Here is a 72,089-nt window from a genome sequence, read left to right on the forward strand (position 1 = left end):
CAAGGTTACACGAGTGGCATCATCCAGATTCGTAATCAGCACCCTCGAATTGACAAGAAACCATCAAAAAATATTGTATATATAAAAAAACAAGGTTTGGTCAATTTTCTATGGGGCCTATCCTGGACTATGACTGCCATATGCCCTTTTTGTGAACATTATGTGTCTCAACCCAAATTGTATTATTATACGATAAGTGCCTATGGTGGCCATTTTAAATTTAAAAATGTAGCATTTATCACTTTAATTACACAACATTGTGATAATATCTCGTTAGAAACCATGGTTTTAGACAATAATTCACACTTTCATCACAATTATATGCAATATTTAGAGTCAAGCAAAACCAAATTCTGTCAAAATTATATGTCCCATGTTACAATGTACACAATAATTTTAGGACCTATGGCAGCCATTTTGGATTTCAAAGTACAGCATTGATTACCTCTACCATGTCCACGACCAATATGTGATGTATTTAGTTAGAAATAATGTTTAAGACAATATCTTTACTCGTACATCACAGTTATATGCATTTTATGATTCTCACTCTTGTGAAAATTAGTTTCCCTGTTTGCATGTTACATAATTTAGTTAGGGCTTGTAGAGGTTATTTTGAATGTCAAAATACAGTATTTATCACCTTTTTGGAAGAAGAAATGTGATGATTAAAAAAAATGTTTTCAAATAACGTTTTACTCATACAACAGGATTATATGGATGTCATAGTCAAGCATATCCAAATTCTTACAAAATTATATGTCCCAATTCACGGTAGATAATACTGTTAGGGCCTATAGGGGCAATTTTGAATTTCGTAATACAGTATTTATCTCATGCATGACAAAAGAAATGATATGTGTTGCTATAAAACATGTTGTCAGACAATATTTTACTCATAGATCACAATTACATGCATTTTATGTTTCTTACTCGTGTGAAAATTGGTTTCTCCATTTGCATTGTACATGATGAATGTAGGGGCTTTGGCGGCCATTTTGAATTTCAAAATACAGCATTTATCACATAAATGGCATATATACAATGATGTTTTTAGTCATTATTTCACTCGTTTATCTTAATAATATGCATTTTAATGCTCAATCTTGTCATTTTGGGGGGGGCCCGGCCATTGCCATTGTACATAATACTCTTTGGGTCAGTGGCGGCTATTTTAGATATCAAAATACAGCAATGTTCCCATATTTGACATAATAAATAATATATCTCATTAGTAATGATGATTTGCATATACTACTTCGTTCATACATCGCGATTTTTGCAGTTTAGTGCTCATTTTTGTGAAAATTAGTTTTTCCTATTCACCCACCGGCATTGTACATGATAGTGTATACAATGGCCTATGGCGGCCATTTTGAATATCAGGAAAAGAAATATTTTGTCAAAAATTATTTTTTAAGATTGTATTTCACTCCTGCCACACAATTTCATGCATTTCACAGCCAATGTGCGGACAATTTTATGATTTTCATGGGTAATTTGCATATTTTGGCGGCCATATTGGATTTTGCCAATTTGCGGAAAATGCTCAAGGTTACACGAGTGGCATCATCCAGATTCGTAATCAGCACCCTCGAATTGACAAGAAACCATCAAAAAATATTGTATATATAAAAAAACAAGGTTTGGTCAATTTTCTATGGGGCCTATCCTGGACTAAAATAGCTGTTGGAGTTTTGTAGTAACATCTAGATGACGGTATTCAACACACTCACCTCCTGTATATCAGGGGCCAAGACTATAGGAAACGGCAAGGAAGGGGTGCTTCCCAACTTTCAGGGTTGGAGAACCTGGGTACAATCAACTCTCAAGAGGTTTCCAGGTGGAAACAAATACAAGATGATACAGTAAAACGTTGTTTGAGATTCGTATTCGTTCGTTTTCGATATGGAACCGTTCCCTTCCCTTGCCTTTCTTCTTCCATGCCCTCCCTACTTCCTTTCTCGTTTTGGAATTTGTATTGTATTTATGTTATAGGCATTTCCCGGCAGCGAAATATTATACCGACGAAAGTCCGGACCCCAATATGAATATTCATGACTTGCGTCTTTGAAATTATAGTAGGCATGCGCCAAAAATGTGGTCGTTTCAGTTGGGTCGTTCGCGTTGTTGCATCCACCCGTGAATGAATCAGCACCCTGAAATTGCCGGTTCCCTACTTTGCCTTAGCTCTATATCTAGATCCAATTCTAATCAACATGATCAAGTACACGCGCATGCGTACTCTTATTCAGAAGAAGCCGGAATTCTTGTTGGAAAAATAAGTTTGCATCCTGCAACAAGCTTTTTTTATTTTGGGGTATTACATGTACGCCTTTTTCTGTTCACAAATCTTTTATTATTTACAGTCTTTTTTGATAAATGATTTGGCATGGATTATATTCAATATTGATATTTAGTGAAAAAAATGGAAGAAATTAAATTCTTATTTGAATTGAATTGAAAAATTGAATTTAGATGAGATGAAAAATTCATTAGCAAGTTTATCTGGACTGGAGATGCTTCAGTTGTAGGACGTCCTCGGTTGATGGGTAAAATGAAAGAATATATCCCACAAAGTCGGTCATTGCAAAGTTTTTCTCTCTTTCCCTCTCTCTCACACACGCACACACACGCACCTTCACGCACATTTACACACACCCATCCACACACTCACCGAAATGGACAGTCATATCACGTAATATCAATTTAAAGAGCTCAATCAAAATCATAAACTAAATCGAGCGACGCCCTCTCTCGTTAGCGATATACAGCTATCCCGTCAAGAATAAAGGGAAGAAGTATCCTGGCTCATAAATATTTACTCATTGTTCTATATGTAATGAAATTCCATAAGGAGGGTGAGAGAGAGCTAATGCTAACAACCTCAACGACATTTTGATAGAGGCAACTTTTACAAAGCATTTGTTTTAATCTTTTTTTAATACCAATTCACTTCAGAGTTCAGTTCGACGCATTTCGTTTTTATAGTACAGTATATTCCTTTTTATTTATTTGCTCCTAGACTGTTTGTATAGAGACAAAATTCCAAGAATGTCTTTACTCAGCTCTACTTTCGATTTTGGCGGTATTTTTTCATGTCAGACTGAAACAATTATTGTATTATGGGGGGATCTGATCGAGAAAGAAAAACGTGTAACCATCTGGTAACTTCGAAATTGAAATAGGCCTTACAATTTGATGACAAGTTTTTCATCAGTCTTTTCATCTTGTTACTCATCCATTTTACAAGATATATACTTTCGGCTAAGTTTAAAGGCGCACATAATGCAAGCATCCATCTTGATCCGTCAACATCCCATTTTTATCGTACAGTTCGCAATCATTGCCTTTGTAATTGAATGAGGCGCAGTTCTCTTCTTTCCCGCATTCACCGGCGCAATGTATTTTATCTTTAACGCCGCTTATGATCTTCATCGGGTCGGCGGAAAGACAGTAGTTTCTCCGAGGGTTCCCATTGTCATCCTTGGCCATCGCGTAGAATCCTGACGGGTTTCTATTATGGGATTGCTGTGGAGGCGGTGTCGTGGCCTCTGGGGTAGTGGCTTCTGGCAACGGGTCAACTGCAGAAGGTCAAATAATGGAAAAAATAAACATCAACCATTTTTTTCCTGGGGGTGTTTCACAAAGATTCAAATAGTGACAGAAGATGCATTTAAGTTTGATTTGTAGTTGCATAAATTATAAATAGGCATCGCTGCATTGGTCAGATCTTGCTGAGAGGGCGCGCGTATTAATCAAGGAGATTGCGTATTAAGCCAGGCTGAAACTTACACGACTTACAATCACACATCAATCTTTGTGACACACCCCTGGAGTTATGTCCGTTGCTATGTGAACTTATTTCCATATACTGATACCAAAGGCTGGGTTCAATTGTGTTAAAAAGGGACATGAATAACAGATAATTTAAAGTGAACGGTCATCTTCTGTATAGCTTAGTGAGAAATAAAGCTTACACCCACCTACACCATTTGGGATTTCATATGTCATGTTAACAAGTTAATTGATTATATGTATTTTGATCACAAACTTGTAGTCATATTGTTACATATAAGAATAATTGTAAAAGAATTTTAAAAGCAATTACATTCATCTCTTAGTTATTTCCCTTTAAGGATAGCCAAGAATTGTAAAGAACTTTCCAGAATGTCTTTTTATTATGCAGGCCTTGCCTATTTAAAAGGCCAAGGAGTTTTATTGTTATTTCTGAATAGAGATTAGGAACAATAGGCTTAGCTATGTTATTGACACTGCTGATTTCAATGAGGTCATTCAAGAGTCTTCTGGATTTTGACTGCTCCTGAAAGGAGAATGTTCTTTTGGAAGAAGGTGCTAGAACCTTCTATGGTGGTGAATTTTTTTAGAATGATCTAGACAGTTGAAATTTAGTATTTAAGGCTGGCAGATTTTCCAAGGATCATCACATCATATGAGAGCAGGAGATCACATCACATCATATGAGATCACTTCACCAGATCAGATCAGAGCAGTTTATTTCTCCCTGGAATATCTATATTGTGTGGAATTATTTGCCCACCATCAATAAGGAATCTTCCCAGCCTACCTGGAATATATATTGGACTATAACAATGAACACTCTTCAACCAATGGATTGCTGAAATTGACTGTTAATCATCATCAACATCGTCTTCACGGACATTTCAACTCGTTACAGTGACTCTTATTATTCATCGTACTTCAACATCAGTTTCATCATCGCCATCATTGTGAATTTTCGCCAGTCAACTGGGATTTTATCATTTGGATTATTACTTGGATATAGTATCATCACTTCGGGATTTTACATCGGACACTTATGTAAAGAGATTTATGTAAGATCATTATTTGTTTTATTTATGTATGATTATTTCCTGTAATAAAAAAGAGGAAATTAAACACTTGTTATTTGTTGCAGTATCGTAACAAATAATTTTGGGGGCTTGTCCGGGAAACGAAAACCAAATTTGTATAAGCCAATTTGAAACTAAAACCAGTTTTTCAGGAAACGAAAGCCAATTTGAGACGAAAGTCAGTTTGAAACAAATCTCAATTTTAACTGAAAACATTCTGGAAATTTTTGGAAAGTTCTAGAATATACTGTACTGTGTTATTACGTGCTTGTATTTGTGTATATTCACTATGGCTACATTTGATGTTGAAGAATTTCTTGCAATGACAGAATTGTCATATGATCATTTGAAGTCACTGAAGAAAGATGATTTGATAACAGTTTGTGATCATTTGGGTGTATCTCTAGCCCCAGGTTTAAAGAAGGCAGAGATAATTGACTTGTTAGCTAGTCACATGAAGCTTACAGAGGAGTCTGAAACTTCTATCAATATGTCAGAGGATGCTCAGATCCAACTGGCAAACATTGAATTGGAAAAGGAAAGAATCAAAGAAAATCTTGAAATGGAGAAAATAAAGATTGAAAAGGAAAGAATCAGAGAAAACATTGAAATGGAGAAGATGAGATTAGAGTACCAGTTGAAATTGAAAGAAATGGAGTTAGCTCATGCAAATACTAACTCTGCTAAAGATAAATCTCCCCAAGGCTTTGATGTGGCGAAGAACATTCGCCTTGTGCCAAAATTTGATGAAGAGGGAGTTGATACATATTTTGTGTCATTTGAAAAAGTGGCCAAGAGACTGAATTGGCCCGAGGAATACTGGACTCTTCTCCTCCAAAGTGTTTTCGTTGGAAAGGCTGCAAAAGTCTATTCTTCACTCTCTGAAATGCAATCATGTGACTATGCTACAGTAAAAGAAACAATTCTCAATGCATATGAGTTGGTACCAGAAGCGTACAGACATAGTTGTTGAATTTAGGAACATGCAAAGACAATCAGGCCAGACGTATGTTGAATTTGCTAGGGAACAAGAAATGATGTTCGATAAGTGGTATAGATCACTGAAAGTTGACAAAGATTTTGTTCACCTTAGGGAAGTTGTCCTCCTAGAAGAATTCAAAATGAGTCTTCCTTTTGGCATTAAATCTCACTTAGATGACCATAGAGTTACTGAAGTCAGTAAAGCAGCCATAGTAGCTGATGAATTTGAGGTCACACATTAAGGGTAGTGGAGATAGTAGTAGGCGGCAAGTAGTAAGAATTCCAAAAATTTTCTGTAGAATCTGATTTTTTGTGCTATTTCTCCTATTTTTAGGGTGCTGAATACGAATCTGCTTGTTGCCAAATTTATAAATGCCGTCTTCGACCGTTGCCATGGCAACCAATTAATTTCTCAAAAATAACATGTATTCCCATGTAATTGGTAGATAAACATGATATTAATTAGCCAAGAGATTGAATTCAAGGTTCCGATTAAATACAAATAAAATTCAGAAATATTTAAGATCATCAAAATAGTTCCAATTAGCCTGTTGCCATGGTAACGGCTCATTTTTCCTCCAGAAAAGTAAAAAAAATATTTAAAGTTGTATAATCTGTTTTTTGTTTCATTTTCCCTGCGATTAGGGTGTTAAACATAGGGAGTGATTTTGCTAAATGTATAAATACACTTTTATTCCGTTGCCATGGCAACCAAATAATACCTAATTTGGTAAAAAAAGATAACATGGAAAAAAAAGATAATGGCAGGAAAGACAATCAAAGCTACTTAATCTACATGTGTTGGGGTTTTCCCACTCATTTAGAACAAAAACTACATAAGTGTTATTCATGAGATTATTGGAATGATAGGAATTGATGTTGCCTTGACAATGCTTGAATTTAAAAATATATATCAATGTTGCAAATGGCCCGTTGCCATGGTAACATCTTATTTTTCTCAGAAAAGTACAAATTTTGATAAAATCATGTAGAGTCACTTTTTATCCTTTAATTTTCACTAAGTTTAGGTTGCTAAAAATTAATATGCTTGTTGGTAATTATGTAAGTACCATCTGAGACCATTGCCATGGCAACCAAATACCAACTTATTTGGTAAAAAATAACCTGTTGAAAAAGGTAATGGTGGATGTACAGTAAAAACGAACTAATCTACGTGCGAAAGGCTTGACCCATTAATTTAATTTTTAAAGCAAAATTCCGGTAAGTATTCTGCATTAATTAATTAGAATAATAAAATGAATATTTCCTTAGCAACGCTTGATTTTATTAATAAATATCAATGATGCAAATGGCCTATTGTCATGGTAACGGCTCCATTTACACCAGAAAATAACAAATTTTAATAAAGATATGTCCGATTATTCTTTCATTTCCGCCAAAGTATACATGTAGGTTGCTAGACATTGATATGCTTGTTGCTATTGCTTTGATAGTGGTTAATCAATTTAATTTCATATGATAAATATCAATGTTGCAAATTGCCTGATGTCATGGTAAACATCACTCCTCGCAAAGTTCCCTCCTGCAGACTTTTCAACCTGAAGAAAGTAAACTGTGAGCAGTTTTTCATAGATCTGGATACATATCTTCAGAACCTCTCTGCACTCCCTACTCATTACGACACATTTTTAGAGCTGCTGGAGAAATCATCAAGGAAGAATATTCCACAGGGATGCCATACAAGTTATACTCAGGGCCAGCAGAAACACCAGATTCGGATCCTTGGGAATGACTCTACAAAGTCCCAATCTACATGTAGGTCCCAAGTTACCGCCGGCCAAGTGGCCAGCCAGCTTCTAGTGAACAGCGAAGTTCCATCCTCAAAGTTTGGGAATAGCCTGCCAAGAGTCATCTGAATTCACAAGAACTTTCAGCATGAACGACTTGTGCAATGCTATCAAAGCAATGAAGATCAGCAAGGCAGCTGGATTGGACGATGTCCTCGATCTGTGAACAGATGAAACATCTTGGACCTGTTGCACTCCAACGGCGGCTTGACATGCTAAACTACTGTCTTGAGTGAAAGCACAATGCCAAACTTATGGAGGAAATCAAGGGTAGTTGCCTTACTCAAGTCAGGCAAAACACAAGCCAGCCCAAAGAGCTACAGGCCAATATCTCTGCTTTGTCATACAAGATCTTTGAAAGGCTCCTCCACCACATTGCTCCCTTGGTGGATGAGCTCCTCATTCCAGAACAAGCAGGATTTAGGCCTGGAAAGTCTTGTACTAGTTAACTGCTGAATCTGACACAGTACATTGAAGATTGCTTCGAGGAAGGGTTGATAAAAAGAGCAGCCTTTGTTGACCTCATTGAAGCTTATGACACAATCATTGAATACTCACAAGGAAAGTCTTTGAGGTGACCATGGACCTATCCATGGCCTGACACAGACGATTCAGAACATGCTCTCAAATCAACGGTTTTGTGAATCTCAGTGGTTCCAGTAGCAGATGGCTGACACACAAAAGGTCTCCCACAAGGAAGCATCATCGTCCTACTCTTTTATCATCTACACAAATGACCAACCAATCCAAATAATGAGAGCTACCTGTCCGCTGATGACATTTGCATTTCTTCACACAAACAGTCCTTTGAAGAGATGAAAAAGCACTCAGCGATGCTCTGGTAGGCCTGACTCCTTACTACGCTGCAAATCATCTCTGGGCAAATCCATAGAAAACCCACTGAGTCAGTGCTTTCCACCTAAAAAACAGAGATGCAGACCAGTAACTAAGGGTCAGATGGTATAGAAAATGGTTGGAACACACCAGTAAGCCAATCTACCTTGACGTCACCCTAGACAGTTCCCTTACCTACAAAGAACATGTTGCCAAGACAAAGGCTAAAGTTGGAGCAAGGAACAGCATCCTGAAGAAGCTTTCGAACACAAAATGGGAACAGGTGCAAAACCATCCGTGCGTCAGCTCCTGCTCTTGCTACTTGACTGCTGAGCATGCAGTCCTTATCCGTTTTAGGTCATCACATGCTGCCACGATTGTTACAGCCCTGAATGCTGCTTGCAGAGCAATTACTGGCTGCGACATAAACAAGAGCAGATGATCTCTAGCTACAGTGTGGTATTGCCCATCCACACATCAGAAGAGATGTATCAGCATAGGTGGAAAAAACAAGCAAGAAGATAACCATCTTCATCCACTCTTTTAAGTATGAACCTGCCCAAAAAAGACTTAAATGAAGATGTAGCTTCCTTCACTTGACTGAATACCTTGATGGCTCTGCTCATAATCAAAGGGTCACCCTATTGTCCAACTACCTACAGTCTGTGGTCAACGCTCAATCTCTCCAATGGACCTAGCGAATCGCTTCCCAGGTTCAAGTGAGGAATGTGTAGTGTAAAGATTTTTTTTGACCATTTGTGCTCTAATTAATTTTATAACGAAAAAATAGCCAGTATGCCAATTTTTCTAAGGGTTTGTGAAATTTGGGAGAATTCAGCTAGAGACAATTTTGAGAATATTTTGGGCAATTTTGACTAGAAATCTGACAGAAATAATGATTTAGGGGTAAAGTTTTTAAGAACTTGACATGCGACAACTATTTGCTGAATTGAATTACCCCCGACTTCTAACTCCAAGGTGGCTGCCAATTTAAGGGTCACAAATTATTCCATTTTGATAGAGAGTTGCTCAAAATATTTATTTGGGGGTTTTAGAGTCAAGAAATCAAAATTGGGGCCCTTTTGTACAAAGAGTTGCATGATCCGATCAATCGCAACTATGAAAAGCCAGCAAAATCAGCATATGAAATGCAGGTTTGTTAAAAAAGATTTCTAGATATGAATGTATATCTGTAAAGTCATTAATTTCTTAACAATTTTGTGTGATTTCCTTTGTTTACAAAAGACATTGTGCAAATTTTTCATAGAAAAAATTATGACACTGATGAATTTCCATAGAGTTACGATTGATCAGATCAATCGTAACTCTTTGTACAACAGGGCCCATTTACATTTGACACACTGACCTTGCCTTTAAAACGAATGGCGGTCGGTAGTAATTAAAAATGGGTGATGGGTTTGAATATGGCGTTCCTCAGGGTTTTGTACTGGGACCTATAGTTTTTTCTCTGTATTTATTACCACTTGGGGACACTTTGAGGCAGAATAATGTTGAATTTGATTTCTTTAATTCCCAAATCTCCAACTAGTTATCACAATGCTATTGTATTCAGGAAATTAATGTATCAATGATAAGAAATAAAGTTAAGCCTACTCTTGAATGAACAAAAAGTCCTAGACATAGACACTATTTACCTGCCCATGTTCATTTGTTAATTGGTAATTCTGAATCTGCTGAATCTGTTAGAATTCTAGGTGTTGAACTTAATTTGTCATTAACGAGTAAGCAAGTAAATTCGCTTTGTAAAACCCAAAACTCCCATTTATACAAACATGGAGCTACCATGATACAATATAATGGCCGGAAAGATATTGACGGATGATGCTTGCCATCATGCTGTTCAATCACTGGGGTTCAGGCGCCTAGATATAGTCAAAACAGCACATTCAGAATCGAGCAGTCGGTATCATTACAACAGCCAGAAAGTATGATCATGTTTCCTTTGTTCAAAGAGCTTCACTTGCTACTGGTCAAAAACAGAATCATAGAAAAATTGCTTTGTTTACTTGTCAATTAATAACTTGACACCACAATACATTTCATGCTGGGTTTTTTCCATACCCTTTTCTATCCCCAACTTGGGTAAACAGTGCACAAGTTTCACTGGTCCCAGTATTCAAAATCAGTTCATGTCCTTCTGTACAATTATTTTTTGAATTTTATGTATAACACCCACTTAATATATTGTAAGCACTTGTAGAGTAGAATTATTCAATTTAAAAAAAAATAAATTAATTAATATAGCCTAGGATTTGTATAGTGCTCCTATATTACCCTGGCTGAGCTAGTCTACCGCATCCGATGCTCACAACTTCCTTCAAGTATCCATTTACCTCACCTGGGTTGCAGTACAATATGGATAATTTTCTTGCTTTTAAAAGGAAAACACACCCCGGCTGGGAATCGAACCCATGTCCCTCAGATTGAAAGAAAGAGGCTTAACCACTAGACCACGACGCCCCCACAATGTTAAGCTATATTGGAAAGTGCTTTGAGCATGTTTACATGAAGAACTTGCTATAAATGTTAAAATGTATTTATTTTAAAGGACAAGTCCACCCCAACACAAAATTAAGTTTAATAAAAAGAGAAAAATCCAACAAACACAACACTGAAAATTTCATCAAAATCGGATGTAAAACATGAAAGTTATATTTTATATTTTCGCTTAATTTCACAAAAAACAGATACTGGCATTTTCTGGTCGGTATGCAAATGAGAAGACTGATGATGTCATCCACTCACTATGTCTTTTGCATTTTATTATGTGAAATATGAATTTTTCCTATTTTCTCCTCATTCTCATGTCTAATACAAAGTTTTATTCCTCCATGAACACATGTAATTAGCATTGTTTAATACTATATGGTTCAGTCAAGTTGGCCCTTATTGTCAAATCTGTATAAAATGAAATATTGTATAATTAAAACAATAAAAACAAAAGAAATAGTGAGGAACATCATCGACTGTCTCATTTGCGTATTACTGAGTTGTGCATATCACTGCTATGTGAAAAATAAGCAAAATTTAAAATGCCACAACTTTCTTTTACATGAAATTTTCAGCGTTATGCTAGTATGATTTTTCTTTATTTATTCAAATCAACATTTATCGGGGTTGGACTTGACCTTTAATAGAAAGCTGTTAAAGATAATAATTATAACTCTAAAGTTTATTTGGCAAATTGACATAATCCTGGCCTTCTATTAGATACAACTGACCTTTTGAGGATACAAGATAAAATTCTTCCATGTTTTAATGTAGACTCAATGTGGGACTTTCATGAAAAACCCATTCATTTAATAATAGAATCCTGAGAAGTTTTTTTTTACCTCAAAAGACCCTTAACCTTCACCTTGTGACATGTGATATAATTAACTTGAAAATTAATAAACCTAAGTAAAGTTTTTGATGTTGATACCACAGTACAGTCAAAGTTCATTGACCAGAATTTAAACCTGAATCTCCTGCACAATGATCAGTGATAGTTGAATACCTATATGCTCTCTCAAAGTTTTGCCTTATCAGAAACTTGATGAGATTCAATGATGATAATACAACATGGCCAAATCTTGGCGATCGTAAAAGACCTAAGACCTTGATCATATGACCTGAAACTTGAACTTTATGATTAATGATAATGATTATGTCAATTGGACTTTATTATAAATTGAAAATGGCCTGAGGGAGTATTTTTACATTAACAAGCATATGGATGTTGAGCACCCTAACATTAGGGGAAATGAAACGAAAATCAGAAGTTTTTATCAACTTTGTATTTTTTTGAGAAAAATCAGCTGTTACCATGGCAATAGGGGGGGGGGGGTTGCATTCATATTTTATATTAAATGCAAGTCTTACCAAGGCAACAGTAATTATTTTCTTTCAAATAAACTCATGCAGACCACTTACCGTATGTTTTGTTCAATATTAAACGAATGGTTCAAAATTTACGCAAGTAGATTGTGATTTTTATGGTATTTTCCATTATTATCTCCCCCATATTATTCGGTTGCCATGGCAATGGCTTAAGATGGTATTTATACATTTAGCAACAAGCATATATAGATATAGCATCTTGTAATTAGAGGAAATGAAAGAAAATTCAGATTCTGTAATATTTTCTATCAAATGGATACTTTTCTGAGAAAAATAAGCTGTTACCATGGCAACGGCCAATTTGCAATATTCCTATTTATCTTTAAATTCAAACATTGTCAAGGCAACATCAAATCCTATCATTCCAATAAACTCCTGCAGAATACTTCCTGTAGTTTTTGTTCTAAATGATTGGGAAAAAACCCAACGCATGTAGATAAGGTCGCTTTTATTGTATTTCTCGCCATTATCTTTTTTACCATGTTATTCCTTTTTTACCAAATAAGGTATTATTTGGTTGCCATGGCAATGTAATGAGAGTGTATTTATACATTTAGCAAAATCACTCCTATGTTTAACACTGTAAACGCATGGAAAATGAAACAAAAAAAAAACAGATTCTACAACTATAAATCAAATTTTTTACTTTTCTGGAAGAAAAATGAGCCGTTACCATGGCAACGGGCCAGTTGGAACTATTTTGATGATCTTAAATATTTCTTAATTGCATTTGTATTTAATCGGAACCTTGATTTCAATCTATTTGCTAATTTTTATCATGTTTATCTACCATTTACATGGGTATACATGCTATTTTTGAGAAATTAATCTGTTGCCATGGCAACGGTCAAAGACGGCATTTACAAATTTGGCAACAAGCAGATTCATGTTCAGCACCCTCAAAATAGGGGAAATAGCACAAAAAATCAGATTCTACAGAAAATTTTTGGTAACCTTTAATATTATGACGAGGAGCTGTGTACTATAGACCTCCTTTCAAGAATTATTGGAAAAAGAAAGGAAAAGGGTCATTTGAATCCCACAATAAACCTAGTGAGGGAAAATATGCAAGCAAGGACAAAGACGCTAACAAGAATCAGGCTAGTGGGGGCACAGAATCAACCAAAAGGTCTGAGAGTCGTAGTTCCAAAATTTGTACTCATTGTCATAAATCGGGACATTTGAAAGAATCATGTTGGAAATTGGTTGGAATGCCAACCAAAACTAAGAAAGACATGGGTTTTGTCAAGCAAACAAGTGTTTCCTCGATGGAGTTTGTTCCATCAGAGCCCAATCGAGATGTTGAGAGTGTTTCTCTGGTATTTGCTGATAAAGTCAAACAGGTTGATGAAACTTTTAGAAGTTTTTTGCATGATGGTGAAGTATCCCCTTGTTCGACTGGTGCTGCTGGTAGGTCAGTGGTGATCCTTAGGGATACAGGGGCTGCACAGTCCCTGATGGTGCCAGGGGATTCGGCTCTTCCTCCGGAGAGTTCAGAGAATGCCAACGTCTTAGTTCAAGGTATTGGCCCAAATTTTATGTCGGTTCCTTTGCATAAGGTCGACTTAAAGTGTGACCTAGTTAGTGGTCCTGTGACTGTTGGTGTCGTTCCAGAATTACCCATGGAAGGTGTTGATTTCTTGTTAGGTAACGACTTGGCTGGAGATAAAGTTGTTGCATCTCCAGTGGTTTCGGAGAAGCCCGTTGAGGTAGCTGAAACTGAATTGTTGCAGGAAGATTTTCCTGGGATTTTCCCGGATTGTGTTGTTACTAGGTCTCAGAATCGTAGAGCTGAAAAGGGTGATGCGGAATCTGCTGATGTAGAGGAGAGTACTGATGTCTAGTTAGCTGAAACCTTTTTCAAGGATTTGAATGGGGATAGTGTTGAAGGCTCTGTTGCTAACAATGATAGTTAGTAAATCCTCCCTTGTACAGGCACAACAGGCAGACCCATAATTAAAAAGCTTGTCACAAAAAGCATGTTCTGAGGCTGAGGCTGATAAGGTTCCTGGGTGCTTTTATGTCAAAGATGACATTTTGATGAGGAAATGGAGACCTCCCCGGAGACCAGCTGATGAAGATTGGTGTATAATTCACCAGGTTGTAGTTCCTCCTTGTTACCGCACAGATATTCTGAAACTGGCTCATGAGTTACCTATGGCAGGTCATGTCGGTATTCGGAAGACAGAAGATAGAATTATGAGGCATTTCTATTGGCCTAAGATGCACAAAGATGTTGTGCATTTCTGTAAGACATGTCATACATGTCAGATTATTGGTAAGGCACAGCCTTCTATCAAGCCTGCTCCATTGATACCCATTCCTGCATTTGATGAACCTTTTACTAGGGTTCTTGTTGATTGTGTCGGACCCTTACCCAGAACGAGGTCGGGTCACAGATTTCTCTTGACGATCATGGACTTGTCTACACGGTTTCCAGAGGCGATACCTTTGAGGAGTATCACTGCAAAGACAGTGGTGCAGGCGTTAGTGCAGTTTTTCACTAGGTACGGTCTGCCGAAGGAAATTCAATTTGATCAAGGGTCAAATTTCATGTCAGGAATATTTCAGCAAGTTATGAAGGAGTTGGGAATAAAGCAGATCAAGTCCTCTGCTTATCACCCACAGTCCCAAGGAGCGTTAGAACGCTATCATCAGACTTTGAAGACCATGATTAGGGCTTATTGTGAAGACTATCCCGATGACTGGGATAAAGGGATCTCATTCCTTCTGTTTGCAACTAGGGATTCCCCGAATGAGTCCACGGGTTTCAGTCCATTTGAATTGGTCTATGGTCATGAGGTTAGGGGTCCCCTAAAGCTGATCAAAGAGAGGTTTATGGTTCAGGATGATGATGTAAACCTTCTAGACTATGTGTCAAAGTTTAGAGAAAGACTCTCAAAAGCTTGTGATGTGGCTAAGGAACACTTGAAAGAGTCGCAGGGGAAAATGAAAGCTCACGCTGACAAAAATGCAAAAGAGCAAAGTTTCAAGCCTGGAGACAAAGTGTTAGTGTTGTTGCCTTTGCAAGGTGAGCCCTTGAAAGCTAGGTTTAGTGGTCCCTACATAGTCAAAAAGAAATTGAATGATGTCAACTATGTGATCAGTACCCCTGATCGAAGAAAGTCTCAAAGAGTTTGTCATGTAAACATGTTGAAAGAATACTTTGAGCGAGAGGCTAGTCAGCCAATAGGTACAACGCAGGTCAAAGAAGAAAAGCATGTAGATGTACATGAAGAAGAATGCTATGGAAAGACAGATAATGAATTGTCTTATACAGATGTATCTAAGAACGAACCATGTGATGTAAAGTTGTCTAACTCAGAGATGTTAGGAAATATGGATGAGGCATTAAAACATCTGCCTGAAGATCAGAGAAATGATATATCTGGCCTGTTAAGAGAATATGAGAATGTATGTAAAGACAAACCAGGTCGTACACCTTTAACTGTACATGATGTAGACGTAGGTGATGTAAGACCTATCAAACAGAATCCTTATAGGCTCAATCCAAGCAAGTTGGAAATGGTGAATAAGGAAATACAGTTTATGTTAGATAATGACATAATCGAACCGAGTCAGAGTAGTTGGAGTTCTCCCATTGTAATGGTTCCAAAGCCAGACGGCTCTCAGAGATTTTGCATTGATTACCGAAAGGTAAATGCAGTAACTAAGACTGACTCGTATCCAATTCCTAGGTTAGAAGATTGTATTGATAGGGTTGGAAATTCTGCCTATATCACAAAGATAGACTTGCTTAAAGGATATTGGCAAGTGCCACTGACTGACCGAGCCAAAGAGATATCAGCCTTTGTCACACCTGAAGGCTTATTTCAATGCAAAGTCATGCCTTTTGGAATGAAAAATGCACCAGCAACCTTCCAAAGGTTAACAAATCAAGTGATTGCCGGACTTGACAATTGTGTCGTATACATAGACGACATCCTAGTATACAGTAATACTTGGAATGATCATCTGAATCATTTGCGAGCACTGTTTGACAGGCTGGACAAAGCCAATCTAGTAGTGAATCTGATGAAAAGTGAATTTGCCAAGGCAAAGGTTACATATCTTGGTCATGTGGTTGGTCAAGGGCAAGTGCTACCAAGAGAAGCCAAGATACAAGCTATCTTAGACTTCCCAATTCCCACAACTAAGAAAGAATTGCTCAGATTCTTAGGTATGAGTGGCTTCTACAGGAAATTTGTTCCAAATTTCAGTACAGTGGTTAGTCCTCTGACAAACCTGCTGAAGGCAAAAGTGAAGTATGTTTGGTCTGACGAATGTCAAAGATCATTTGAGAAATTAAAGGCCATTTTGGTGAATGAGCCTGTTTTGGCAGCTCCAAACTTCACAAAGCCATTCAAAGTAGCTATTGATGCATGTGATGTTGGAGTAGGAGCAGTATTGCTCCAAGAAGATGAAGAAGGCATCGAAAAACCAGTGTGCTACTTCTCTAAGAAACTCAATCGATTTCAGAAGAAGTACTCAACTATTGAAAAAGAGGCCCTGAGTCTCGTACTAGCCCTTTGAGCTGTTGAGGTGTAGCCCTTTGAGCAGTTTGAGGTGTATCTAACCAATGGAGAGATTACAGTCTATACAGATCACAATCCTCTTGTGTTTTTGGAGAAATTCAAAACAAAGAATCAAAGACTGTATAGATGGAGCCTAATGCTCCAACCATTCCCTTTGAAAATTGTTCACATAAAGGGAAAGAATAATGTAATTGCTGATGCTCTGTCAAGAGTATAAAAAGTGAAATTATTCATGATTTTGACCAAGTGTGTCATTTGAAGAAAACATCTTTGATGTTCATTTATTTTAACATGTTCGTTAAGTACTATATCTTTGTACACGATAACTGTAAATGATTTATCAAGATGACTTTGAACAATTAAAAGAAAAATTAATCATAAAGAAACCTTTACTACGGTAAAGCTTTCTTTTCCCTGGTGGGGGAGGTGTTATATATAAGAATAATTGTAAAAGAATTTTAAAAGCAATTACATTCATCTCTTAGTTATTTCCCTTTAAGGATAGCCAAGAATTGTAAAGAACTTTCCAGAATGTCTTTTTATTATGCAGGCCTTGCCTATTTAAAAGGCCAAGGAGTTTTATTGTTATTTCTGAATAGAGATTAGGAACAATAGGCTTAGCTATGTTATTGACACTGCTGATTTCAATGAGGTCATTCAAGAGTCTTCTGGATTTTGACTGCTCCTGAAAGGAGAATGTTCTTTTGGAAGAAGGTGCTAGAACCTTCTATGGTGGTGAATTTTTTTAGAATGATCTAGACAGTTGAAATTTAGTATTTAAGGCTGGCAGATTTTCCAAGGATCATCACATCATATGAGAGCAGGAGATCACATCACATCATATGAGATCACTTCACCAGATCAGAGCAGTTTATTTCTCCCTGGAATATCTATATTGTGTGGAATTATTTGGCCATCATCAATAAGGAATCTTCCCAGCCTACCTGGAATATATATTGGGCTATAACAATGAACACTCTTCAACCCATGGATTGCTGAAATTGACTGTTAATCATCATCAACATCGTCTTCACGGACATTTCAACTCGTTACAGTGACTCTTATTATTCATCGTACTTCAACATCAGTTTCATCATCGCCATCATTGTGAATTTTCGCCAGTCAACTGGGATTTTATCATTTGGATTATTACTTGGATATAGTATCATCACTTCGGGATTTTACATCGGACACTTCAAGAGATTTATGTAAGATCATTATTTGTTTTATTTATGTATAATTATTTCCTGTAATAAAAAAGAGGAAATTAAACACAAAGAGGAAATTAAACACTTGTTATTTGTTGCAGTATCGTAACAATATTACAATATGAACAATGTGGACCTGAATTATTAATTTGATGAACATGACGAAGATGGCTAGGTAAAAATAGAAACCCTCAATCGCGAGGATGATAGGACAAGAATATTCTTTAATATGCCTTGAATCACTTTTTTCCTCTGACATGTTTCGAGCTACTCCAGCCTCCAACGGCAAATAATTTGTAGGGCCGTGCCCTTCCTAGATTTCCAGGACCCGATTTAGAAATTAAAGATACATAATATTTTCCACTTTATTCATTTCTATATTAATTCTAAGTGATGCGAATGTAGTTAAATATATTTTTCAGGACCAGACCCACCATTTTATGCTCTTTGTAGTCAGCTTTTTTTTAATGTCGACTAATCGAGTGGTTTATTACGGTCTTAAACTGTAAACTCCTGCTATAGAGTAACTCGCTCCCTAGCTTATTGAAAATATGTCCGGTGTGTACGCGCACTGCCTCTGTGTTGTTTGGTACCATTTGTTTGTACACCAACCTGACACCAACGCCGGATGCACACATAGGACCCACTGCATGCACACGTACACGATCGCCTATGACTTGCTCTAAATGAAAAATATGCTGCAGCCTTTTACCAGGTTATTATATGTCTTAAATCTCTTTTATTTTGTGATTAGAAAGATGTGTTTTTCTAGAACGGATTACAACCCCCCACCCCAAAATAAAAAAAAACTTAAGTAGTTGGAAAAAGGAAACATACAGAGTGTTTGTGCGTGAATATTTTGTACTGAAGTATTTTCTCGCATAAACTCCCCATTCACTGTGCGCTCGTACATTATATTTGCAATAGAACACTTTTACGCGATCTTACCCGGCGAGTTACACTATAAGCACGATTCGATTATAAGATCGTAACAGTCGTTCGAGAGAGGGTAAAATGTGGGATGAAAAGTATTAGGATTGTTTGTCAAGAGCAACAGACAGAGTTCACAGGAAACTTGCCACCGGGAATGGATACAGTAATGTTTGCTGATATCCTGAATGATTTACATGTGAACAAATCGTCGCACGCATCACGAACCGTCCTCTCTGCGCACTTCGATGCGAAAGTTAGGCGCACTGTATCTATTCCACGAACCGTCCTCTCTGTTACGTTGCCCACTGTGGCGTAAATAATTAACTTCAAGAAAATATAAAGATACGGGATGAAACTTTGGAACCTGAACTTTTTAACGAAGACACTGGTAAATAATTTGCTCTCCTAGTAGGTGCACTTATTGCTGGTTTAAGAAAAAAACTTTTCTTTAAATGCGTTTTCTGCAAAAGTAACTTTCGCATAGAAGTGCGCAGAGAGGACGGTTCGTACGTGTTGCGTGCGAAATGCTTTGTGCGATAATTGCGGATACCATAATGTCAGCCCGATTTGGTCAGTAATTTTAGACAACTTGCTGAAATGATGTCGATCTTTCTACTTGTTCTATATGATAAATAGTAAGAAATAAATTGTCATAATAAGATCAGAAATGATAAGATGCAGAATCCAGGATATCGTTATTCCGTATCATTCCGAGATGCCGTGGTCGAGTGGTCTAAGGCGACTGCTAATAGACAATGAAAGTCCGGGGTTCGATCACTGGCCACGACACTCAATGCCAGTGAGCAACGCATTTAATCGACAGTGCTGTTTTATCGTGTATTCAAATAAATGGGAATGCTACATGCATTCTTGGTAACGAGCTGTGCACTTGTAAAATCGAAAAATTAAATCTATCCACGTGTGACTCGATATCAACTCGCTCTAGAATTACGGTATCAGTGCGTTCAGCGCATAAAGCAGATTTGTCAACGTAAATTTCTTACAAAATGAAAATCTCAGTAAAATTTCACCTTGACCAATAGCGGGGACTTGAAAAGTGCTTAGTATAGGGTCGTTTTTGTTGCTGTCAATGTTGTTTGATTACTGGCTATTTAACATTCTTCTATAGAATCCACTCTTTTAAAAGTATGTTGACGAGAGAGAGGAGTCAAATGAGATAATCTAGTCAAATATTGCTACATTGCAGGGATTCCTGTTCTAGGGAGTACAGTGACAGTGTATTTCTTTTCTTTTCTTTTCAGCGGTGAAACCAATCAGTTTGAACCCATATCCCAATATTTACAAGCCAGGGTGTATTTCTCTATACATGAATACAGTTTTGCTAGTAGTATTTCTTTTTAAGTATCACAATCGTTCGTTGGATGTGAGTACAGGGTTATTGATTTGAAGGTGACTTGATTCTTTTTTATGTAGGGGATCCCCGTGATTTAATTCTCTGATGAAATTCAAGATACCTTCGCAAAGGGCAAAAGCGCTGTGTGGCGCGTTGCAATCAGTGTCTTCCAAGCCATGTCTATTAGGAAGATAGTAGAGACAGTCTTCGATGCCACCTCCTCCAACAGAGCTTATCGGGTATCCACTTAGCCACAAATCTGAAACAAAAAGAATATCAGCAATGAATTTAGTCGCAAACAGGAATAAGAATGTGGCTCTCTATATTCAATATGCAAAAAGAGACATATTATACAATTTGTATGGGGACATCCCGATAGACCGCGGGTCCGATAGACCGCGGGTCCGATAGTCCGCGGGTCCGATAGACCGCGGGTCCGATAGACCGCGGGTCCGTTAGACCGCGGGTCCGATAGACCGCGGGTCCGATAGTCCGCAGTGCGTGTAAAATTATGATCAGATATATCAAATGTCATCTAGAGGTCCAAAGGTCAAATGATACGAGACCATGGGATTCTATCAGGTGCGGTTCCATGGGGGCCGAGGGGGAACTGCCCCACCCCCACCCCCAGCTCAAAAAAAAGAGGGGGGAGAAGGGAAAAGGAGAGAATAAAAAGAGAGAGGAAGATGGGAAAAGAAGATAATAGAAAAGAGAGTAAGAGGGGGGAAGAAAAGACAAAAAAGGGAGAAGAACAGGGGGAAAGAAGAGAAAAAAAGAGAGGAGGGAAAAGGAAGAGAAGAAAAGAAAGGAGAAAGGAAAAGGAGGAAAAGAAGAAGAAAAAAAAGAGGAAGGAAGAGAAGAATGTTTAAGTAGAGAGGAAGATGGGAAGAAAGATAAGAAAAAAGAGGGATAGAGGAAGAGGGGAAAAGAAGAAAAGAAAAAGAGAGAGAGTGGAAGGGGGAGAGAAGAAAAAAAAGATTAAAAGAGAAAAAACGGGAAAGGAAAGAAAAAGAAAAAGGGAGAAGTAAAGGGGAAAAGAGAAAAAAAAGAGGAAAAGGGAAAAGAAAGGAAAAGGGGAAAAGAAGAAGAAAAAATAGGAAGAGAATAATATTGAAAATAATAGATGGGAAAAAAGAAAAGAAAAAGGGGCTAAAGTTATCCAGTTTCAGATCAGAATATCAAAGATTTTCTTCTCGCGCTTTGTGCTCGCATTATTAATGTGGGAAGACCCCATCCTTTTGATGATTTACAAAACATGAACAGAGTGGCCCACTTTTAGGTCTAAATCTCGATTTTTTTTCTGCTCACGCTTTGCGTTCGCATCAATCGTTAAATTACATGGCTATCCTGTTCACGATTACAAAAACTGATTGAAATTTAATGTTCAGCTCGCGCTTCCCCCCATTGGCGAAAGCTGGAACCGCCCCTGTGTCCCCCCTACCTTTTGGTATTTATGTATTCATGGATTTTTTTTCAAGAACACATTAAAAAGTGGTCTTTATTTTTTTTTAAATGTGATTATAAGATAATTTAAGTTAGCCTGGCCGGGAGGGAGTGGGCATAGGCGGCGGAACCGGGGGGGACGTGTCCCCCCTAAATTTTAGGTGGGGGCGGTCCCCCCCTAATTTTTATTTGGATAACCTTTTTTTTTCTTTCTTTTTTTTGCTTGTCAATTTTTTTTCAAGCGTCCCCCCTGAAACGTGTGTTGTGGCCCCTTAAAATTTAGGTTGATGACCTTTTTTTTTTTTTTTTTTTTTTGCTTGTCCAAAAATTTTGGTGGCGCTTGTCCAATTTTTTACCCGTGTCCATCCCAAAATTTCAGGTGGACACCCCCTAAATTTTATGGCTTCCGCCACAAATGGGAGTGGGTGCAATTTTTCGAAAAGAACACATAAGCGCCAAACATCAGGTCAAATTGCCCCCCCCCCCCCCTCCCCACGAAATCCTGGATCCGCGCCTGGGTTCTATAACAACCCAATTAGGGCAATCACCCCCTGAAAACTACTTCAAGGAAAATATTATCCCCATATTATTTACCGCCGGGGACTGTTACCCCCCCCCCCCCCCGGAAATTTACTCTCCAGACAATTACCCCAGATAATTACCCCTAGTACGGAGCTGTGAAAATGCCATCAACGTGACGACATGGCGTGGTATTTTATCTTACCATGTCTTAATTAATCATTGGCGGCGGAAGGCAAAACATTTAGGGGGATCCACCTGAAATTTTGGGATGGACACAGGTAAAAATGTGACGAGCAAATCAACCAAAATTTTAGGAGGGACCACCAAAATTTTTTGACAAGGAAAAAAAAGAAGGTTATAAACCAAAATTAGGGAGGGACAAAAGTATTTTAGAGGGGGGACGTAGAAAACAAATTGACAAGCAAGAAAAAAAAGGTTCTCAACTAAAAATTTAGGGGGGACCGTCCCCCCACCTCAAATTTAGGGAGGAAAGGTCCCCCTGCTTCCGCCGCCTAAGTAATTAATAAGGTTATTATTTCGACATCATATGTTCTATCTTGTCAAGTCGATATGTCCACATGGCGAGATATGAAGTGTACAATTCCCGGTAAGAATCCCGATATATCGCCATGTTGACATGTAACATAATTATTTAAGTCGACTTGGCAAGATAAAATATCTCGCCATGTTGACATATAACTTTTTATAAGTGGACTGACTTGGCAGGATAACGTATGGATCTCGCCATGCGGACATACATGTAATAAGCTTATTTAGTCGACATGGCAAGATAAAGTATCTCGCCATGTCGTCAAGTCGATGGCATTTTAGAGGCTCCGTATGGCGTCTAGAGGGTAAATTTCCGGGGGGGGGGGTAACAGTCCCCGCCGATAAAAATATGGGGATAATATTTTCCTTGAAGTAGATGTCAGGGGGCGATTGTCCTGTGGGTCATCGTTATAGAACCCCATGGACTCGTATCATTGACCTTTTGACCTCTTGATGACATGGATTTCACTATATTGTCCTGAACATGGGGGGGGGGGTCGCGTTAAGGTATAGATTTATTCTCTTGTATTATTTTTGTTGTTTTTCATTATTGTTTAGCCCAATTATTATGTTTAATTCTATTATATGTCATGTACAGTACATGTAACTGTTGTTATGTCATGTTATGTACAGTAACTGTTGTTACATATTTTCTGGACCCCAGGGAAGAACAGTTTTGTTACATTAACAAAGCTGAGTGGGTATATCCAGCCATCTCACTTTTGATTTTTTATTATGTACATACATTTACATTGTATTGTTTTTTTTACATTGTGATATGGAAAATATATACCAATACCAATACCAATCATAATTTTACACACACCGCGGACTATCGGACCCGCGGTCTAACGGACCCGCTGTCTATCGGACCCGCGGTCTAACGGACCCGCGGTCTATCGGGCTGTAACCAATTTGTATATACAATGTGTATGCTCAAGGACTCACTAAAGAGCCTAATAATACAAAAAGGTGGTACGAAGAATTGCTTTCTTTTGGCGTAAAGAAACAAAGTAAACGTAGACCTATACCTACATTACATTATTACATTACTCGATGCTCAAACGAAGTTTTTGTAACTCATCTATGCTAACATGCTCTCTATTTTATTTTCAACAGGTCTCCCCCCCCCCCCCCCCGAGTCTTGGCTTCAGTTCTCAGTAATTTGATTCAATATGTTAAAGAAAAGGAAAATGCTCGAAATTTTATTACAGCCATACTTTAAGCAACTTACCGCTACTGAGGGAAAGTTGTGTACCATCTTCACACTCAAATGTTCCTTCTACGTCCGCGTCCGTACAGCCGACCCAGAAGTTAAATGGCATTCCAAGTGCAGCTCCCATACGTTCTGACGCATAACTGTTACCAACGTTCGCCAGCTCATCATAGCTATTGAAAACCACTAGCTTAGCACCCATGTCTGCACAAATCACCTTTGCCTCTCCGTATGTTGGCACATTACTCCAGTCCGGGGCTATTTGTGTTAGATCTTGAAACTTGTAACATCCTGATTCTACGCTGTCCCAACCATCAGGGCATGCCCCATCTGTTAAAAAAAAGAACCATTATCAAAAAGAACAAAAAATAAATATAATCCTAAGTAATGTCGTACGTGAACCTGTCACGTGAAATTACCCTTTTTATTTTATTTTCCGTTACATATGTCACCAAAATAAAGAATTTTGTTGTATAAAGTTAGATTTTGTGTAAACCTTTGTAAAACAAATCAAAAGAGAACGAGACAACAAATTTAAGAGATTTAAATATTAAATCTGAATTTAACCGTAGGCCTATGCATCATAAGTATCATGTCCTTTTGAGCGCATTGAGCCGTTATGCTCTACAAATGAATTGTGATTCTTCGTCAAACACACAAAGGTTCTAGAATAAGAAAATATTCCTTAAATTTCTCAATATAATGTCAAAAATATGTCTCTTTTATTTTTTACATAGATTCACTTGTTCGTTTCGCTTAGTTAACAAAATGTTTCATGTTTTACTCCTTCCCTTAAAAGTTAGCACGATTATTTAATACGCCATTGAATATAAAAAAATATGTACATGTACATAGCTGGAAGCAGCATGCAGAAATTATTTTTTTCAAAAGTACAAATCAGCACAGAACCTTCGTTTCATCATCTTTTGATGAAAAAAAAAGATTTTTGCGTATCTATGCAAGCATTTTGTATAATAAAGCAACATGTCTTCGATAAAATTGCATGCCATATCAAGGAACTGCTATTGGCCATGGTAATAATGATACCTAAAAGTGTAATAAGGTATATGTGTTCAATATAGGTATCGAGAGGAACACCCATTTGTAACATTCATAATGTTATATATAAGAAGAATTGTAAGAGCAATTTCATTAATTTATTTTGTTATTTTCTTTTTAAGGATATTCATAGTATACAATTATTAGGAATATTCCAGAATGCCCACACCTATTATAGGCTGAGGAATTTTGTTATTTCTAAATAGAGTAAGGCAGACAATAGATTCCTCAGGCAGTGGAAAAGAACAATAGGATTGGAGGTAGTGAAAAGAACAATAGGATTAGTTATTTTGTTTACGTGTTAATTTCACTGAGGTCACTCAAGAGTCTTCTAGAATTTGATTGCTCCAGAAAGAAGGAGGATGTTCTTGTAAGAACAATACTAGAATCTTCCATAATAGTAAATAATTTGTATATAAGCTGGTAGTTTCTTCAAGGAGATGGTCATATCAGAACTCAAGAGTTTCACGCCAGACTTTAATGTCAGAGCATAGATTATTTCAAACTGGAATACCATATTTATCTTCTGTGGAATTATTTGCACGCCATCAACGAATTGTTTGCAATTACTTTGAGAGAGGAATTCTCAGTTCTCAGCGAGATCAACAACCTGTTTTAATGACCGCTTTTCAACCCAAGGATTGCTGAAATTGAATGTTAATCATCATCAACATCGTCTTCACGGACATTTCAACTCAATACAATGACTCTTTATTCTCAACATCAACTTCATCATCGCCAATTATTGTGAACTGTAATTTAAGGAATCTTCGCCAACTGACTTGGATTTTTATTTGGATTACAACCTTGGATTGTACATCTGACACTTCAAGAGATTGATGTAAGACCAATATATATTTATTTTCTGTTAGTTTATTATTGTTATATTTCCTGTAATAAATACAAACAGGAAATCAAATTTAAAACCAAATTTTTATTTTTATTTGTTGCAGTATCATATAACAATAATTGATATCTGTATATTACTTTCTTTTTAATTCATCTGATGGTTGTCTTTTTTATATATCCTCCATCTCTTACTCATCTTACACAGGCCCCTCCCCCAATCGATCTGGGGGCTCATGCCCCTCCGTGATCACCCCTCAAGTACGACACTATATTTTAATTGCATATCTTTATCATAGAGTTCCATGTATGGAAAATCAAAGTTAACAGCATAGGCCTGCGACCGGACATGTAAAGAAATGCAATTTTCTTATTACCCATCTTTGAAATAAAGGAAAATTCCTTTTTTAAATAAAAAAAAACATAACCCTAACCCTATGGGTACCATAGTACACTAATTTGAATTGGGTATGAACAGGTCGGCTGCGTCTGCTAGTATTATAGTTAACCCTATCCCGAAATTCGGGGGTCGCCGATCACTGGGTAAGTTCAGTGTGGAGGGAAACGTACAGTGGAAGGTGCGCAGAGAGTGGAGGGGAAAAAATCTCGAAGGGCCAGCATGTGGACTATACGGAAGGTAAAGAATAATGAGGCAATTTTGTGATTGTTTGAGGTACGGATAGCCAAACAGGATATCTCCTCAACTTAGCATCGTGTTTATATTGCCAGATTTGAGTAAGACAAACGAACCCCTATAGACATCTGAGAAATTTCCAAATTGAATAAAATATCACCAAAGACTTAAAATCATATTTTCACATTTAATTGCCATTAAAATAACTTTTCCAAGGTATTAGGTCCCTTTTCTTTGCTTCAAAGAAACAATAAGGTATGTTTTTAGCCGGGGTGTACAAACATGACAAAGGGGCACACACGGTGTATTCTGAAAAAAAAACCAAAAAGGGATAAGTTGTTCTATAGGTCAAGACATTTTATGATATTTTTGTATATCATATCACTAATGAAAAGCCTTCATACTTATATTTTGTACAAATAAAATCAAAACCAAATCAGCAAATTCCCCTCTGTCGCAAAAATAATTATTCGTCACCGAGTCTATCCAAAAATCACACAATTTTCCAGATTACGGGGTCGCCATATGACAACGCTGTCACAAAGGATCTTTACAACAATCCACTGCAAACAGGCTACTTAAAATACTGAGAACATCGTGATTACAATACATACCAGTCAAACAGAGTTGCCATAAAATTCCTGTCAATATGATATACTGGCCAATCATGTCTCTAACTAATATTGAAAGGGCAATATGCTTCGAACAGTCGAATATATCCTGTAAGTCTTAAATGATGACTGACTTCTATCAATATCCGAGGCCAAAACAGCAAATCCAAAAATCAAGTAAAAGAAACATCATCTCCCATAACATGCATACGAGATGTGCGATTATTGTTTTACCACTCCTTGTTTTTTTACGAAGCCCGAAATAGTGATGCTTTTTCCTCGATAGAAGAAAATATAATGCTGCATCTATTATTTGATAATGGAGTTCCAAACGTAAAACGCGTCCTTATTGATACACAAAAATATGCATCTTGGACGAAGCATTCTATTCCAAACCAATTTAAACAGAATCCAATGAGATAAAAGAGCTCAACAAATTAATGCACTTTTTTCAAATTTTGATGAAATGAAAGTGTCCTTTAGTGAGCGTAAATCATATACGCCCAATATTGCATTAGCACGTAAAATCAGTTATCTTTCATTGAATAGCTCCTTAATCCCCTAGCTTATCCTAAATGAATTGGCCCTTCATTCATCAATCAGAGCTTGCCGTTTTCCAGCGGAGAAAATTGCCGAGAGCGAGGTTACGTGGCTGAGAATTTTTGTTCGTTTATTTATTCGTCTGTTTTTAGATATCTCTCTATCATGTCTATCCATTTATGAATTATGCTATCACGTAACAGATATGCTACATCCTTACTATGACAGCTTACATTTTCATCACCTTGATAAAGTGAAGAAGAACAATAAACTAATGATATAGTAATAAAAGTAAGGAAAAGCTGGCACTTTGCATCTTATTCTATATCCTCAGAAAATAACAAGACTTGCGATTTTATGACAGATTTTTTCATCAATTCTTTCCAAACATTCTTTCAAAGTGAAAACAAAACTTGAAACTTGGAAATTGAAATAAGTCTTACAATTTGATGACAAGTTTTTTTATCAGTCTTTCCATCTTGTTACTCATCCATTTGTAAAAGAAAGATATATATATACATATATATATATATATATATATATATATATATATATATCTATATATATATAGATAAAGATATATTGTAAAGAAATGGATGAAGAGAACAATGGTAGGCGTAGCTTAAATCAAGGTTCCCCAGAGCTATCTACCCTTTGGAAAAATTGGTGATGCCGAAAAAAATGTCTCTGCCGGGAATCGAACCCGGGCCCAAGCATTGAACGCCGGTGCCTTAACCACTAGACCACAGAGACGGGTTAGTGGCTAGGCTGAGCCCAAACCGATTGACCGTCAGATAGACAGATTTTCGACACGATACCAATTATATTTTCCTTTGTCGGGTGAAGGTGAGTTTTGAACAATGACAAGCCGCCATGCCTCAGCTGGATCAAAGCTATTGCTTTGATACAGTACACGTATGAGAGAAGAAATACAAATGTGTAAAGCTTTACATGTACAACAGCTTTTTGGCAACTCTTTTTTATTTAAATATTGTAAAGAAATGGATGAAGAGAACAATGGTAGGCGTAGCTTAAATCAAGGTTCCCCAGAGCTATCTACCCTTTGGAAAAATTGGTGATGCCGAAAAAATGTCTCTGCCGGAATCGAACCCATATATATATATATATATAATGTTAGTTTTTTTATCAGTTTTCTTTTTATATTACATTAGAAATAACATTTTATTTCATGATATCACGGATATAACACTAAGTCATAATCGATGGTGCACCATCTAAAATCATTTGCCATTGTTTAACATAACTTTTTTTTCAAGGGAATGTCCCGTGCTTGAAGAGGCATCTGGTTTTTATTTGAAGTTCATCGAGTTATTAATATATTAATTTTGATTTTTGTATTTACATTTATTCCTTCATTCCTTTATTGTTTATTCTTCTTCATTTTTTTCCAGTCATTAATGCAATTGTTCATTATTCACGATGAGCAAGGTAATTCGGCCTTTTCGTATTTTCGCCTATTAAATCCATAATAAACATGATAAAGGAACGATGCCAGAATCACTATGAAACCTAATAAAAGAAAAAGTAGAAAAATCAGTATACTTTACCTGTATATCTTGACAAACAAGTTATCAGCAAGAATGCGACAATACAGGCGTTGATTGGGAGGCACTGAATATGAATCATATCTATGGTTGTCCCTCACTTCTTTAGAAAATAACAAGTCAGTAATTTGAGCTTTCTTTACTAAACTACTGAGTTCATGGACTCCGCTAGGAAAAATATGTCATAGAAGTTGTAAAAGAAGTTTTGATTCGGAATTTGCTCCACCATAGAGATGAAATGGTCCTTGCCAGTATTGAGGCACTTTTTATATTCGATTGGAGGTAGACGAATGAAAATCCCCCTCTTTCTTATCCAATACCATCGGTAGAACCCGGGAAGGGAATCCGAAAGCAATTTAATTTGGCATTAATTTTGAATTGTTTTGTACACCAGACAAGAGAAAGAATACGGAGCAACGTACGCAGCAACCTTGGGCATTGTTATTTATTGTCTCTCAGAATGAAATGACACAAAAGGACTTTCATAACACCAACAACAAAAATATTGAATCATCAGATGCTGGGTAAAAACGCAAATAATCTCCATCCAAATTGGATTTAGTACACCAGAAACATATCAAACAATTCAGGTTATTGTCTATGTATGAATGATATATGAGGGATTGATGACTTATCAACACATGCTCTGGACAATACTTTCAATGACTTTAGACGGAATTGTTCGTTGGAGATCTTTGTTGCGGAAGTAATCGGGATTTCTTTTTAAAAATCTATTTCGTTTTGATTGATGGCAGGTAATACCGTTACTTATATGCTTCAGTCCATGTAGTTGATCAAAAAATTGTCAGCTTGTAATGTATCATGGACCTATTCACGGAGGATTATTTATTGTTACTGTTGGTGCTGTGACAGTGGATAGGTCCATGTAATGTATTTGCCAGGAAGATTCACTTACCCAGATTTAACAATATGACCCAGATTTCACTCTTTTCCTGATTGACGTATACATGTATATTTTCACCTTGGCCCATAAAAATAGCGTCAATATTTTACTTTCACAGTACCGAAATTGTAATTTCGTTTACATTTTATCTTTCTTTGCAAACTTTGATTTTTGTTGTTAGTACCTTGGGAAGTATTTCCTGTTCTATGATTAGTTAGACTATCCATTCATTAAAAAAAACCGGAGGGGAGGGAGTTATAAAAGATACTTAAGTAAAACCTTTATGCTACTTTCTATGGTATTTATTTGATTTACATAATTGGGCATTTTCAATACACAAAATATATAGTTATGTTTATATATATTAAAGTATGTTATATTTTTTGCTCATTGATTTCTATTCCTGATTTGTATGTTAAAATTGAAAAGAAATTAAATGAGCCAATAGGCCTTGCTATCAACAAAAATGGCCTCAGAGATCAAACTTAACATCAAAAGGTTAGGACATGAGACGAAATCCCCCCGGGGGGGGGTGGGGATACTCTAATTATAACATGATACCAATACGCCACACCCTAGTCTAAAATAGGGGGCACTGGAACTTAATAATGGCCTTTAAAATAGGGGTCTCCGGAACGGCCCTTGAATCAATAATTGCTAAAAATGCATTGCTCTGGAACTGACCACTTCAATGGATCTTTATTTGAGCAACATGATTCCATTAAAGTGTAAAAAGTGGTTTTATCGCCATTGTATTTTTGAAATGTACCACAAAATTAACTCCGATGCCCCAGACTGCCAGACCTCACCTATTTTAATAACGAGAGAGGTAGGAAATCTGTTGCTATTGTTGTAAAATCATTCTCTGGAAAATTCTGTCGGGAAAAATGTCATGAACCTGAATAATATTTGAAAATGAGAGACAGGATATTGTTTGGGAGTCAGGCGAGCTCGAAAGCGAATTTAAGTTATATTTCAATGGGTAAGCTATTACTGCATTCAATTTGTGACACACAAGTCATCATTCTGGTTTTGGCGTTCTACAAACAAGAACACCAATTTATTTCAAGGAATGTCGGCACCAGATAGGAAGGTAGATGTCGGGGGAGATTGTAATCTGCTGTGCAATCCTTGACTCGAATCAAGGGTCTGAATGTGCAGTCTATGGAGCCTTGTGTAAAATTGAAACAGCAAGTTTTAAATGTGCTCTAGTCTTTGTTTGCATGGAGACCCGCTTGTTGATCAAAGTTTCATTTAGGGTATTATGTTTGCAGACTACGAGAAAGGGGTACATTTGATATTCAAAGGATCGGGATGCCAATCATGGTTTCAAAGAGGGTAGATTGTCCAACTGAGCACCAATATTACATACAAGAAGAGGAAAAGTAGGAAAGGGAGACGGTGGAAGAATGAGAAAATATCTCGATTACCGTCTCTTCCTTCTCCTAAAGACCACCGTAACGTTTCCAGGTACGCCATTAAAGTAATCACGCCCGTTGAATCAGGCGAATCATCTCGTGACGTAGATGGCTGTTGGATTTTTGTCGTAACATCATGTAGTAACATCTAAATGGGAGTATTCAACACACTCACCTCATGTATATCGCAAGACTATAACTATATCTAGATCCAATTTTTAAACACTTATCAAGTACACGCCCATGCCTACTCCTATTCCGAAGACACAAGTCATGAATATTCATATTGGGGTCCGGAACTCTTGTGGGAAAAATAATTTCACGTCCCGCCACAAGCTTTTATTTTTTTATTTTGGGGAATTACATGTACGCCTTCTTCTGTTCACAAATCTTTTATAATTTACAGGGTTTTTATAAATTATTTCGCATGGATAATATTTAATATTGATATTTTGTGAAATTGGAAAAGAAAATATTTTTTATGTGAATTGAATTGACAAATGGTATTAAAATGATATGAGAAATTCATCTGCAAGTTTATCTGGACTGGAGATGCCCCAGTTGCAGGACGTCCTCGGTTGATGGGTAAAATGAAAGAATATAATCATGATAATTATCCCACAAAGTCGGTCATTGCAAACTCTTTCTCTCTCTATATATGTATTTTTTTCTCTTTCTCACACACGCACCTTCATACACATTTACACACACCCATCCACCCTCTCACCCAAATATATCACGTAATATCAATTTACAGAGCTCAATCAAAGCCATGAGCTAAAACGAGGCGACACCCTCTCTCGTTAGCGATATACATTCCGTCAAGAATAAAGGGAAGAATTATCTTGGCTCATAAATATTCACTCATTGTTCTATATGTAATGAAATTCCATAAAGAGGGTGAGAGAGAGCTAATGCTCATAACCTCAACGACTTTTTGATATAGGCAACTTTTACTAAGCATTTGTTTTAATCTTTTTGATACCAATTCAGTTCAGTGAATTCGGCGCATTTCGTTTTTACATTACAGTATATTCCGTTTTATTTCGTTTGATATTTGCTCCTAGACTGTATGTAGAGACAAAATTCCAAGAATGTCTTTACTCAGCTCTACTTGCGATTTTTGCGGTATTTCTTTTTTTTTTCATGTCAAATGAGACAGACTAAAAACAATTATTGCATTATGGGGGATCTGATCGAGAAAGAAAAACGTGTAACCATCTATAGATACACAATGGCATACCTGGGTCTCGAACATGTCGAAACACAAAGGTTAGTGATGGATCGTACGCTCGATTTCCACGATTGAGTGTACACTGTAGTCTATGGAATCAATCGTAGAAAAATGCTCTACGATCATTCCTAAGTTTTGTGTCACGGGCCCCTGATATTCTTCCTCGGAAGAGACACTGCCTCCCCCCATACACCCTCCCCTCCCATCAGGTGCGCTCATATGACATGTATGAATATGGTTTTTCGTTTCAACAGCCAGTTTGTGAATCCATCACATTTATCCTCAGCCCATATTAAAGTCAGTCTGTCACAGAGCATGCAGATGGAGGAAAGACCCACTAGGAAGGCGATATTAGAAAAGGAATACAATCACGATGAGCGGGACGATGATGAACACGATGATGACAACCGCTATTAAAGATGCCCCGATGAAACACTCATTACAACCATTCTTCCCCGCATGGCGTAATAGAATCGAAATCGCAAAACCATCTCTAGATCTGATAAGCCTTTACGCGACACGGGGCGCATTATTAATTTTTAATGCGTTAACGCGTTCATCAATTATTCTATTAACATGAGGTCTATTTAGACACTGATTTGATTATGCGACGACTTTCTGGATTATAATGATACACCGCAGAAGTGCGGTCGGCGGCAAAACCCGAGTCACGCTCATGTTATTGGCTGCAAAAGCTGCATTCATCATTCGAGTGAAAATGCCAATTTCTTGTCAAGGAAAGTCAAGATTAATCAATGATAAATAATATGCGTAACAAATTGATTTTTGTGTTTTTGCAGTAGGAAATTTCTTTTGATCAAACCGCCTCCTTATTTTCAAATGAAGCACATATCCTAACATCTGAAGGATGATTATTGAAATACATGTAACACTTATTGAACGAGAATGAATATTTTTTTCTCTTATCCATGGATATTTTTTAAACAAATAAGTTTGATATCATATAAGGCAGGTTTGAAGAGAAAAAGAGTGTAATGAACTTAACATTATCGAATGAGCTAACAGTGCTTTCGAAAAAAAAAAGAATATGATAATAATGAACAAATTTGGAAGATGTTGCTGTCAAGCGAAGCAAGCGAGTCCAGACTGTGAGATATTTGTCATGTATTGTACAGTGTCACTTCGGTTGATACAGGATTAGTTAAAAATTATGCTAAAAATATGATTAATTTCACTTTCATTATTTGAGACGGGGACGGCGCCCATAAAAAAATATATACAGGTGAACAGGTCAAAACGTGATCATTTTCACTCTAGAAATGAGGTAGAAATGTGGAAAATTGGAGGATATCTGTTTAAACAACATTTTCTCGTAGACTACATGGAATAGGAGCTTCTTGATGTAGAAAAGAAAAATAGTAGTCCAGTTACATGCTCTTTTTATATAATAATTATATTCCGTATTATATTACATTATTTTGTATTTTTTACGGAATATTGAACACAATCTCTCCAACCTACATGTACAGCACCATCCGAATCATTGTAAATTGGGTTACCTTCATTTCGTGTATAATAGATGAGTGGGGAACCGATTATAGCTTTGGCATGTTAAGTGCGCAATATTGCTCGAATTTTTTCCTCCTCCCCGGCTAGCATATCGCTAACATGCACGCCACAATTCAAACTGTCACATTCAATTGTGATTCGTAGATGGATTCGACTGGAATGAGATAACCTTTAGATGTAATTTGATTAAATGACGATTGTTAAGCAGATGTAATTTGTTTTAGGCACTTGATAGGCGTGTATTAGGTGGAATGAATACTCCTAATTGCATAGACTATTTTCCGCTCTTGTATTTTATCATTGGTACTCTTTTTAATCAGAATACAATATAATGGAAAGCTTGAAGCTATGCCAGGCACTTGGTAAAACCCAAGTTCATTATTTGTGGTTCTCTTTAGAAAGTAAGGGTCACTTTCTTCCCCTCGGGGAGTGTGTTCATTATTCAAAATATTTCACAGAGCGGGGCATGCACGTTTGTTGCAGTTTTCAAACATTGGGGAGTTTGGGAAACAAATTAGGAGAGGAAAACAAAAGTTCGGTAGACTCAAAAGAGCGATTAATGAATGTTCAGTCCTTTAGAAATTTAGTGCCGAGCATGCGTAGATCGATAATTATCAGCGATAGCGGGAATTTTAGTGAGTTAATATATGTTTTTAACTCAATGATCAATGAAGACTCCTACAAATAAAACAAACATTAATCATGTGAAACATATGATAAGGGAATAGAGAGATACGATTGGGAAACCGAGTGGGAATTTTTTAAACAAATATGAGATAAGTAAATCAAAATTGGATCGAAAAACGGCGAGGGGCGAAGGAGTCAATAGAAAAGCCTTGTATGGCAATATGTTTCGTTTTATTTTGTTTTACCTATCTTTGAAAAAGTCATTTCTATTTGGCTAAATTCAATTTCATTATTTCTGCTGTATTTGCTATGAATCATGATGATTGGCATACTTATTTGACTCTGTAATGTTATGTTACTCTGATTCCGTAAACTGAAAATAACAAAGAAATGTATGAATAGAAGGGAAAGGACAGTAAAAAGAGAGCAAGGGGGGTAGGCATTGTGGGGCTTGATTAGGGCAATTCATAAGTACATGTCACATCGCATGACGATACATCTACTCATTACCCCTTTCATAAACCAATCCTCCAATGCGGATAATTCTATAAAAATTCCGTTCACAAACTCCGAAAATAATCCGCATTTTTTTTACGAGCGCCCGACCTGAAAAAGGCGAATAATAAGCCAGTTCGTAGTTCCTTTCTGCGCATGATCAAAAGTTTCTACGCATGATCAGAGGGAGGTCATTTGTACTTAAGTGACATGGTGGTTTAAAACCTAATGAGATAAGCACCAACTTTGATGTCTTGATTATTCATATATTCTTTTGAATAGTGGTTTTCATTCACATCCACAAAAACAACAATGCGTCCACGAACGACTGGTATTTTACAGTTTGCCAAGTACATTGTGCAACTTGCTATGATATGCATTCAAAGTAGGAATGCAACAAATACCTTCATAACGTGTTCATTGGTGTGCTATTCTAGTCACCTGGTCTATTCAATTTCTTCATCCTGCTATGTAGGGCAAGTTTACGTTATACCTTGCTTTGAAATCTGCCTATCATAATGAAAGAAATGAAAGGTCATTTGACCAAAGTTGTCCATGAAGTAACTACGAACTGGTCTATTGTCATGGCATCTGCACACACCCCTCCGATGGGGTTGCGTTGTAAAAGGGTGACCTTGTGACCGCACCATTGCAATTATCCGCATTACTTTGGAAATGCGTTCATAAAGTCAAACTCTGGTCCCGATGCTGCTATTATGCGGATAATAGCAGCATCGAAATAATGCGGATAACTCTGGTCCTCCTCCGATTTTACGACCAAATTAAGCGGCTATTATCCGCATAATTGGGTTTATGAAAGGGTATACACCGCTCTCTACAATTAACACGAGTATCTCAACGCTGTCACCACTTTGTCTGTCTAATGTCCACACTCTTAAGAAAATATCATTAAATTAACAAAAGTGGTAAAAGGGGAACAACTTCATACGTTTTTTTTATGTTCTGGTAGCATTCCTGTTCAGGAAGAGATGATGACAGGGGAAGATGACCCTACATTAAAAACTCTGGAAAATGATCGTAGAGTGAAATCTCAATAGAAAATCGCTGCATCTTTTGTTTCAATACTACCATGACTACCGTGACAGCTTAATCCGAGGGGGGGGGGCGGGGGCATTTGCATCCCAAGCTGGATTCGCTGCCCCCACTCTCCCTCTCCCAATAAATTTCAAAATAATGAAGAAAAAATGTATTATCTACCCTTACCCCCTCCCCTGTCCTATTTTATTAATCCTTGTGCCACCACTGGCTTGATTATCTACATACTCAAGAAGTTGCTTACCTCTTTTCAACCTTTCCTGTAAGAAAATCACAATTGCAATTCAAGCTTTTCACAAGCATGGAAAATGGGAGTATTAAGAATGACTTTGAAAGGAGCAAACTTTTTAATGCCACCTTTATTTAACAGACTCAAATTTTAGGACAAAAGGGACAGCTGTGGAGTTATTATTAATCACCTCCCCCCCCCCTCCCCTAAAAACTCCCCCGAAAATAGGAAGGAGTGTACTACAGTTGGCATTAATAATGATTTTCTCTTTTTCTAAACTTGTGTGATATACACACAATTTCAGAATCGATTTTTCGAACCTTTAAAGAATACACTGACTTTTTCAGTAACTTTGTATCTGGGAGCGAGAAATCGTTATCTTCTTCCGAACAAACTTCGATATTGTGACGTCATCAAGGTGAAAAATATCTCCAGATAGCTCGTCAATCATCGTGGTGGTTTCCGTGTCGAATTACCAATCTTTCTGTTTTTAACCACGGAATCTAACAGGTGTGCAAAACATCCCAGAGGAGGAAGCGTCTTCTAATCAGAGAAAGTAAAATATGGAAAAATCCAAACTCCCTTTCTGTTAAAGAAACTCTAATCAGGAAATTACGAGAGAAAGCGAAAAAGGCGCGGATGTGTTCCAAATTATTATTAGATGATCATGGGAACTCATCGGCATTACTCAAACAAATTGTCACAAGAATTCTCTTGTCTTTGCAGCGGTTTACTTAAATAAATTGAAAATGTGCATGATAATCACATTGACTGGATTTAAAGTGGTACTCCAGGCTAAAAATGTAATGTTTAACACATAGAATAAAAATTGAATATATTTTAAAAATTGGATGAGGGACAATTAAGTAATGACAATGACAATTCGGAGTTTGGCAATATTTCAGGGAAACGTGCAATTCTATTCAAGTCCTCGTGAATATGCAATGAGCGTCCTAGTCACCACATATTTCAACTTATTTTTGTATTTATTATTTTGTTAAATGAAATTATGTTTATTTATTTTTTCCCCACAAGAATGTAAATTAGTGATTGAGTTGCAGATTAAGTGTGTAAAGTAATAATTCTTTAAAATTTATTTGATAGAAGGGAATGTACCCATTAACCTCAATTAGGTTGAATGCAGAACAATTTTGGTACATTTTGCTTAAGGAAAATACGCTGTGGCTTTGAATCGAACCCACGTCCCTCCTATTGAAAGACGAGAGTCATAACCACTGACCACGAAGCCACCACCTGAAATAAAATATCCTAACGACGTCTTTAATTTCACTTGCCAAATATTGTGTAAATGTCAGTTCATAATCATTATTGTTATCATCATCAATATTTTTATTACATTATTATAATTATCACTATTATTATTATCAGTACCATTGTTATTATTATTGTTACAATTATTAATAGTATAGTGATGCCTTGCCATTATGAAATAATAAAAGAAAAATGTTCAGCATTTTGGGGGAATGAGAAAATGCCATGTTGCCCCCTGTTGCCCCCCCCCCCTTCCTGTCTTCTTGGCTCGCTAATGCGTACGATGTTGTTATAGGACAGCCGATATATCTCAAATTAATGGTGACAAATGGTATCCCTGAGGGATGACGGCCGAATTTAGCCTATTATTCTTATCTCTTCTTCCCCCCCCCCCCCCCCCCATATCATATTCAAAGTCGCAAGGGTACCTATTTTAAGCTTAACTTATATATTAGTTATGTTGACCGATCATTATTTTGTTCACAACGTTTGGAAAAAAGGATAGAATAAGCGAGCAAACGTGTGAAGGATATACTGGAATGTGGTGAGAGGGGACAGAGTAGTGAGAGGGTTGAGGACTTGGAAAAAAAGAGAGGAGTACTCTTATCTCGAGTTCAGAGACCCTCTTTCTGGATTTCCAAACATCTTACCACTCAAACATGAACAAATCGTTCGCGGAGATTGTTTTCAGCCTTTCGTCAACAACGGTTCTCTATCATATCAACCACAAAATGTCTGCTTGAGGGAGGAAAAATGAATAATGAATTTGCCCCGTGGGATTTTGAAGCACTGAGAAAAGAGTGTTTAGTGTTTTGAAATTAGCAGAACGAAAGCAAATTTAGAGCTTGTCGTTTAAAGGACTTTATGACCGTTTGAGAACGAACGAAATGATAACGACCAAGAAGTAACGGAAACTGACGTAACGATGGTTACTCCAACTGGCTGAGTAAGTAAAACGAAGGGGTCTGCTGGACAAATTAAAAAGAAAAGTCAAGTATTCGTCTGAATACTGATAATCACCTCTAAAATCAGCTGTCCCTCATGGATCAACCATGATATTTTAAAACACATTTACAAGATTATTCAATTTCTTATAAATTCATTCATTGATACGCAAAAACATTTATCAAAAGCAGTAGTAAACATGGAAGCAAAATTATAAACTGTACTTTTCGTAAGTTATATTTTCATACATAAAGTGGTTTAACATGACAAATGGCTAAACAACCATGTAAAATCTGTTTTAAATCTTTTCACTGATTGATTTTTTAATAAAAGGAAATAGTGAGTTGAATATACCAGTATTTTTTGTTCAAATCATGTCTTTATTCAAATTTCCCCCAAACTATATTGATCAGCTCCAAAACCAATATAAAGAAATATATGATTTGAGTAATACATATAATGTACATATAATACAGATGTCACAATAGATTAACAAAGTGTATAATTAAAACACGAACTTCACGGATCCATTTTCTACGGGTTATATTTGTTTCTGCCGTCGAAATCTCACATACGGATATTTTTTCCGAGCCTAATAATGCCAACAGCGAAATTTGATATAGCAATGACGATTAATTGACATCACACCCTATCAAATACCGATTATCCCGAGGTTATTTTTTTCCTCTACACGTGCGATCACATAAGAAATGTATAATGTATATTCGAAGTTTGTGGATCGTCACAGTTCTAAAAAAAAAAATCCCATTACTGTTAACGCCTGGTCACACCGCCCGAGCGTTGTTGGAGCGGTCGTGGAGCGGAGAGAATAAAAATCATCACCGCTCGCTACCGATTTCGATTGGTTTTATTTTGTTCGATTTTTGTTTTCGATTTGTTTCCCAAATTTTGTGAGCGAAATTCTACCTTCTCTATCTCCCTACCGCTCCACGACCGCTCCAACAACGCTCGGGAGGTGTGACCAGGGGGGTGTTTCACAAAGATTTAAGTATGACCAACGAACGTAGAGGGCAGCAACACACAAGCGTGTTGCTCTAAGGAAGGTCAACTCGATACGCGCATGCAACTGAGCTGCGCGCATATTTTATTGTTCATGACAACGAAATCAAATGCCGATCAAATACAACAACAAATTAGTAGTGATCAAGAAACGAATATGAAAGAATATGACTACAACGATATCAAAGATAACATTAAAAAATATGTTGAAGGATATACATAAATATGAAAACATACTTGATATTTAAAACTTTACAAATGCAAGTTTCAGGAAACTAAAATCATTACCAAATCGGTGATTGTTGTTATCAGCGATTTCACCAGACGGCTGAATTAGGTGATTTGCGCCGAGACGATTTTGTGACCACTCGCAAAGCATTTCGGGATTGAATATGTCCCCCTTATTTTCTCTGGGCTCTTCGCTGAACCCATCATCATTCTATGCATAAGCTACATTATGCTCCGTCGTCTGCTTAGATTTCAACCCCCTAGTCTAGCACTGGTACTTGTTCTGCTAGGCGTCGATCAGCATTTATCTGCAGTCCATATAGGCCGTGACTCATTTATTTATTTATTAGAGCAGCCGGGCAGCAATGCCAATGGGTATTAAAAAAATTATTCACGTATCTATCAGTAGTATGTTATCATTTCTTTTCACCATTTTCCCCAAAACTTATAAATTTAGAAATACATTCCAATCAGTAATAAGTGAAGTCTACATCTAACCTAGATCTTGATCATGTTGATCGATAAACCAAAAGCTTCAGTCTCTGTATTTTGGGTTGCTCTGCTGAACTGCGCTGGCTCACTCACCGATGGAGATTATAGTAAAATGTCAGAAATTGTTGAATAAATCCCCAGAAACGACGGTTATTCCTGTCTAGTTGATCGATAGACCCAAGTCTAAAGATCTAACTTTATTTGTCTAACTAGACAAATGCTCTGACCAGTCTCGATCTGTTTGTTGAAGATGTTGTTCCACACTTGATATCTAAGTAGATCTAGAATATATATAGATCTAGCACGACTTGTTGGTATGAGATAGTCTATGCAACAATAAAAAATACTAAAATAATAATAAACTCAAAACAGATGAATTCCACATTGTCTTTATTGTATAGGACGCCTAAATCTAGACCATTTGAGGGTTGGTCCATGCAAGCTAAGTTTGGTTCAATTAAGGCCAGCCTGCATGGGCTAGCCGCTAGTTATGATTTTTTTAGTCCGTTAAATGCCTACAGGGTAAAGTCTAGATCTAGAACTAGAAGATTTAATGGTTGAAAAGTTACCGTTAGGCCTTACCGTTAGGCATGAAATCTTTAAAATTCAGTTAGAAAATGCATAAAAATAAAATCACGACGAGCTCAGTCACTTTGCTCTTTCACTTTCGAAATTTCTCCAAAAAAGTACGTGTTCTGCCAGCCAAGCCCAGGCCATGCAGGCCCAGGAAAATTTACCAATTCTTGCAATATGGCAAACAAATTATGTAAAAGTCTTTGATTGCACAGAATCAATGGTCAAATTAAGATATGGATGCTGTCAATCAAATCTACTTTCTGCCCTAATCATAAATTAAGATGGTGTACCGGTATAATCTATCTAGCTCCCATTTCTTCTAGTCTAGGCCTAGATCTAAGTATAACTAAGGTCTAACGCAAAACGATGATGGCACTCTGCAAACGATGTAACATTGCAATCAATTTCCCAGAATTGGCTGATTTTTCTTAGAAATTATTGAAGAAAACCAGGGAAAATGTGAATAGGTGGCCGTTTATTCAAGCTTTAAAGTTGGCTTTGGAAGTTTGGTTGCTCAATGATTATCGACCTTCGACGCGACGCCAGCGCCTGGCTGTGCAGCTCAGCTGCAGCGCAGCGCGCAGCCAATGCAATGCATCCGATGCATGAGTTTTTTTTCGCCGTCCATAGTCTCGGACTCGAAGTTGAAATTTAGACCCGGATTTCGGGATTCGGCGCCTTGTATGAAGATTTATAGACTTAAAAGTAAAATGCATTTTAAAATTTGAAATCTGACCTTGAACAATCATCGTTGATAAACATCAGCCCTGAAGCAATTGCACTTCAAATCAGACCAGGCAAATTAGACGTCATTGTGTATGTTGCTAGAAGATCTAAGACGAGTCGACTGAAGCCCCAGCGCATCATCAACGTTACTAGTAGCTACGCGACCGGGCCAGACTCGGCGCACCCCGGCCAGAAAATTGACCTCGATTATTACGGTAGTTGTCTATGCATTTATTAGTGGTGCAGCGAAATTCAGCAGAGGAAAATAAGAGATAAGAGGTATCCTCGTCATAGACTTAATATTCCAATATGAGAAAAAATGTCAAAATCATGATTATTTAAGCTAAATAATTTCTTTAAAATCAAAATTCATATTTTTTATATTTCTACCCAGAATAACCGATCTAATAATTGTTCAGTAAAAAATATTTGAAATTAACAAATGGAAAAAAATCAACTCGACAAATTTCCGAAAAGTCCCCCTTATTTTTTAGAGTGGTCACAAAATTCGAGCGGAGTTGACCTTCCTTAGAGCAACACGCTTGTGTGTTGCTGCCCTCTACGTTCGTTGAGTATGACTTAGGTCGCACTTAAATGTCGACGCGTACATGATATCCAACGCGCGATCTCATTGATAGATACGCAGTAGTGCGCGTCCTCTTGGCATGATCTGACCAATCCTGTCATGCCTTTTGTACTGCGCGCAACTAGACATTTAAGTGCGACTCTAAGTCATACTTAAATCTTTGTGAAACACCCCCAGGCCTTATAAGACAACGGGGTGTAAAATGGTTGCACACAATCAATCATCATGAAACGCATTAGGCATCAAGGTTAAAGATCTTTAAAATTTGCATTGTTAGTGTGAGATTTTGATGAGGACACGGTGCTTGACAAATAATCTAGATTGTGCTGTCAAACGCCTTCGAAAATAATTACTCGTCTCTTTCTCTCCATCTCTCTCTCCCTCTCCCTCTCTCTCATACACACACACCCACACACCCTCATACACATACACGTACAATCAATCGCATCTACATTCACTCCCATGTTAACGCTCAATGATCACATAAACATCTTGTAGAAAAATAGCAATTGATTAAACTAATTAGATAATATCAATATGTAAAAAAAAATCATACGTTTTCATACATGGGAAGGATAAGGACATTATATTAAAGGGAACGTACGTTCAAAGTAAGAAAAAGGGTGAGCCAATTGAAAAATAATAAACTCTGCTTTAACTTCAAGTTCCATCTCGTAAGATTTGAAGATAAAAACATTTTTGTTTAATGGCGTAATCATTTAAGTTATACTTTAAAAGACCGATCTCAAATGTGGAAATGGATTGTATCACTAACGAGAATATTTTGCACAATGAAACCTTGTTCCATTGTACTAAAGTTTACCAAATTCATTCAATGAATGAATCAACTCGTTTGTAACAGTTCAACACATGCAGATATGTCATTGGATATCTTAAGTTTTTCGGAGTGTTTTTTTTTATCATTATCAAGCAAGATATAGAAGACTGACGTGATTTTGATTTGTTATTATTTTCTCGCCGTCATTTCTTATGTCGCATTCTTTAATGTCAGCAGTGTAGTGTGTGTTCGAAGGTGTAAGGGGCGGATTAGGAGTGGTTGTTATGTGAAGATTGGGGTGGGTGCGTATGTGTGTATGCGTAAGTGGGTGTGTGGGAAATGTGTGTGCAAGGGGACGTTTGCTTGTGGGTTTTGTATTAATCGAGACAAATAGAACAAAGTGTGCCTCGTAGAAAAAAAAAATGTTGTCACCCGCAGCCCCACACGCTCTACACCGAATTAGCATCTGAGTCCCTCCTTCCTCAGGGATGCGACTTATCGCCCTTGTTGTTTTTTTCATGAATGTGTTATATTATATCCATTTTCTTAATATAATATCTCCCAAAATCTGATGATGTAAGATAGGTAGACAAACACGGTTCATCTAAGATATCAGACGGAGGCTGAGTTTCATCTGGCAGTGGTTATTTGATATAGTCAAGATCGGCTAATGCAATCATTATGCCTCGATGTTTTCGTTTTATCCTGACCGTCTTTGGCTGCCATGACGTAACTGCCTAAGCTCATCAGGTATATCAGAAGAAACAGTTTATTCTCACAAATAAATTAGGCCAAGGGTCACCATGATGTTCGAAAAGAAAGCTTTCCTGTGAACAAATTACTAGTTATTAAAGAAAAATGCTAGCAACGGGCAACTAATCCTCGTTCACACCAGCTGGAGCAAAGACTAAAAGACAAATAAGTTGAATATTTCGTAAGACAGCCAAGGAAAAGAGTACTCAAGTTTAGATTAAAGAGAAATGCCAGTAGTTGCAGTGAACACTGATTTCATGAGAAAGTCTGTAAAACCAGGCTTAATTGTCAGTATATCATCGAGAATCTAGATCTGGTACAGTTACATAAACTGAACTTTGTGAAATATTGAAATCTACGCTGAAAAATGTTCACACTGAAGATCACCAGCACAGATAGGCACACGTGGGATAGTGTATTTTTATTGCTGAAATAAAAAAAAAACCGACGGAAGTGACAGAATCCACGCTTATTTTGATTATTTCTCAGCAATTACACAATTTCTTGCAGAATGCTTTGGCACATATTTTTTTATTCATACAAACAGACACTTTGGTGGTCATTGTATTAAATTCTGTGAAAAGAGATTTTGAGATCGTTACCAGAACTGGAAATTTATCTTTAAAAGACAATAATTATCATAGTTCTCGAACTATTGTTTATTGAAAAGAAATAAGTGTTGATTCACACCTGATATTATATGGCATTAGAACTAGGTTATATCAGTACTGGTAGCCATCGCCACTGCACGAACGATGAATCATGGAGATATTAAAAAAGATATTCATCGATAGATGGTGACGAAACTAAAATGTTCGCGTGTCTTTGTTGTTTTTTGGAAGATGATGGGAATAGGCCAGTTGTACCAGTGTTTTCCAACTTAATGGACGGCATAAAGGGGCGACATATGAGGACAATTTCTCATCAGTGAAGACTATTCATCTTTCGCTTGTCATGCTTGTGCTGCCAAAATTCCCGTTTCGGATTGGTTTAAAGCATCCATGCGGATAATGCCAGCAAGGTTCCATGAATCTCTCGGCCCCTGAGGACAACTCTGAACTGGATCATGATGGAGCAGGTTCCGTCGGTACCCCGAAAACCACTTTGAAATCTGGATATTGATTCTCTGATTATGGTTTTGCCTGTGTGATAAAATGCCAACATATTCAGAAGGAAGGCGCTTACGTCAAGAATAGACAAATTTGGTATTACCCATTAGTCATAATGATTCCATAGCGAATGCTGATGAAGATGACGATTTTTTTTTACAATGATAATAGTAGTTGTAATTATGATATCGATGATTACTGTTCTATAAAGAGATCATTATCACAATTATCATATTATTTTTGATGATAAAATATCAATATTACAAGAATAATAACAACCAAAGTGATGATGATAGTAATAATGATAATAGTAATGATGGCGATGATGATGATGATGATTAATGATAAGGATGATGATTAATGATAAGGATAATGATGATGGTAATGATATTGATAATGATGATGATGATGATGATACACACAGTTGGATATTCAGTTGGACATTTTTGTAATGATATTGTACTCCGTCCTAAAAATAAGCCCGAGTAAACTGGACTCTTTTTTTTCATCGTATGTAACTTTCCTTTGTTATTTGAATGTATGTTACTTTTAACAAAATTTAAAAAAGAAATTGAGAGAAGACTCTTCCAACTTGTATTATTGAACTGAATTCTCAAGTTCCCATTTCTAAGAAAACATACTTATTTCATTGATTCAAATACTTCTTTCCAGATTTCTTTCAAATTCATTACGTTACCGGTGCATGTTTACATGTATTGTGTGTACTAGTGGCGGCGCGTGCAGGTAACTCGAAATAAGAGTAATCAATATCTTACTTTTTTCTCTCAAATTGCATATTGATTTGACAACATCTTTTTGTATTGAGTAATAATAATAGGTCTTCATGTAGGAAGGAGCAAGAGACCATTTTTTTCTGTAAAGATATTGTTTGATATTCCTAGGACTCTAATTCCACGATTGTTGTCAAACAAGATGCAGTTCGACAAAATGAAAAAAAAAATACTAGCAGCATGTTAAGCTATTAAAATGTGTGGATCAGCAACTTCTACTTTATTTTAACCGCAAACATAGCCAGCTTAGAATCCTGCATATCCCTATATTGAGTTTCATTATACAGCGCGTCCCCAAAAAATGTCCCTCTGACATACTGTACGGCTATATTTCAAAATATATTTATTTATTTTGTTTTATTTACCCAGGGTAGTCTCTTCAGTATACAACTGCTTTACAAGAGAGCCCTGTTAAATGTTAACAAACATATTACAATATCATACAATGTAAAAAGAGTAAAACATTACATACAACATACAGAGAAAGAAACTATAAAAACCAGAGAACGACAACAAATAACATCAGCATGATAAAGCATCATATTCAATTAAATGAACAGAACTAGAAAGCTCATTTCATAACCTAGCTTCTATAAAATTTCATCGGTCTCGCTTCAGCGTTTTTGTATACACAATCTGTTATGTAACAGTGCTATTTCAGCCCATTCCAAGTTTGCAGCAGTGCAGTATTTATGCACTGCCTCTAGCATGTTAACCCCCTTTTAACATTCAGGATCTAACATGACTAAGCAGGGACGATTCCCTGATCTGACCAGGCTGATCAAATCACAAACATGAGCATGTTCGGAAGGGAATGAAATATCCATCATGAAGATTTTTTATGATTGGTTTGGGGAATACATGTAGATGTATCAACCTGTAATAAAGTGTGCATTCAAAACCGCTGAAGCGAAACCAATTAATTTGTTACAGAAGTTAATAATCGCAATTATCATATTATAGTTGATGATAAAGCATCAATAATTACAAGAATAATAACAAAAATAGTAATGATGATAGTAATACTGATAATGATGATAATGATGATGATGATGATTATTAATGATAAGGACAATGATGATGATGATGGTAATGATATTGATAATGATGATGACGATGATACAAACAGTTGGATATTCAGTTGGACATTTTATAATAATATTGTACTCCGTCCTAAAAATAAGCCCGAGTGAACTGGACTCGGGATTATTTTTATCGTATGTAACTTCCCTATGTTTTGTTTTAAATATATGATACTTATAACAAAATTGAAAGAAGACTTGAAAGAAGAAAGAAGAATTTTCAACTTTCCATTTCGAGGAAAATATACTTATTTCATTGATTCAAAGACTTCTTTTCAGATTTTGTTTCAAGTTCATTACCGTACCGGTGCATGTTTATTGTGTGTACTGGTGGCGGCGCGTGCAGGTAACTCGAAATAATAGTTTTGATGATCAGCGCATCCAGTTTGTATCCTGCGCTTCAATTTCTATCGGATTTTTTTCTCAAATTGCACATTGATTTGACAGCATCTTTTTGTATTGAGTAATATAAATTTGAAAAGAAAAATGGGTTTTGTGCCATTCAAGTGATATCTTAGTCATTGGAGAGTTTCTCCCAAGATCTATGCTCATAGGCGGCGGAAGCTGGGGGCGGTGGCCTGTCCCCCTCCCTAAATTTGAGGTGGAGGACGACCTCCCCCCCCCCCCTTCCCCTAAATTTGAGGAAGGGGACGCCCCCCTCCCCCTATATTTGTTGTTGATAACCGTTTTTTTGTCGGTCCATTAAAATTTTGGTTGATAACCTTTTTTGTCAAATATTTTGGTGGTCTCCCCGCTAACTTTTGTGGCTTCCGCCGCCAATGTCTATGCTAATTTTAAGAAAGTGGGAGCGCCATCGGAATAGTTAAGATACCCCCCCCCCAAAAAAAAAAAAAGCGTACGCCTTCATGCAGGAAGGAGCAAGAGACCTTTTTTGGTGTAAAGATATTGGTTGATATTCCTAGGACTCAAGTTCCACGATTGTTGTCAAACATGATGCAGCTCGACAAAATAAAAAAAATCCTAGCAACATGTTAGTTAAGCCATTAAAAAGTGTGGATCAGCTGCAACTTCTACATGTACTTTATTTTAACCGCAAACATAGCCAGCTTATCCTGCATATCCCTATTGTATTTCACTAAATATATATCTCAGGATGGTGAAACCATTACACATTACAGGGTTACGCGGAGTCGACCTACCTTCCACCAAAGGTAACACGCTTCTATTACGAGTAGCCAATAGAAATATTGATCACATACCACACAGACCATAACATTCAATGTGAATGACATTCAATGATATTTTTGAAGATTTGTTTTCCATAGGCCTCTTTTTTTTAGGCCAAAATTAGGACCCATGGGCTAAAGGTAGAAAAAGTTGATGGAACGATCAATCACGATACATACGGAGCTGCCAAAACAAACTGCGTCTGTACTTTTCAGTTAAAGCAAAATAGAATTATGCCGTTAACACTTCACCAGTAAAAAAAAGAAATTATCATTAACGAAGAGCTTCTTATGAAAAATGCAATAACGTGAAAAAGGGAGTTGTCCTCCCTGTATTCCGTAGCGTCATATCTAAGCATGTTATCATGTTCATAAATAGAAGAAAAGTACTTATTTACGTACTTCGTAATATTGTGGTATGAATGTATTTAGAAGCAAATCAGTCTGTTATCATCCCTGTGTTGGAAGATTCCATACGTGTCGTACCGGACATTTCGACAACAATTTCTAGTCTCTTAGCTGATCGCTTGAGCTATAGAAAATCATTTTCGGTCAATAATGAAGTTACAGTAGGTAGTCATCTGAAAAACTGATTACCAACAAAAAATGTGGATTACGGGTGAATTAAAGGTGAAAATGTTGAGTGTCGTACGGGACTCAGATATGTCCCGTACGACAACATTTTCACCTATAATTCACCCATGGACAACATATTTGTGTCGGTTGTCATTTTTTCATATGACTTTCCAGTAGTACGTTATCATTACCAGAAAACAAACTGAAGTTCATCGTTTGTTTGGACAGTAGGTTTAAACATGTTGCGAAAATGGCTGATTTTTCTAGCATGGAATCGCCCTGTTTATCATATCAAGATTAACTGCTCATAATCACTTCATGTGATAATGTTGCATTGTGGGTAAGAAACCTGGTCAGATTTGAACAGTCGAGAACTTTAGATGGTGTGGCCTTACAACTCTAACAGTTCGTATTTGCTTTAATTCCAAAGAAACTGTGAGTGTGCGAGTTCACTGGCTCCCTTATTTTCTGTAAATGATATTTTTTTAAAAGACAGGGGGGTACACAATGAAATTTTATAAGGAATATACGGAAATTGCGAATAATAATTTTATCACAAACCTTTTTAATAAATAACATTTCAACTCCCCTCCGAAGCTAAATTTTTGCCTCGTGAGAATATTTTCCCTCAGCGCTGCGCGCTTCGGGCTATAATATAATCCCTTGGGAAAAATATAACTCCGTAGGGGAGAGGAAATGTTATATTCAAATTCTAGGTAACCAATATCTGTATAATATACCCATCTTTTTTATTTATTTGATCATCAGTCAAAATAATAAAAGCGGCGACATTTAGTGATTTGGACTATGGCGTATTTCAATAGGTGTTGCCCGGTAAGAAATGCGAAAGAAATAGTCGAATAATTATTAATGTTATCTAAACGGAGGGGGAAAAATCAATGCTCCTCTTTTCCAAAGAAAAAAAAACGTAATATAGGTGTAATATTGCATACTGTTTAGAGAGAAAAGGGGAACTCCGAAGGGGATTAGGCATTTGGGAATGGTTTCAGCGCCATGAAGAATAGTATCGATTTGTGCTGAAAACAAATGAAACTGTTATGGTAAACACGACCTTAATTGCCCGGCATCAGCGAGACCTCGTCGCGGGAAAGGCCAAGCGAAAAGGCTATCGATCTGTTTAGACTGGTTTTGGAAACGTCAAGAGATAATTTGTGAGTCAAAGTAGGACAATTTAGACGTCCTGACGTCTAATGGCGAAAGGGCATACACCTATCAAGGTTCTCAGATTGGAACTTGATTTAGAAAATAGATGTATAGATTCGTGGAATTTCACTGAAGTGTTCAAATCAATTCAAATGCTATGTGTATATACATTACAGGGTTGTGTGTTTGTGGATCACAGTGGAAACTCCGTATAGGGATATGAAATCTTAATTATTCATGTTTGATTAGTTTGGCTAATCGGACAGATTTCCAACCAAATATATGTGACGAAATATCTGCCGGAGCGAAACAGCTCATTGAAAATGAATATTCTACCATCCGTAAGCTTTTGCTTAAAGACAATCATGGCAAAATACTTTTCTTCGAACTTTACAATATTGTAATGCATTTTATACAGCATGAGATCAACAAGGTACAGTTTAGGGTGCCCCCCCCCCGTGGAATTTCACTGAAGTGTTCAAATCAATTCAAATGCTATGTGTATATACATTACAGGGTTGTGTGTTTGTGGATCACAGTGGAAACTCCGTATAGGGATATGCAATCTTAATTATTCATGTTTGATTAGTTTGGCTAATCGGACAGATTTCCAACCAAATATATGTGACGAAATATCTGCCGGAGCGAAACAGCTCATTGAAAATGAATATTCTACCATCCGTAAGCTTTTGCTTAAAGACAATCATGGCAAAATACTTTACTTCGAACTTTACAATATTGTAATGCATTTTATACAGCATGAGATCAACAAGGTACAGTTTAGGGTGCCCCCCCCCAAAAAAAAAAAGGTTGTATCATCACTTTCGGAGAGAACTTCCCATTGAAATATACCCCCACAAGCGGGATGTACTCTAATAAAAAATATATTGAAGAAGAAAAAAAAAAGAAAATTCATGATTATTGTAAATTATTTTATATGGGTCTATACGGGAAAAGTATATTGGTCCAGCCCCCCTCCCACGTGCAAAAGCGTTTGGCACAGTCACTTTGGTACATATACATCCAAGGTATGTCTAGTAGAGTATAGTTTCTATCGAGCGATCTACGTAAGATATGAATGTATTATCATGAGGAACATGTTGTGTAAAACAATTTTTCTATAAGTATATCATATTAATTCAAGGATTTTATCATAATAATTGTATTCTGATGACATAAAGGGAACTTGATTTCCTCGACACAAGATTCAAGTTGCTTTCAGTCAAACTGACAATTCAGTCAACCGTCTCGACGGTATAAATTGATGGATCCGTACAGGTTTCGATTAATAGAGCCCCTAGCTGTCTGCGATACCAAACACGGGGAAGAAAAATCATAGAATATCAGACAAAATACGAAATTACCAAATATACGATAAAAGACGTGGTAATAAAAGCCAAACAAACCTACTTGCAATGTTTATCCTGTGTTTCCAAAGATCACGGATACATAACAAATAGAAAATTAAGATCTTTACAATAAAAAGAATATAAATATATATGTGTGTGTGTGTGTTATGTTCAGTGAATTTCTCTCCGGACTTTGAAAAAGGAGGTCGTGGGTTCGAATACCAGCCATTGCGTTATTTCCTTCAGTAAGAAATTGATCTACATTGCGCAGCCAGCAAAGCCAGGTGAGGTAAATGAGTACCGCTAGGAGAGTAGGAGGCATTTCCTCCAAAAGCTATGCGCACCAGAATCGGTAGTCTAGTTTATCTTGGGTAATATAGGAGCGCCTTGAGCACCTAATTAGGTGGATAATAATAGTCTGTGCGCTCTACAGATACGTTTCGTCAAGAAAGTTAATGCTTCACTTTAGATACTAAGAAGTAACTATGCCATTCAGGAAAATCTGGGGGTATCTCTGGTTACTATGAATTAGCATGAATGGTATGAAAATAAAAATATTAAACCCTTTCTCTCATACGGTTTTCTCCTCAGTATGATACATGAGTTGATGTGCCATTCTAGTAAAGGATTGTTTGAAATTTATAATACAGATTTAGAGATTAAATTGCTTGACATTTGCTCTTTAGAGATGTTGTGGCTCGCGGATCTCCGGAATTCGAACCAGAAAGTTCGGGGTTCAAATCCCATCGCAGCACTCACGTCCTTTGGCAAGGCGTTTATTTACATTTGCCACTCTCCATCCAGGTGTAGTAAATGGGTACCCGGTAGGAAGGAATTCTTTGAATTCTCGACACACCCGATCAGGGTAGCTGTGCTGAAGCCGGGGTAATTGCATGCAGCGCTTAGAAATGTTGTATTAAGCGCTATATAAATGTTTCATATTATCATTATCATCATTATAAGTAGTAGTAATATTTGATGATTGAGAGAGTTTGATCAGGGGATTTGTACATTGCCGCTAGGATAGAGGAAATGCATTCACTTTCAATGACAATGAAATCAAAGATTATGAAGATGTAACTAGAATGCCAAATTTTGTCTTGTCTCCCGGTGGTGTTTAACCTACCTCTTACACTGGCAAACTTTTTTCTCCTTTTCCATTCAATTTATTTGCCCCATTAGTCTCTACTGGCTTATAGTGCGAAGTGTGTTTTCCCAGAAGGAAATTGATACAATGTCAAGTGGCACTTGATCCTCGGGACAGCTTAATGCTGACAACTTCCGGGCCCTCGCCATTCGATTGCATGACACTAGAATAAGAAGCAGGTTCTCTTACAGATCAAACGCTGTTTTGGAATGTGTAGGAACGAGGATTATTTTTTGCTTTTAACATTTATTTCGAGAATGATCTATATGCATTATTACGAGCCATTGCCTGTGGAATTGCGTCTCCCAAGATAGAGGCATGTTTGGAATACAAACCTCATGGGGAAAGAGAAACATAAGTCAGACGATTCATGTTTTAGGTTCCACTCTCCCTCTCTCTCCTCTTTTTCTTTTTTTTTACTTTCCCCACCTCCCTCACTCTCTCCTCTCTGTTCCTTTTCTCTCATTCTCTCCTTTTTAAAGAGTTGCATAATAGGCAGGTATGACCATAGAGCTGTAATAGCTCCATGGTATGACCTAGACAATTGAGAGCTATTAGGGGCATATGACGGGCCTATCAACCATGTTAACAAGTTCTTACTTCCACTTTGAATGTACTCTTGGTAACGCTTTAGATTGTTCTTTATTGTCGGCATTGATGTGCTATACGTTTTGATTGATGTGTGGAAAATGAATGAAATTAATATCTTGTACTTTTTATAAATTTCTCCATTTCTTTATATGCGCTGTATTAAATTCAAGTTCACAAACATGAGTACTGCCCGAACGGAAACATTGATTCAAAAGGTTTAACATGCATTTACGTACATTTTTAAGAAAGACAAGGATTTTGACGTGATGTTACGTCAACAAACTAACGCATCGTGTGCTTGAGAAATGAAAGCCAACTCACAAAAGAAGCAAGGATGCATGCTATCGTAAATCGTATGACATAAATCCGACGTCAGCAAAGAGTTACCAGCTACATGCAGGAAGTAGAAGCGAGATACCCTGGTCGGAGAATACCTACATATCACATTGCCTTTCGCCAAGTGAAACCAAATCTTTCTCTATGGTCTCATCAGCTTTATCCGGATTTCGAGTGCCTCTTGATGTGTCCGGCAATCCCATTAACCATGTTACCTGCACTCTTTGCATCACTGCGCTCGTGGTCGGCACCACGTGGATCGCATCACAGCAGTCAGAAATGGAGGAGGCTGTTGAAGAAGATGAAATGACTGTTTGAGTGATGTAGGTGCCAGAAATCACGTATAGTGAGGGAAAAACGACGAACTGTCGTCCGGATTCAGGTCTCTCCTTTTCTTTCTTATTTTCCCTTCGCAATTCTTCCTTATGTTCTTAAACTGTAGAACCGTGCGATGAAGAATATCAATACTGAGCCCATCCTGGATTTTATTATTAATACTTATTGGCGGCCAGTGTCCCGGAATCGTCTTTAACTTATCCTTTGGTTTAATTTTTTTATACAGGTTAAGTTTAGAAGCTCATTCGATAATCAAAATTTATCCACAACTGTGTGGAAACAATGTTGATGTGTTCGACCCCCCTCCCCCCAGGATTTTAGCACAAAGTTAGGCCATGGCCAAAGTTGAAATGGACTTTAAAATACTGGTCATTGTCAACGATAGGGCAATACAACCGTTGACTGGATTAACCAGCAAAATGATGAACGATAATCTAAATATCCGTCTCTTCAAGCACCAAGAATTACCATTAAAAATATTCCTCAATCGATAAAAATTGTCCTTCACAAAAGTAATGTATCACCTGAATAATAACAGGAACCTTAGACTTGATGATGAGCAATGAATTAAACTTTGTGAAGTGATGAAACGATCTATCACCCTGAACGAAGGTGTGGCTTAACAAGTCATCTTCCCGAAACGAGGCTTACGGAAAATAAGATGTACAATACAGACGTATAAACAAAAACAGATAAAGAGAACAATAATAGATCTAAAGGAGTCTGATTTGTCATATCGTCGAGGAATAGCGCGTTGATCTGCAAAAAAATGTAAGAACTGGTAAATGAACCACATAGAAAGTTCAGGAAAAAAAAACATATAGACCCCACTTCATAAATGAGATCAAATCATAGTTTGGATAACCAAGTTTGGCTGAGCAGACGGTGCTTGATGATCATTATAAGTGATATCAATAAGTGCAGTGAACTTTAACAAAGCCACTGCATACAAGAAATACTAACAACACGGCATAACCTCAATCGTAAAATAAAAAGTCTCGAGGGCATCTCCTAAAACGTTTGATATTAAAGTTATAAAAATTTATCTATTGCGTACAAAAATATAAAATCATCAATCTTCTGTTGCTTAGAAAGAGTCTTTACAGAAACAAAAAAAAATTGTTTTAGACAATTTGAGGTTGCCATCATTGACACATTTCAAAGTTTGGGTTTTTTTAATTGTTAATACTATTAAGGTTTCAACATCCCAGTAACGTGAATAATTCCAAATTGGCAACACGCATTATTGCAATGACAAGAACTTGGATATCAGCGAACAAATATTTTACATGCTAGTTCATTGTTTCATGAAAAAAACTAAAATAATCACTTCATTTACTTGCTAACGGATGGAAAGCTGTGATTTACCATGTTTACAGAAGGCTACAGTTTTAGTCCTCTTATGATAATATATCCAGCTAAGAAAGTTACAATGAAATTTAAACACAGGGGCCCGTATTCTGAAGTCGGGTTTAACTTAAACTCAGGTTCAAAGTTGTGGCTTAAGTATGGATAGCCAATTGTTACATACATGTAAATCACTAACAGTAGAGATGTAATATTTCACCTCATTCGGCTCTCCAATCATTCATAATTGAGTAGGAATTATAAATAGATTATTGTCTTCACCATCGATGAATCAGGAAAGACCACAGTAAACATACGAAACATACAATGAATAAAAATTTTGACACTTTTGGCTTCCCATAATTTTAGCACAGAGTTAGACCATGGTCTAAGTTAAACCTGACTTCAGAATACGGGCCAGGGTGATGATGATGTAAACAGTGCAGTGTAATCATTTCGTTGCAGTTTAGAAGAAGAAACACGATTATCCATGAACTACATAAAAAAAACCATAGAAAGATAGATCACTCCCAAGCCCGTCCGCCCCCATACGTCCTTGCTCTACCTCTTTTGTTTTCAATAAGACACACATCTGCACACGTAACCACCTTCCCGCACTAACGCACACTCGTATTGACTCCTCTGTTATCGCATGAAGATGTGAATGTATTTTCACAATCGCGATATCAATCCCGTGATGTTGGCTTTTAGAGAAATACTGTTGCCTGTCTTCGCGGGCTCGAAGACACGGATCTTACAAGATTGTCAATGTATTCTCTGAGGGGAGACACCGAGTCCTACATGATGGTTTAGGTGTGTTTTACCTGTCTAAATTGGTTTTAAGAGGGCAATCTGGCATGATCTGGGCATGCTGGGTATGATGTGGATATTTTCTCGTGGGGGACATGCCAAATCCTTTGACGTTGTTCAGGGGAGTATTCCTATCCATTTCGAGTGGGTTTTGCGAGGGTGGTTTTCTCCCCGAGGCTAAGTGAGAGTATGGAAGTCCTCGATTACCGGATGTCTTTCCCACTCAGGTGTGAAAGCTAGACTTTTGAACGGTTTTGCTTCCTCGCAACGAACTGATAAACATTGTTGCCATGGTTTTCAGATATTTTTTCAATCTCATCGTCTCTTCCACCCCTCTCCCTCGTTAGCTCTATCTCTCGCTTTCTCCTTTCCCCTTTTCTCCGTTCCTTTTTCGTTTGTCTTTCTCAACCTACGTTTCCCTCTTCTTGCTGTCTCTCTCTACTTTCCCTTTCCTTATTCCTTTTCCTTATTCCCCCCTCCCCCTTTATCCCCCTCTCATTGCTCTCTAATGCCCTCTTTCTCGCCCCCCCCCCTCATTCCATCTTCGTTCCTCTTTCTCAATCTACATGTATATCTATTTTGTTTTCTTCAAAGATAAGGAAGCGTCTGTCACTGATGGATGTGAACGCGGCAAACTTAATTCTCTTCTTGAAATATGAAACTGCGGTGATCATACTTCTGAATCATTAACAGCCCACGTCAACTTCTTTAAGCAATACCACCTCACACCTTTTACCTATCATTTACCCCCCCCCCCTTCCCTCTCCCTTTCTCTCTCTCTCTCTCTCTCTCTCTGAAACCCATCATTCTTACAACATCGGGGGAAATTGCCTCTTCAATAATGAAAAATTAGGTGTTAATCAAATATGTTTATGGCGCACGGGGAATGAAGAGCGCGTCATATGAGAATTAGACATCGCTTGCAATAATCAACACCTTGGCTTGGATACTATCTGACTAACCGGATATTAATTTTGTAAATGAATTAATGTTTCATTTTCATATTTTCTTTTAATCATGTTGATAGCTTCCACTGTATCTCCTTGAAGATAAGAAGAGTACCATGGGCATGCTGCATAGCAGGATATTAAATTGACCTCGCTCTACCCAGGAGGAGCGACTTTATTTGGAAACAGTAACAGTAAGGTATAAAAAAAAGAAGTGCACAAACAATTTGTAAAGATACCAGGACAAAATTTGATATTTATTCGATTCATCACGTTTTCCTTACTATATAGTCCCTTACTTGTTACATTTTGTTTAATATAGCAAATACCCTACGAGGAGGATAAAGAACCGAAATTTTCGTTCACAATTCGACACCTGTGGAAAGAAAGCCAAAACAATGAAATTGTTACGCCAATATTCTGAAATTAAATTAATTTCATGAAGAGGGAAAACACTGTAGAGTAGCAGTTATGATAACAAGCAAGTATACGGAAGTTGTTGTGGTGGTGGTGGTGGTGGTAGTGTGTGTTTGGGGGAGTCTTCCAACCCTACACCTCCCCCCCAAAAAGGCTCATAATGAAATATGGAGGGGATGAAATGGAGGAGAAAAATTAAAATGGAAATAAAAAACCGTTGTATGTTCTATTTTTCATTTTTTTTATTTGAAAAAAGCTTTTAAAAGTTGACATTTTGAGACGAAATTCTTAGGAATGTATCTGTCAAATTTTTTTTTTCATGCGTCCGTGTAAACAACATCAATTATTGTCTTACTAATAGATTGATTGATTTTTTGTTTCTAACCGCATGCATTACAGATGCACATCATTAAACCTGAATTTCATTCGATATCCTTTCCGAGTCACGATTAGTAGGCCTAGATTTTTCTTCAACTCTTTACAAGAATTAATGATCATTTTCGACATAATCAGGGAAGAAAAATACAAAGTATGTGCAGTCATTTTGAACATGTTGAGAATAGGTAGGATGTAAGCCAAACAAACGCTCAGTAATATTACATGAATTCATTTGAAATCCAGCTTCATTTTCAGCAATATTTTTTTATCATTGCTATCATTTGGAATTGAGACATATCCGACGTATAGAAAATACAGCATTTTATTCCATTTTTATGATGTAAATATTTGTCTGCTCACATTTCGGGACCAAGGTTTTTTTTTTCTTTTCCTTTCATGTGCTTGGTTCCTTCGCTATTTATGTTGTGTTTTGTCGCTATAGGCCCTATATATATTCATTCATCGTTTTATCTCCCACTCTGTTTTCTTTCATCCCTTTTCTCGTAGGTTGAAAAACAATAGATTTTCAGCAACAATCCGTCTCAAATATATCGATTACGATTCCCACACCATAATTGAAATTCAATAACCTGGTAGGTGTTTCATATTAAAAGCTCTCTGTACAAGACGACTGACCACCGGGAGGGGGTTGGTACTCGAATTACAAGTATAACGTGATACCAATGTGCCGCACCAAAAAAAAAATCGAAAATAGGGGATCTGAAAAAAAAACTTTGGTCTTAAAATGGGGATCTCTGGAACTGCTGTAGGATCAACGATTGCTGAAAATGCAATGTTCTGGAACGCCGTTTCGGAGCGCTTCATGAATATGCGCGGTGATGACGTGTCTGCGCGATGAACCAATCAGCGGTCTCCGAATCGCTGTGCAGGGCTGTGCTGCGCCGAGTATGACCGGGTACTGAAACCAGAAACCACAAATTTGAGGGTCTTCGAAGCGGGGGGAAAATGGGAAATTTCTATGGCGTTTTAAATTTATGATGCTCTTAAAAAGAAATTTAAGCGTTGAAAATGGGAGTCTCGACCGCAGCACACACCTATCGTACATAACCCCCCCTGGCGACTGGCCTTTTCTTGTTCTTAAATTCCCGTGTATAGCTTACCTAGCACCAAAAATCATGTCCCGATCAAGCCGTGCATGACTTTGCAAAAAACTTGATGAAACACCCATCTGACCCCGAAAGCGTGCATGTAACACTTACAAAAAAAATCGGGAAGCATTGCGTTCTACATGTAGATTAAATTGGAGGGCTGGCTGTCGATGTAACGCATATGTTTTGTGAATCATTCTTTTTACAAGTTTTAATAATTGATAATCCTTCTTAGATACAATCTTCAATTCTGATATGTTTGGGTACCACAAGTATAATAAACAAGAAAGATGTCAGTAATGGGACGAATCATTTGTGGTTATACGTTGATCGAATGGTTAAAAATACTCCACGTTTGACAATCTTTTGTGGGCCAAGATTATCATTATTTTTTATAAATCGCAAATCATCTATTATGCCAGATATTGTCCGTGGACGTTATTTTTCAATAGACATATATGAAGGACGGAAACCAGAAACGGTACTAAATCGTGCAATGGACTGTCTTCTCTTTTGAAATCGCCTTTAGGGATGATGAATTTGAAGATGAATTCAAGAAAATGTCGAAAGGGCGTTTTTCCCATTTGATATTATGCTAAACCATAGTATTTACACTACTCCAACATCTGTATTTGCCGCAAAGCTTGTTCCTTTATTCACTGATGTAATAGTATATAATGATTAGTATGTGATTTCATTCCCAGCGGAAACAGTTAACGCTGAAGACCACATGTAGTAATAACAATTTTTTTTGCAATATGAATCAATGAAATCAGTCGATATGGATCCACTTTAACCCCGGGCAATGTACAGACCATAATGCTGTCGTTTATTCACACTTTTACCCTGGGTAATTGTATTAACCTACATCCATGAAATCTATCCTCGCTAGAAACGCCTCTGATGAGGTCACAGAATACGCATGGTATAAGGTATTCGGGAACTGACAAATCAGGAAACGATAAAATTTCAACGCCAACCTTCGTTCTAAAAATACCAAACAAATAGTAATAAAGTGTGTAATTGTGATACAAAAAGGTAAAGTACACTCTCCATCAACAAATAAGTATTGCATGTGTCATGTCCATACTTTTAGAAGTTTGCCTTTTTGTTTTGTATCAATCGAAACAATCTCATGTTAATAATGATGACTGATCATTCAAAATATCTTCTTACAAAACTTTTTTTTATGTATTTGTGTCTTCATTTTTAAAATAATTCAAATTCCAATTTTGCCATTCTAAATGGTTCGAAATAATATTTTCTGCAATATTCATTATGATAAAATTAGGTGGTAGATCAATGAGTCAAAATAGGAATAATTATATGACCCCCCCCCCCCTCTTCCCTCACTCTCCCCCTCCCCCATGGTCCAATGCGTTCAAAGCAAAGACCACCTAGGATCACTATAATAGAATTCTAAATTAATAATATCATATTGGAAACAACGATAAACGCTAGACTAAATAATAAAAGGTCATTATGTCCCATTCAATTATCCGTTAACATGCTCGGGTAATAACTTACAACAAATGAGGTTTCTCGGTAGGAGGTAGCGTAGGGTTCTTCCAGAGACACAAGCTTCTCCAACTCTTATTATATTTCACCCCATGACCGACGTTAATTTGAATACAATATGGGACCTTTCTTCTATCCGATACTGTACCCTCTTCACCGCAATTAATTTTTGTTCAGATTGTGGACAAGGATTTTCTTTCACTGAGTTAAACATGAAGCGGTGTTTTCCATGAAAGTAGTCATTGGATGCTGTTGATACATCTCAACTCTCTGAATGCAAAGAGCTAATCTACACTGTTGCCGTTTGGGGATTTTCATCCCTAAATTTTCACAATTTCGGGATGATTTTGAGAAGGCTTAGGGGATGGGAAATATTTTTTGTGAATTTTCGGGGTCTTGAAATTTTGATGAAAGATTCGTTATTTTTGAGTAATATGATGCTATATATACGATCTATTGTAGATCATTGAAATCACATCAGCGCATTTCCTATTCAACTGATGTATTCATTACATCCAATTTGGAAAATTTTCGAGTGCCTTTTGGGGATTTTCTTCAGCTTGGACCTGGCAAAACTGCTAATCTGGTCCCTGATCACATTTCTCTTGAGGTGATACTAGGGACAAATCCCTTTTAAGTGAACTGTATATCATTTTATAGTGCATTAGGACTCGTTTGGAGTGAACTGCAGGAAGAGGCATATGCAGTTCACTCCAAAAGGAGTCATAATGCACTCTAAAAGGGTGTCACTCCAACGGGATTGGTCCATTGTATCACCCCAAGAGGAGCTTGACTCGGGACTAGATTTTGCGGTCAAGACAACTATGCAGAGTACATTTTTAAACCTTTATTTAATTTCATTAATGTTTAGTCATTATCGAGTGTTGAATCAGTATTACTGACTAAATATCTGCTTATTTTATATTTCTTAATGTAATTTTTCTGATGTGACGAATAATTTATCGGGATGTTTTTTTTATCTGCATGGGGTGGTTGAGGCATTCACTTTGAACATTGACATGATTGAAGATTTAATGAGGTTCGTACATGACGACGTAAGTCAATATTCATTTATTGCTCTCTTTAGCTCCATTTTGCACATGACGAATAAAGGTGAATGAATGAAAAATTACCTGAATGCACAAGTCATATGAAATAATGCAAGGATAACATAATGACAAATGTTCACAATTATTTGGCATTTTTTCTGATTTTGTTGGACTCTGGAGACCAGTAGTGCAATCTACCTTCAAAATTAACTAAGTGGAGCCGCATGTAAGGCTTTTAAATCCGCAATTTTTCATACGCAGTCCAATTCCATTTTATGAGTGCAAGCCCAAGCAACGTCACGTGAATATAATATCCACTGGACACGCGCAATCTTGGCAAATTGAATTTTGAATGAGTTTGGACCCCTTATCTTCGCTAGCTAAAACTGCTTCTCAATTACGTTATTGAGGGTAATATACTTTTGATGGAATCGGGATTTTCATCGGGCCATTTTAAGTGGTGTATTCTAACAGTTCAGCATGCATAACCAATCATTCTGCGCAAGCTATTGCAATAAAATTATTCACGCAATATGCTCCTGCGATAAAGTTCGGAAAGATCTAACGATTATCAGAAATGTAAAGTGTGTTAGAAATGGAATTGAAATTGCATATTTTTTCTTTGATATTGGTGCTTTTTCAAAACATGGAACAAATCATATTCGTGACTTAGCGGTGTCTTCTACTCAAGATACGCAAACAACTGATTGTATATAGACAGCTGCACACAAATATTGTATCCTGGAAATATGTTCAATTAAATGCTTGAAAATGGTAAAGGCTCCTGCCGCCCCTAATAAATATATTTCGAAAAAAAATAATTATCTTTGACCTGACTTTTTTTCAAGCTGTAACTTCGGCAGTTTACGTATCAGATGCAGATGACATCTTGCACATAAAGTATACGTTTGACTCGATTTTTTTATTTACATCATTCGTCAAATAATTCAAACATTTGAAATAAAACTTTTTTTTAGATTATCGCACTCTTAATAAAGGCGTATTGGATTTTGACTACAACTGTGTCTATTTTTCACCAAATATTCTGTCAGCTGTAACCCAAATCGGTCAAGAAATGTATCATTCTTAAGGGATTGGTCGACCCAAACAAAAAAATGCAGTCGAATAGAAAGAGAAAATCAAACAAATGTAATGATGTAATCGAAATCTGATGTAAAAGAAGAAATAATATTATCATTTCGTAATTTCGCCCATTTTTTATAAAAAACATTCATAGGCAAAATACAGTTCAATGCACGTAACATTAATGATATAGTCGATGATGTCACTCGCTATTTCTTTTGTATTCCATTTTTCAGAAAATTACAATAAAGAAATTCGTTATGTAATCACTTAATAATATTCTACAAAAATGGCCATTACATTTGTTCAGGGAGGATTCAAACATTGTTTCACAATGAAATGAGGAGAAAATTAAAATGTTTGATATTTCATTTTAAAAATTTAGTGGGTGAAAAAAATAGTTCCCTCATTTGCATATCGACCAGGGTGTGCAATTTGGCGAAACTTTAAAATGTCCTACTTCGAATTCAACTTGAATTATAATATGAAATATTCAGCGTTATGATTGCCCTTTAAACATGATCATGCTATTTTTAAAAGAAAGCAGAATTATGTCAATATCAGCTGGATTTGTGTCAAGTTTTACTAGAATAGAGAGAGTATTTAGGAAGATGTGGTTGAGTGGTCAAACGCGCTTGGCTACACAATGAAAATCTGAGGTTCGAGTTCCGATACGTACGACATGCACTTTTGACCTATAGTAATACATTTATCTAAATGGTTCCCTTTTTTAAATCAAATAAATGAAGATGCTAATGACATAATGGGTACCAGGTTTTTCATGCTTACAGGGCTAGAGGAAAAGGGCTGGTGGTTTCTTCAAAATATTTACGTTTTCATAACTCCCATTTAATTTTGAAATTTTAATCCCCCCCCCATCCATCCCCACTTTCAAAAGCGTTCCACGGCCCCTGATTAATGTGGGGGGATCATTTTTGTTCCATCTGTAGCTTTATTTTTTTTCTACATGGCACCGAAATCGTTTTAATGTAACAAAATATATCGGGGTGTCTACTTATTACTTAACCCTTACAGTATATGGTTCTTCCAAAATTTCAGTATCTAACACGAATGGCATTTTTGATTGTTAACAATTTCTTCTCTTTTGTCCATCTTTCCATATATTTCCGTAATTTGTCAGAACAAAATCTTCTCTGTAACCCATAAGACTGACCCCATACAAACAATTCTTTTGAATAAATGTTGTATGTTTCTCACATGCACCCATGACAATGTTTTGTTGTTCACTTAGAGGAGTTATATTTCCCAGAGGATGTCATCTGATTCGGTAAATGATCTTGGAGGAGGTATTAGGTTTAAGGAATCTAGGCGTCGTACCGGCTCGGTTACTCTGATATTAACCGTCATTTCCCACTTGTAACGATAATCATGAGTAAATGAAATTCAGTGTTTTCAGGCTGTTCTCGTACAATCGTTTACGCAATTGCGGGTAACATTGTTGAAAGAGACACGTCAAGAAACACTTCAACAAGACGAGGACTTAAGAAAATCAAAATAAATGACGAATTTCTAGAACTTCATAAGTTATCGACACATTGTTTTTACAAAAGAAGGTAATGCTAGATCTTTTTTTTTGAAACGGGTTCACACTTAGCTTTATTTTTAAATAAGGCCGATGATATATCTAGCTGAAGGTCACGAAGTCCACAAGGCAAAAATACGAATGTTGCATTATTTTGTCGATAATAGGTGGTTGTCGCTTTTACGACGGGGAAACTTTCTACAGCATCGATTCTTTTGAAAATGCATTTAAAGTCACAATTGGGAGCTGATAGGCTTTTGTCGAAAGTTGGTGGACCAGGACAGCAGATCACCCAAAGATTTGCACCGTACGAACAATTGCAAATATGTCGTTGTCAAGAGTCAAGAGATTCCGATGCTGCCCCGACTTCCGGTCGTCAAACTTTCGAGAAAAAAAGCCTCTCAGCTCTCCATTGTAATTTGACAAAGGAATTGGTACGTTGTAGAGGTTCCCCGTAGTAAATGCGAGAAGTCCGTATAACCACTCTGCTGCAGCACCCTTTGGCACACACACATGGTATGGGTGCACCCCCACCTGTCCAACACCACCAGCACACACACACACACATTGTATACGCTGGGACACGAGTGGATAACATGCGTGACCAACAAATACGTTGATCTCTTTTTCAAGATAGGGCGTGTTACGTACGTAACGTAAAAAGCAGTCAAAAACACTAATTAGATAATGAAAATGATGAAAAGGGGCTATATATATTTTGCTAGGAAAACTACGTGTTTACGATCCAGTTTGCGAGGGTATCAAAATACTACAATACTTGTAAAAAGAATGTACTTTTTGCTTCAACACTACGTGTTTAGGGTCCGATTAGTAACGAGGTGTGTGGGAGTTGTACTAAACCCAATAACAGTAAAGGTAAAGCCGACGTCCATGATCGTTGTACTTGTTTAGGTGGTCAATTCAGGAAATACTTGTCAAGGGTACCGTTTTGTTTCCAAAACTTGTTAAGGGTAGGGATTCACACGCCAATGCTTGCATTTTCAGAACATGGAAAATACTTGTTCAGGGTGCTTTTCGAAATCCCGTGGTATCCACTCGCCAATAGAAGTGCCCCCCCCCCCCAACCCGGTGGGAGGACTATATTACGAATTGAACACTTCTACTGAGCTCTCGTTAATGAAAATATGGCAAACATATGTTGATACGAAACAACACTAACATCATCATTTTCAAAATCAATTATAAGTCTTCTTGAAAGAAAACCCCTAAGGAAAAAAAATTCTTGTTTCAGAAAATCATATTTTGGAGTGCTTCTCAGTCTCGGAATCTGATCCAACTAAGCACTATATCACCATTTTATCGTCCGCGGAGACAGGAAATTCTCGAAGGTCACAACACTTGCCCGTTGTATGTCTAGAATTTCTATTAAATGAATTTGACTTCGCTCTTCAGTGCTTACGAGTGTCTAGGATAGCGCTGCATGAAGTTGTTTTCTATCACATGATCCTTTGAAAGAAATCATATTTTCAAAATCAAACGCTTCCCTGATTTTTTTTTTTAGATTGTAACTCTACTATAGGGAAATACTCATCTTCAGAATCGAGCGGAGTGTATTAGGTTGTAGGATGCATTTCATGTTGATGTTATTTCTGCGTCAGAACATCTGACCCGTCCGTCATTGACAGAAATTCATATCGCCATAACAACAACAATATCTTGAAGGTTTATAACCTCTCCGCGCTGACCATGTAAATATCTATCGCAGATAAATTTTGCATGGTTATTTTTTTCTAATTGTCCACAATTTCCAAAGCTCGGAATGCACCGGATGTATGTTTCATGAAGTTGTTCGGAAGTTACAATCGACTTCACGGACGAATGGTGACCCTTTGGCAAATGATATACACCAAATTTTCAATGATGTTGATTAAGCGCATACGAAAAGATCACCAGTCGTTCATAAAGTCGCTCGTTACTAACGAATAGCTTTATGAAACTCCTGCCAGGTCTGTCAATTATTTTCAAATATTGTTTTCTAAAGTAATAGTCTTGTTCATCCTAATTGAGTGTTCTTAACATAAAATATCACATCGTTTTAATTGCAATATATATATGGACGTATGAAAGATGCGAAGTGGTACCTAGTGAGTCATTTATATTTATATAAAATAAAACCCTTTTAGACTCCAGAAAACTATGGAGCCCGAGAAGGTACATCTTGAAATATTGTTTTATCTCGTTTTAACGACATAGTTAGTCGTTTTAAACGGTAAAATTATCTCATTTTAATGACATCTTTCGGGCTCCCTACAAATCGCCATATAATCGCCATTTAAAAGATTCTTCATAACCACATGCCCATTATCTATGGCTGAAAGAGGATTTTCTTCCAAATGATTTGATTCATTTTTTGTGTGTGTTATCATTATGTCTACGCGTGGATAATCAGAAGATATTATGCTGTGATGTAAACTTCTATTTGTTGACAAAAGTAATGCACAGCTGCAACGAATCTGTGCATTACTTATACAAATTTGATATTTTAGATTATCCCTAAAGTTATAGATGAGTTGTAGAAAGGTCATTGCATATACCGTTTTAAGTCAATTTACTTGAGAGTTGATACCAAACTGTTTTAATCTGTTTGTAATTATGAGAAAAAAAAGTGTGTTGCAATGGATATCACTACAATTTTTGTAGGATTATAACCTTATCGTCATCTTGAATCATTAATTCCGGCGATGATACTTTCGCATACATCACACAAAGAATACCCTTTGATTATCAAAGCATATTATATATAAACATGATGAATCGTATACAAATTGTTTGAGAGGAGACACCCTTTCAGGTCATATTTTAAAAGTCATGTGTTTATGAATTTTGTTTTTCATTAAGTTGGTGATTGTTGGTTGTTGTTTTTTTTACTCATTCAGTATATCAGATTTGGATTTCAGGAATGGTATTTATTTTTTGGAGCAAATACCACAATGTTAAAAATCCTGATTTTACAGAAAAAAAAAGAAAGAAGATTTTTCAAAACGCAAATACAGAATCGTTCTGTTAATTCATAAAACAAGGTATTTTTCTGCCATTCAACAGAACAGGTCTGTTTGAAAAGGGGGAAAGGGTGTTTTATTAAAGGAAATTTGTAAAGTTCCATTCACCAAATACAAATTTTCTGTAAGATTACGCAATCTGGTAAGATTACAGGTGTTCTCGAGACTCTGCTGCAGGAACTTCTTTTATTTTAAGGATAAATTTTCTAACAGTGTATTTCAGGCCATAATAAACTTTGTATGTATTTATGAGATATTTCTCTCATTAAGTTGATGAATTATGGGTATTTTTGACTCACTAAGTATATCAGATTTGGATTTTATTAACCACGGTAATCATAATAAATGAATCATCATGAAAGAGGAAGTCCGCACTGAGAGAAAGTTGAATTAAATGAGTTGAAATGAATGAAAAATCAAAACAAGCAAAAGCAAAATAATGAACATTTCAAATCACATCCAACCGGCTTGCACTGTAGCCATGTAATCAGCAATGATCAGAAAAATTCCATAAACTCGTAAGAGAGCTGCTGGCCTATGTAAGGTCGGATTTTTAAAAAAGTTTATAACTCGTTAACGGACCTCCATGATTATGTTCTCCCATTTCTTGATTTTATTAACAACAACTTCACGTCAAGGCGGACTTCCCAATTCTGGAAAACACTCCAATAAAAATCTAATATGTATCAAAACAAAAAGAAGAAGGCTCTACAAGACATTCTAGTATAGAGAATAAATCCGTGTGTTTTATTTACAATATAATATACAAATATCATTGTACTGTAATAGTGAAAGCGATAGAAATATGACAAAACTGGATGAATAGTGAACAAGAAAGTTGACCAAACTCTTGTCTAACTTGAGGCCAATCGGGCTGTGATAGAGAATAGCTATGATATATGCATAGGCGTTAATAGAAGGCAAAGTTGTAGTACAAAGTCTTGTGAAATGGGAAAAATCGTGTGAGAAATTGATCCATATCTGTAGAATATTTACACTTATCTATCGCCACAAAGATATAATATACAAAAACAATATTACACCCCGAATACTGAAACTGTGTTAATATCCAAAGGGCCAAGGGGGTGATCACTTGTTCCCCTTTTCTTTGCCTTTGACAAAGGCCCGATTCATAATATTTTTGAAGGACCCAAGGGCTTATTTAAAACTATATATGTTGTTAGTAGTAATAATAATAATAATAATAATGGGTATTTAGAGGTGCTAAAAACAAAAAGTACCATAGCGCGTACAATGTAGGAATAACAATTTAACATTTGCAATAATTACTACAATATTCAAGATAAAAAGGGAAATCAATTATTGAGGAAAAATGTAGGTCTTAAGTGAAGATTTGAAGCCACGTGGTAATAAAGGCCATTACTTATCTCGAGAGGTAACCATCCCTCAAGCCTTATAGATTTTGAGTCAGTGTAGGTTCAATTATTTGATGCTACATGTATATACAACCACCCCCTCCCCTAAACATTGCCCCCAAGATTCTCCGTTAAAAAGACCATTCTCAAAGTAAAATCTGGTTAAGGTTAAATTGTCGTTGCAACGTCTGGAGTTTTTGCCTCTAATATACACCCAGCCCACAGACCAACCACCCTATTCCTCCCTCGTTGCCAGTAATTCAATCTAAAAAGTTAAGAAAGGAGGCGGAAAAGAGGAAGAAAGGGGAAAGAGAAATGAAAATATTCAAAGAGTAGGTTTCATTTTGGAACAATGTTTTTATAAAGCCCCTATTATTCATTGAGAAAAAAAATGAAAAAAAAAATATTCGTCTTGTTCCTATCCCGTCAGAAAATGCGGCGGCGCTCTCCGCCCCGGAATACGTAATAATTGTGATTTCATTGAAGATACCTGTTATTATGATTTCATTTAATGATCACGCTAATCGTGAAAAGATTGTAACAATAGCTGAACTCAACAACTAAAATCACTTTTGTTTTCTTTTTTTCTTTGTTACCTTTTATACAACAGAAAATGAACACAACTATATATCACAATTCAATAGATCTATTACCTTAATAAGAAAACAGTAAAATTAACAAATATATTAAAATAATTATCTGAATGCATCTTCCAATGTACATTATCTAACTTCTACAATTCGGTTTACAAAAATCGAAATAGTCTCACAGCTCAAAACCGCATATTTTTTTTTTACATCTTTATTGATGTGTCTCACACATCCGTATCCTTCCTTAGAAAAGGCCGATAGATCTTCGGTCATCTATCATTCCTCCTAGTGCTGCGTCCTTCAAATCCAAGGGGTAAACATTTAAAATTCATAAGATCATATTCGATTCGAATATCATCTCTGCCCGCATCACACTGTTACTTAGAAATGAATATTCTAATTGAACAAAAAGAGAAAATGATGAAGCAAAATTACAGCTACAATCATAACATCGTACATCATATTGCAGCATTTGAGATATGGTGAGACTTGTTACTTGATTTAATCATGACTTTTAGTCATAGGGCTTACGTTAGCTTATTCAACGTTCATTAGATTTGAATAATTGAAGATTATTTATTATGAAGGGGTGTAAACAAACGTGTCTGAGCAAAACTAATATCATTACTAATAAGCTTATCATCTCCAACACAACAACTCTATTTTGCTCACTGAAGATTTCAAATGACTTATTCTTCTATTTTCATGAAATTGTCTGCAAGTAATAAAGAGGCTTCTCAATACGAAGTGGTACACTTTACGAAGTGTTAATTGTACGAATTGTACGAAGTGGTAATTGTTAAACATGAGAGGCACCTTGTAACAAGTCATCGTTACCTGCAATAGCTGCCACCATGATAAGGTTACCGTTCCGGTCATCAGATGGACCGACCCTCTTGTGAACCATGCGAGGCGAGCCGGGAGCTTCGGATGTCAAACCGGATTGATGGGTGACGGAATGGGGATTTCCCGCCTGCGACAGCGTCTGGTTGTTGACGCCATCGTTCTTGGTGCCCCGTATGCGACTGGCGAACTTGCTGAGGGTGACACGGATGTCAGAACGGAGGCTCTCGTTGAGGAAACAGAACGCGATAGGGTTGATGCAGACACTACACATAGCAAACCAATGGCAGCAGAGATAGGTGAAAGCGTCTTTGTGGTGTGCCATGTATCGAGTGACTATTAGATATACATGTAAAGGCAACCAACAGATACCAAATACCAATACCGCTAGAACTAACAATCTCGTTGTTCGGATCTTTCTGCGGGCCGTTGCTGCTTGCTGCGCAGCCATTGTATCCCCAACAGCCCTAGTGGACCATAATTTACGGCCAATACTGATATAGGAAGCTGCGATGATGGTGAACGGAAGGATATACTGAAAGATGAGGGTGCTCCATGCTATGGCATTTTCGATGGTGAGCCAATGCTCGTGGGGATAGCTTTCAATGCAGGTGTAACCAGTTGTGCTGCCGACTTCGTAAGTAACTAACTTCACAAACACAGCGAACGGAATCGCGAGTAGGAAGGCAAGAATCCATATTGATATCGCGATCACAATAGCAGTGGACATCGTGATACGAGGTCGTAGTGGGTGAACTAGGACCCGATGTCTATCGATGGCGATGATTGTCAGGATGAACGTCGAGACGTAGACGGACATGACACCCATGTAGTCGACAAGATGGCACATCACCACACCTACAGCCCATAGGTTAGTCAATTGCTTGGTCACCACGAAAGGAATATTGAGTACGGCCATCAATACGTCAGACAGTGCCTGGTTTGCTAAGAAAAAGTTGGTGACACTTCGCATGCGAGATTTCCTCACGACAATGTAGCATACTCCGAAGTTACCAACGAACGAAACGACAAACACGAGAGAGTAGAGAAAGATGAACACGGGCCGTGAGTTTCCCAACCCAACGGTCAACACGTATTGCTCAGGTAATGTAATATTATGGAAATCTTCCTCATCTTCGATTCCGTCTTCTACTTGTCGTGTATCTGAGAGACATTGAAGGTAGCGACTGAAGTCTGTATCGCGATATGTTTCGCAAGCTAAGCCAGGAACCTCGACTGTCGCCGACATCGATGGCTCGACGACCTCTGTCGTGATGGTGGAGCTTGCATCCGAAGACATTGTCTTGAAAGGATCACAACCTTTTCAGATGACGTTAATCACACTAGGCCGGGCTGGTCGGACAATAAGCTGGAAGTGTTTTTACCGACGATGGCCCGTGACAGTAAGGTAACTGCAGGGAAAGAGAAAAAATAAAAATAATAGCTTAGTTTTGAACAGCGTGACCGGATAAAGCCAAGGGAAATTTTGTATTTTTAGGATTATCATGTTGTAGGTCCCCTGTAGACCTTACGACTGGTCTGACATCAAAGTTAGGAAGAATCAGCGTATCGTACCCTTTAGGTCATGCTTGAAACAACAACGAAATGGATAAAATGACACAAATTGACAGTTAAACACTCAAAGTTAATTGATAATCTGATGGTCATGAAAATTAAAAAAGATAACAAACTCTTAGATCTCTTTATGTTGCTGACACTTTCCAACAAGCAAAATTGATTTCATGCATCAGTGGATTTATCATTTAAAGGAGACGGTCGTCCATATGACATCTTCCCTTTGATTATAAAATGAAAAACAAAAACTCCATTGTCATAGTCACCAGATAGTAAACTGCGTCATGAATTCTATCAAGTAACACCGACAACGCAACACCCCTACTGTTGCTCGGCTAGCACCATGAGCGTCTACTGACGGTGTGTGCGCTCTACTATTATTATTATTATTATTACCCCCCCCCCCCCGCGAGTGTTAAGAATAATAGTTGTAAGAAATGAGTGGATTTATAAATCCCATTTCAACTATTGGCGCCTCTGTCATTTCATTATTTAAATATAAACAACAAACTGGGTTCTCTTTTATTCTGTGAGA

General features: G+C 37.0%; 2 protein-coding genes across 3 annotated transcripts; both read right to left on the bottom strand.

Moving 5' to 3' along the window:
• Positions 1–3,106: 3,106 nt before the first annotated feature.
• Positions 3,107–29,637, bottom strand: LOC121425653 (CD209 antigen-like). 2 transcript variants are annotated; one of them, XM_041621795.1, is made up of 4 exons: positions 29,416–29,637; positions 24,176–24,487; positions 20,549–20,686; positions 3,107–3,584 (listed from the first exon to the last, which is right to left on the bottom strand). In XM_041621795.1, the coding sequence occupies exons 1-4, from the start codon at positions 29,492–29,494 to the stop codon at positions 3,274–3,276; spliced, it is 840 nt and encodes a 279-aa protein (XP_041477729.1). In that variant the 5' UTR covers positions 29,495–29,637; the 3' UTR covers positions 3,107–3,273. The 2 variants fall into 2 exon arrangements, with proteins under 2 accessions (XP_041477729.1, XP_041477730.1); XM_041621796.1 differs by lacking the exon at positions 29,416–29,637 and adding an exon at positions 27,311–27,663.
• Positions 29,638–67,896: 38,259 nt separating this feature from the next.
• LOC121425470 (probable G-protein coupled receptor 83) lies at positions 67,897–71,387 on the bottom strand. The gene is made up of 2 exons (XM_041621532.1): positions 69,932–71,387; positions 67,897–69,896 (listed from the first exon to the last, which is right to left on the bottom strand). Exon 1 carries the CDS (start codon positions 71,277–71,279, stop codon positions 69,936–69,938), a length of 1,344 nt encoding a protein of 447 aa, XP_041477466.1. The 5' UTR covers positions 71,280–71,387; the 3' UTR covers positions 67,897–69,896; positions 69,932–69,935.
• Positions 71,388–72,089: the final 702 nt, after the last annotated feature.

This window comes from Lytechinus variegatus, chromosome 12 (genome assembly GCF_018143015.1).
Source record: "Lytechinus variegatus isolate NC3 chromosome 12, Lvar_3.0, whole genome shotgun sequence".
Taxonomy (NCBI): Eukaryota; Metazoa; Echinodermata; class Echinoidea; order Temnopleuroida; family Toxopneustidae; genus Lytechinus; species Lytechinus variegatus.

Bases quoted from the DNA above. Each gene is read 5' to 3' on its own strand.
- LOC121425653 (XM_041621795.1), bottom strand. From the start codon at position 29,494: ATGATTCATATTCAGTGCCTCCCAATCAACGCCTGTATTGTCGCATTC. The intron at 20,687-24,175 runs GTAAGTTGCTTA...TTTTTGTTTCAG, and splicing joins ACAACTTTCCCTCAGTAGCG to ATTTGTGGCTAAGTGGATAC. The intron at 3,585-20,548 runs GTATCTTGAATT...GACCTTCTGCAG, and splicing joins CGCTTTTGCCCTTTGCGAAG to TTGACCCGTTGCCAGAAGCC.
- LOC121425470 (XM_041621532.1), bottom strand. From the start codon at position 71,279: ATGTCTTCGGATGCAAGCTCCACCATCACGACAGAGGTCGTCGAGCCA.